At 48.0% G+C, this 72,089-nt stretch overlaps 2 protein-coding genes, 1 long non-coding RNA gene, 1 other non-coding gene and 1 pseudogene across 4 annotated transcripts; 2 read left to right on the forward strand and 3 right to left on the reverse strand.

Annotated features, from left to right (window-relative positions):
- Positions 1-24,359: 24,359 nt before the first annotated feature.
- LOC112270590 lies at positions 24,360-27,666 on the reverse strand. Its single transcript, XR_002962855.1, has 2 exons — positions 27,552-27,666; positions 24,360-27,483 (listed from the first exon to the last, which is right to left on the reverse strand). It is a non-coding gene; the product is annotated as an uncharacterized LOC112270590 (long non-coding RNA).
- On the forward strand, positions 25,671-27,043 carry LOC112270589. The gene is made up of 3 exons (XR_002962854.1): positions 25,671-25,989; positions 26,090-26,791; positions 26,912-27,043. It is a non-coding gene; the product is annotated as an uncharacterized LOC112270589 (transcript).
- Positions 27,667-28,440: 774 nt separating the features above from the next.
- LOC104583190 lies at positions 28,441-29,648 on the forward strand. The gene is made up of 3 exons (XM_024458334.1): positions 28,441-28,817; positions 28,912-29,013; positions 29,098-29,648. Exons 1-3 carry the CDS (start codon positions 28,806-28,808, stop codon positions 29,386-29,388), a joined length of 405 nt encoding a protein of 134 aa, XP_024314102.1. The 5' UTR covers positions 28,441-28,805; the 3' UTR covers positions 29,389-29,648.
- Positions 29,649-36,553: 6,905 nt separating this feature from the next.
- On the reverse strand, positions 36,554-37,138 carry LOC100826647. The gene has a single exon (XM_010234975.1). It carries the CDS (start codon positions 37,136-37,138, stop codon positions 36,554-36,556), a length of 585 nt encoding a protein of 194 aa, XP_010233277.1.
- Positions 37,139-47,523: 10,385 nt separating this feature from the next.
- LOC100826960 lies at positions 47,524-49,380 on the reverse strand (annotated as a pseudogene).
- Positions 49,381-72,089: the final 22,709 nt, after the last annotated feature.

The following is a 72,089-nucleotide window of genomic DNA, read 5'->3' on the forward strand; positions in this document are numbered from 1 at the left end:
CTGATAATTTAGTTGTCGTGCACGAGCTCTAGTAATTGGTCCATGTATCTCCGGTACTTGAGGTGTAGGTGCTGTAGGGGCTGTGGTTGTATCATTAGTTGGGATGTCCTCATCACAGTAGTTGAGATCTTCAAGAAGTTTGCACGAAGAGACCAAAATGAGCTTGAAGTATCCATCAAGGGCGTGCGAAGTGACAATGGAACAGAATTGAAGAACCTACAAATGGAAGAATTCCTTGATGAATACGGTGTGAAGCACGAGTTCTCTTGTAACATCCCAATTTTTTCAAAACTCTTCATATGCATTGCATATCATGAGCATCATGTCACCCTTGCATTTGATCACTTTCAAAACCCTAAAATTTGCCCAGAAAACCCTTTTGCAAAGATGCCTTTATTTGATTTTGGGCTTTGATCTTGCTCTTGAGTATTTGCATTTTAACCCATGAGGATATTGTGGTAAAAAGAGATTTAATGCATATATAGAGCTATCCCATAAATTGGCTTTTGAAATTATTTTGAAAAATAATTTGTTTTGATAGCCTAAGGGGCCCTAAAAGCCATTTCATTGGCAAATGTATTTTTAAATATTTTATTTGAGGAAATTCTTGTTCCAAAATTTAGATCATATGAAAATATGATTTTACAAAAATTTTTGCATTTTATTTGGAGTGATTTGGAGTTTCGAGTCAATTTTGAGGTTCAAAAACAGAAAATAAATAAAGGAAAAGGAAAAACCGGACCGAACCGCTCCGCCTTCGGCCCCGTCGCCCCACGCCTGAGCCACCCCGCGCCGCCCGCACCCTGACCCGCTCGCCGCGCCCACATGCCGCACGCGCCGCTTGCGCCCCGAGCCCGCGCCCATGCGCCGCCGCCCCAACCGCGCGCGCCGCCCCGCGCCGCCGCCCGCGAGCTAGCCGCCGGCCAGAACCCTACAAGTGGGCCAATCATTTTTAGCCACGTGGCGAAGCATTTTCCCTTTTTGTTTTGGTTTTATTTCGGCCGAATTAGATAATGCAATTTTGCAGAAAGACCCCTATAATTTCAAAGCACCATATCTTTCAAACCGTTTGTCCAAAAATTGTGATCCGCACCTTTCTGGAATCGTCTCAACGTTTAGAATATTTTGGCACTGTTTAATTTCAGTTTTGAACAACTTAGACAGAAGCTATTTACAGAATGGTTGAATATGGTTTAAATTTCAAATGAATTGTTTCAAAATAGTTTTGAGCATGTTATCTTACTGTAAAATTATTTAAACTTGTTCTCTGTCCATTAGGACCAGAAAATAAATTATTTTGTGTATAATCATGCCATACAAGTTAAATATTGCTCTATGTTGCAAAAGCCGCACAATCTTTTTTTTAAACCCTATCCATGTATCATGCATATTAATTACCACTTTGATGTGGTATATTCTGTCCAAGGCATTTGAAAAGCTTTTCAAGACAGAAACGAAACTTTTTACTTTAGAAGTAACCTTTGTGTGCATCATCATAGCATATGCATCATGGCATGATTTTGTATTGAATGTGGTGTTTATTGTGTGTGTTTCTTTTATTTTAGATTTTGTGGAGTGTAATCATTATTGTTGCGAAGAGTGCGAGAACTACCACAATCTTGGACAAGGCAAGTTCACTTTGATCATTCTCCTAAATATTCTTACTATGCACTAGATGTTTTATTAGTTGCATCAAGAATATTACTCGTACTTCTATGCTAGCTATAAATCCCAGGTAGTCTAGTTTACCCTCGCCATTACTTTGCTACCCAAATTGCCATTGATTGTAGTTGAATGCTAGGCTATGGTAGTATCATGGGGGAAATAACTACATTATGATATTGTTATGCCTTTGGCGATATGAAATGTTTTTGTTAGATGTAAGACAAAACAATTAATTCAATGAACCGTCCTGGGTGGGCTGCTTTGAAGATTTTGAGGATTAGCGGCGTCAGGTCCATTTCTATGGGTGCCTCTGAGTCGACTTCCTATGGATTCAGGAATGGATCGTCCATGGACATCTCTCCCGTGGATTCGAGGAGCGCCTACGTTGCAAATGTGGAATGCCACCTGGGGTAACCGAGACTGGACTAGTTTCCTATTTAGAAGTTTTTAGTACAACCACAATGCTATATGGGCTCTGGCAAGACAAGAGTAAGTTGTATGAACCTAGACCCGAGGAATTGTACTGAGGTAGCCGTGTAGGGGGAGCGTGATTCTCTCGTGGTTTAGGGAATTACCTCTGAAAATCTTGTAATCGATGTCGTTGCTACTCTACCCTTAGGACAGCAAGGGATTAACACGTCGATTTCTTTTGGGGAATGTGTACAAACTCTCGAGAGCGTCAAAACTAAGTACTTAGCCGTGTCCCCGGCAACGGACAATTTGAGCAACTAGATGTGGAGCTGTAAGGAAAGTCTCACTCATTCCAATTTCTTAAATAAAATGAATCATTGAACAGGGTAGGAGCACTTGATGAATCCACTTCAATGTGCTCTAGGATAATAGGAGCATGGGTGTGTCTACCCGGTGTCCAATAGTGATAAAATTCTATTTGATTAAAAGATAGGATTCAATAACCAAGCTTTTATGCAATAGCCTTGTACCCCACTTTGCCAAATTATGCATATACTTGGTAGGTTCTGATATAACTCCTGGTGAATCTTGCCAATACATTCAATGTATTGACCCTAGTGGCTGCATCGTTTAATGATGCAGGAAACTCCGACGTCGAGTAAGATGTACGTTCTGCTTGTTTGGGTTACGGGCCTACATTCCAACACGTTCTCACCGTGGTGTTGATGTGCCCTTGTATGTTTCGCTTTCCGCTGCTAAACGGTTGTTTTATTTTCAGCTAACCCGTGAGGTTATGCGAGTTGTAAGTACTTTTATATTCTGGATGATACGTTGTAATATTGAGACCTTTGTTCTATGATATTACATCTTGAAACCGTGTGTGCTAGTGAGTCGATCCAGGGACTAGCACTAAAGCACAGAGATCGAACCCGTGTACGGGGGCGGTCGCTTCAGATGGTATCAGAGCATTGTGTTGCCTGTAGGAACGTGACCCTAGCATGGAACAGACCTAAAGAGACCATAGGATTGTTCTATGCATTTCATACCACTCTAAATTTGCATATTGAGATACATGCATATTCATATACACTTGCAATCATACCAATGTCCAATGCATATGTAGTACTTGTGTTTTACTTCATCCACTTGCATCTTCAAATTTTATATGCATTTATATATACACCTCATACTACAATGTCATGCTTTCCACTATTACAATCATACGTCATGTTTGCATAACATACACCGTATATTGTCATCATTACATTTAAGCATCCACCTACTTGATCATGTGACTAATTCTTTCCCCCCACCATAAATCTTGTAGATGAATGGTCCACCAAATTTCGGAGATGAGCCACCTTTCACACACGTCCATTACCCGACAGTTGACGACGACATCCCGTTTGGGAGACAGCTTGCTACTTTGTGCACGACACTGCACCTGGCAGCACCCTGTTTCCGAGGACGTGCTGAGCCGGTGATGAGGACATCCCAACTAATGATACAACCACAGCCCCTACAGCACATACACCTCAAGTACCGGAGATACATGGACCAATTACTAGAGCTCGTGCACGACAACTAAATTATCAGGTACTTTCGTTCCTCGGTACTTCATTTAATATTAATGAGAATATGCTGCTGCCTAAGATGGGTTCTTTTATGTGTTTTAGGAATGAAGGACCTAGTTTGAACCTCAAGGATCAGCGTTGGACAGCAAACCATGGAGGTGGCAGCAAGGTGGCGGGAGCTAGCTCAAGTGATGATTTCAGAACATTGAAACCGCCATAACGAGAGATGAGAAGAAGGCCGCATCCTCTTCATCAATGGGATTTCGGCCAAGTGGAGGATTCTCCCTCCAATGGGTATCTATGGGCCAAAGATGAGGGTTATAACCTTGCTTTATTGGGCCTAAGGCCATGTAATAGGGTCCAACCAATTTTTAGATGTTTTCGTTGTGTTTTAGGAGGATTCCTAGGCCGTTTCGGAGCCCTCAAGGACCTGTCCGAAAACCACCTAGTTCCCCTCCTATTTATACCCCATGAGCCCCCCCATGGAGCCTTGGGTTTTGATTAGATAAAGTTTAACCTTTGCTACTTTCGTGTAATCGCGTGTGTCGGTTAGACCACCTGTTTTACCGTCATCAAGACTCCAACTATATTGAGTATTCAGATTCGTGAACCTTCATATCTCCTATTCGCAATTTCAGATTGTTTTTCATCTTGTTCTTGCTTGTTCTTCGATTGCTTGCAGGAACAAAGACCTTCGTGGTCAGGTTGATCGTTCCCCCGCGGGATCAATAACCTTCTGGAGTTGGTGTATCGATCGCTAAGGCGCTGCCTCCTAGGTTGTAGTCGGATCGTCAACGTCACCTCCTACCAAATCGATAATTAGGTATCTCATCGAAAGATCGGGACACCCTCGAGGCTATCACGTGGTATCAGAGCTTAAGGTTGCTCGGTGAGATTTTTCCAGTTTATCCGTAGTTTAGATCTGTTTTTACCTATCGTCCAGAAAAAGCCAAACAAAAATTAGAATTAGTTACCTTGTCCTAGAACCAATCTGAGCCTTGCAATTTTCACATTAGTATTTGCATTGTTGAATCTTTGCTGCATTAATCGTGTCGAGTTGCTGGATTAGATTGGATCGTTTTTCAGATTTTTTCTACTAGATCGAACTTGCTTTTGGTTTTCTTGTTCTTCGTGTGACACAGGTTTCCTTCATCAATCTTCCGCCGCCAAACTTCCTACCACACCACCGCCATAATCTTCCGCCGCCACCATATCTTCCACCGAGTCCCTCTTCGAGTCCTACACCGAGTCCTTCTTCCAGTCCTACACCGAGTCCCTCTTCGAGTCCTACACCGAGTCCCTCTTCAAGTCCTACAACGAGTCCTACATCGAGTCGGCAAGTTATAGTTTTCAGCCGCGAGTTCGAGTCCGAGTCCAATCAAGAGTGTTTTTGGAAAGTGTTTCATAATAGATCGATTTTTGTTTAGAGATCAAGTTGTTCGGAAAGTTATGAAAAAAAAAGAAGGGAAAGAAAAAAAAAAGGAAGAAAGAAAGAAAAAAAAAACGGAAAAAAAAAGAGAGAAAGAGTTCGAGTCAAATTCGGACCCGAGTCCGAGTAGAATTTTAGTTTCGGGTGGGTTTGACCCGTGTTCAGTAAAACGGACGTATCTTTTGCATACCAACTCGGATTTGGACGTTCTTGAACTTTTTGGAAAGCTCACGACGAGGCGCATCAGGAAATATCCAGGGAAGCACCCCGCACTTTGACCCTCAAATTCGGCCTCTAAGGTGGACTTTTCGAGCTCCAAAGTTTCTGCACCCGTTTTACGGCACCGGGGCAGCGCAGTATATCTCAGTTTTCTCCACCGTCCGACCTCCGTTTCGAGTGATCTTGCACTTGTTGGAAAGCTTGTTTTGATACGCTTCTAACCCATATTTTCTCATATTTTTCTGAGTTTTCCTTACTACAGCCTTTGCTATTCTCCTACAGACCGACGTGCAGCTTTCCGGTCTTAACTTCTTTTGCGTGAGTTTCTGGGGATAAAAAAATAAATAGAAATGAATAAGAAGCCAAACAGAAGGCCACAAAAAGAAAAAAAATATTCCCCAGAGATTTACTTGTTTTACCTTTCATTTGATCTTTCCTTTCTACCTTTTTCAATATCTAGGCTTAGTTAATTTCTGTAATTCGTTCTTGTCGACTCCAGCAACTAGGACTAGCATTTTTGAGCATATTTTCAACTTTGCATTGCTGATTTGATTATTCGCTTTTCCTTGCTACTCACATAAGCCTCCAAGCTCCACAGATTCTACACCTAGGTTGGTTTGCCTCGAGGCATCGATACACTAATCTTCGGAGGGCTTGTTCTCGCCGCTGGCCATCACCTTCCTGTTTGCTGGGTAAGAACGAGTAAGAACTTGATTAAAAGTTGAGTGGAGTGATCTTTGGAACCCCACATCCTAGTAGTGCATAGGGACTTTTCCTTGTGATTTGTTTCTTGTTTTCTCCTAACGATGGCAGGTTCTGACGATGATTTACAAGGCCACTCTCCACGCACAAAGGGCATTATTTCACATTTTGATCGCAAGCTTAGGCTCCGTAACGAGGAGCTGGATGAGGACGTTCGGGTTGCGAATGAGAGACTTGGAACCTTGGAGAGCGCGCACATTGAAACAAATACCAAGCTAACATCTTTACAGAATTTTGTTGCTACCATTAGTACTTCTCTGGCAGGAATCACGACGCAACTGGCGGCAATTGCTGCAACGACCATCGCTACACCGGGAGGAAACAATACACACAACCAGCGGACCGCTAATAAGGGTACCTTCGCAAGCGAGGTTGAGGAGAACGACGACGACTACTCCGCGGATACGGAACACGACGGGGCCGTAAACCATCACAACGACCGTGATCATCGCCGAACTCGTTTCAACCGCCGAGGTATGGGACCGACACGACCTCACAGAGAGGAACATGACTCGCTGCATTCTATTAAACTTAAGGTTCCTCCTTTTGATGGAAAATATGACCCTGATGCTTACCTTACATGGGAATTAGAATTGAGTCAAAAATTTACTTGCCATGATTTTCCTGCTAATAAAAGGGTTAGGGCTGCTACTAGTGAGTTTACTGATTTTGCTTCTGTTTGGTGGCATGAGTATTGTATTGCACATCCTAACGCTATACCACCAACATGGGATGATTTGAAAAGAATTATGCGCGCTAGATATGTTCCTTCATACTATTCGCGTGACTTGTTAAAGAAACTACAACAATTAAGGCAAGGTAGTAATTATGTCCAAGATTATTATCAAGAAATGCAAAAGAACATGTTACGTTGTTGTTTAGTTGAGAATGAGGAAGCTGCTATGGCTAGATTCTTTGGTGGTTTAAATCGTGAAATTGCTGACATTGTTGATTATAAGGAGTATAATTCTATCAATCGATTGTTTCACATTGCTTGCAAAGCTGAAAGGGAAGTGCAGGGACGACACGCGAACGCGCGGACTAACTTTTCTGCAGGTCGTACTTCCTCATGGGCAGCACGCAGCCCCGCTGCCCCTTCCACACGCCCAGCTGCACCCTCTACACGTCCGGCTGTTCCGACTACTTCCACCAACAAGCAAAGTACCTCTGCACCTACATCCGCAAAGGTTGGACCAGCAGCAACAAGAAATACACCCGCTGCCTCTGCACAAAGTTCAGCAGCGTCCGTTGCTTCCACCGGACGGACCGGAGATAACCAATGTCGTAGGTGCAAAGGATACGGGCATTTTCAGCGGGACTGTCCAACCAAACGCGTTATGATCATACGTGAAGACGGAGTATATGATTCAGCCAGTGATTTTGACGAAGCTACCTATGCTCTCATTGTCGAGGAAGAGCAAGAAGACCCCGCTGCCCACCATGACGAGGAGTTAATGGGAGCTGAAGCCGCTGATCAGTACTTGAGTTTGATTGCACAACGCACCTTGAGCGTCCAAATGAGCCACGCCGAACAAAATCAGCGGCATAACTTGTTCCAAACAAAAGGGGTCATCAAGGAACGCGCTGTTCGTATCATCATAGATGGGGGAAGTTGAAATAATTTGGCCAGCACGGAGATGGTGGAAAAACTTGTTCTTACCACCAGGCCGCACCCCCACCCTTACTACATTCAATGGTTTAACAACAGCGGTAAGCTCAAGGTAACTAGAACAGTCCGTGCACACTTTACTATTGGTACATATTCTGATTTTGTGGATTGTGATGTGGTACCTATGCAAGCATGTTCTATGTTACTCGGTCGTCCATGGCAATATGATACAGATTCTGTTCATCATGGTAGAACTAATCATTATTCTTTTATGCATGCTGGTAAGAAAATTGGTTTGAAACCTATGACTCCTGAACAAATTGTGAAAGATGATCTTGCTAGAGCTAGTAGAGCAAAGAGCAAAGAGAAGGATAAGAGTGAGAACCATAATGTCGCTAAAGAATTTAAGCACCAAGCGTCTACTAGCAAATCTGAACCGAAACATGTTAATGAAATTAAATTGAAAGGTGCATGCTTGCTTGCAAGTAAATCCGATATTTCTGAGTTAGATACGAATAATTCTGTTTGCTATGCATTCATTTGCAAAGAGGCTTTGTTTTCATTTGAGGATATGCCTCCCTCTTTGCCCCCTGCTGTTACTCACGTTTTGCAGGAGTATTCCGACATCTTTCCACAAGACGTACCACCAGGATTACCACCTATTCGAGGGATTGAACATCAAATTGATTTAATTCCTGGTGCTTCGCTGCCCAACCGTGCGCCCTACCGTACCAATCCAGAGGAGACGAAGGAGATTCAACGACAAGTTCAAGAATTGCTCGACAAAGGTTATATTCGTGAATCCCTTAGTCCTTGTGCTGTTCCTGTTATTTTGGTACCAAAGAAAGATGGTTCTTGGCGTATGTGTGTAGATTGTAGAGCTATTAATAACATTACTATTCGCTATCATCACCCAATTCCTAGACTTGATGATATGTTAGATGAATTAAGTGGCTCTACCGTGTTCTCTAAAGTTGATTTACGTAGTGGTTACCACCAAATTCGAATGAAATTAGGCGATGAATGGAAAACAGCATTTAAAACTAAGTTTGGACTATATGAGTGGTTAGTCATGCCTTTCGGTCTTACTAACGCACCTAGCACTTTCATGCGGTTAATGAACGAAGTTTTACATGCTTTCATAGGACGATTTGTGGTGGTTTATTTTGATGATATATTGATTTACAGCAGCTCTTTAGAAGACCACTTGAATCATTTACGTGCTGTTTTTGATGCTTTGAGAGATGCACGTTTGTTTGGTAACCTTGAGAAGTGCACCTTTTGCACCGATCGAGTTTCGTTTCTTGGCTATGTTGTCACTCCACAGGGCATAGAAGTTGATAAGGCCAAGATCGACGCAATTCAAAGCTGGCCAACTCCAACAACGGTCACCCAAGTGAGGAGCTTTCTTGGACTCGCTGGGTTTTATCGCCGCTCTGTAAAGGATTTCAGCACCCTTGCTGCACCGCTTAATGAGCTCACAAAGAAGGACGTTCCATATGTATGGGGCGCTGCACAAGAAGAAGCTTTTCTCATATTGAAAGATAAGTTGACACATGCTCCTTTACTCGAACTTCCTGATTTTAATAAGACTTTTGAGTTGGAGTGTGATGCTAGTGGAATCGGTTTAGGAGGTGTGTTGTTACAAGACGGAAAACCTGTTGCATACTTTAGTGAAAAATTGAGTGGGCCTAGTCTGAATTATTCTACTTATGATAAGGAATTATATGCTCTCGTTCGGACTTTAGAAACATGGCAACATTATTTATGGCCCAAAGAATTTGTTATACATTCTGATCATGAATCTTTGAAGCATATTCGTAGTCAAGCAAAGCTGAACCGTCGTCATGCTAAATGGGTTGAATTTATTGAGTCTTTTCCGTATGTTATTAAACATAAGAAGGGTAAAGATAATGTTATTGCTGATGCGTTATCACGTCGTTATACCTTGTTATCTCAGCTTTATTTTCGGATATTTGGATTGGAGACTATAAAAGAACAATACGAACATGATGCAGATTTTAAGGATGTTTTGCAGCATTGTAAAGAGGGCAGAACATGGAACAAGTTCGTCATTAATGATGGATTTGTGTTCCGTGCTAACAAGCTATGCATCCCAGATAGCTCCGTTCGTCTTTTGTTGTTACAGGAGGCACATGGAGGAGGGTTGATGGGTCACTTCGGCGTGAAGAAGACCGAAGATGTGCTCGCTGATCATTTCTTTTGGCCTCGGATGAGACGGGATGTTGAGAGATTTATCGCTCGTTGCACTACATGTCAAAAAGCTAAGTCACGACTCAATCCTCATGGTTTATATATGCCTCTCCCTGTTCCTAATGTTCCTTGGGAAGATATATCAATGGATTTTGTTTTGGGATTGCCTCGAACTAAGAAGGGGAGGGATAGCATATTTGTTGTTGTTGATAGATTTTCTAAGATGGCACATTTTATACCTTGTCATAAGAGCGATGATGCTACAAATGTTGCTGATTTATTCTTTCGTGAAATTGTTCGCTTGCATGGTGTGCCCAATACTATAGTTTCAGATCATGACACAAAATTTCTTAGCCACTTTTGGAGATGTTTATGGGCTAAGTTGGGGACTAAACTGCTTTTTAGTACTACATGTCATCCCCAAACAGATGGACAAACTGAAGTTGTTAATAGAACATTATCTACTATCCTTAGGGAAGAATGTTTACCTCATATTGAATTTGCTTATAATCGTTCACTGCATTCAACCACAAAATTGTGCCCTTTTGAAATTGTTTATGGTTTTATGCCTCGTGCACCAATTGATTTGTTACCTTTGCCAACTTCTGAAAAAGTTAACTATGATGCTAAGGAACGTGCTGAACTTATAATAAAAATGCATGAGACGACTAAAGAGAACATTGAGCGCATGAATTCTAAGTATAAACTTGCGGGAGATAGGGGCAGAAAACAAATTATGTTTGAACCTGGAGATCTTGTTTGGTTGCATTTGCGCAAAGATCGTTTCCCTGATTTGCGCAAGTCTAAGTTAATGCCACGAGCTGATGGTCCCTTTAAGGTGTTAGCAAAAATTAATGATAATGCATATAAACTTGAGCTACCTATAGATTTTGGGGTTAGTCCCACGTTTAATATTGCAGATTTGAAGCCTTATTTGGGAGAAGATGATGAACTACCGTCGAGGACGACTTCGATTCAAGAAGGGGAGGATGATGAGGACATCCTAACTAATGATACAACCACAGCCCCTACAGCACATACACCTCAAGTACCGGAGATACATGGACCAATTACTAGAGGTCGTGCACGACAACTAAATTATCAGGTACTTTCGTTCCTCGGTACTTCATTTAATATTAATGAGAATATGCTGTTGCCTAAGATGGGTTCTTTTATGTGTTTTAGGAATGAAGGACCTAGCTTGCACCTCAAGGATCAGCGTTGGACAGCAAACCATGGAGGTGGCAGCAAGGTGGCGGGAGCTAGCTCAAGTGATGATTTCAGAACATTGAAACCGCCATAACGAGAGATGAGAAGAAGGCCGCATCCTCTTCATCAATGGGATTTCGGCCAAGTGGAGGATTCTCCCTCCAATGGGTATCTGTGGGCCAAAGATGAGGGTTATAACCTTGCTTTATTGGGCCTAAGGCCATGTAATAGGGTCCAGCCAATTTTTAGATGTTTTCGTTGTGTTTTAGGAGGATTCCTAGGCTGTTTCGGAGTCCCTCAAGGACCTGTCCGAAAACCACCTAGTTCCCCTCCTATTTATACCCCATGAGCCCCCCCATGGAGTGCCTTGGGTTTTGATTAGATAAAGTTTAGCCTTTGCTACTTTCGTGTAATCGCGTGTGTCGGTTAGACCACCTGTTTTACCGTCATCAAGACTCCAACTATATTGAGTATTCAGATTCGTGAACCTTCATATCTCCTATTCGCAATTTCAGATTGTTTTTCATCTTGTTCTTGCTTGTTCTTCGATTGCTTGCAGGAACAAAGACCTTCGTGGTCAGGTTGATCGTGCCCCCGCGGGATCAATAACCTTCTGGAGTTGGTGTATCGATCGCTAAGGCGCTGCCTCCTAGGTTGTAGTCGGATCGTCAACGTCACCTCCTACCAAATCGATAATTAGGTATCTCATCGAAAGATCGGGACACCCTCGAGGCTATCAGCCGGTGGGATCCCAGGGAGGTGCACGCCGCTGGGAGATCGACACGGAGGTCAGAGGACGGACTGTTGTTCCACTGACGCCCGACATCACCTACTCCGTGCGCTACCCCGACTTCATGCTGGGACTCCAGTTCGCCATGCAACATGCGATAGCTTGTGTGTGCGAGGCGTACCATGATGAACTGCCTCCGAACTCTGTCTTTCGTAGCTTTGGAAGGCGAGTTGTTGGCAGGAATGCCGTGGGACCGGAGATCCTAGGCGAGGATCCGCACATGGAGGATGTTCAGTTTCAAGCTCTGGAGCAGAACATGGTGGACATAGGGAAGAGTCTCTACAACGAGATGACCTATGCAGACGTAGCTGAAGACCAGGTGGGGATACTCCAAGGTCAACTAGCGCTGAAGACAAACGAGGTGCACCGCAGGGGAGATGTTATCCTGAACATACACGAGATCGTGGAGCAGATTATGTACGAGAAGGATCTCCTGCAACTTCAGTATGATCAGCTCCAAGCCCAAGTCAACAACGCCAACCCTGCACCTGCACCAGCACAAGTTCCACGACCCCCTCAGGACGAGGAGATGGAGCCACAGGAGGAGGAACCTCAGGAGGCGCAAGCGATGGTGTACCTGCCACCCGCACCCGTTCCAGGGCGAAGAACTCCGGGAACACCAACTTCCTTTCACTTCCTTAGTTTCAGCTTAGAACCGCCAGACTATTTATTATACTATATTCGTTATCGTGTGAGTCATTGACCATGCCGTCGTTGTGGTATGGCAATGTAGATTCATGTTTTTACTTGCAGCTTTTTACTTGTGTTTTGGGCTGGTACGCCTTGTGAACTATTTGTTTTGGATGTTAAAATCCTAGTGAATGCTTTTGCTTGTTTTATAGATGACTTGATTCATGATTGAATTGTCATGCTTGTGTTATAATTGTGTTTGAACTGTTGTTTTGCCTGTGTTGTGTGGCTTAGTTTTCCCTTAGACCCTGTCTATCTATTTCTCATCTATGCTGTGCCAAAACAGATGCCGCCGAGATGTGAAACCCGCCGCTCTGCTGACAACAACAATGAGGAGGGCCAGGACAACAACGTCGCCACCATGCAGCAACTACTAGCTGCACAGACTCGGATCTTGCAAGCTTTGACCCAGCAGATGAACAACAACAACAACAACCACAACAACCAGAACCCCAACCGACCACCTCAAGTGGACATGTTAACTAGGTTTCTGAGGCTGCGTCCACCAACATTCACCAGCTCCCTGGAACCGATTGTAGCTGATGATTGGCTCCGTTCTGTGAGCAAATGCCTAGTGACAGTTGGCTGCAATGAATCTGACAAGGTGAGGTTTGCCGCTCACCTGCTTGAAGGACCCGCCGCAGCTTGGTGGGAGACTTATCAGATTACCACACCCATGGAAGAGGTAACATGGGAAATATTACACGATCCTTTCCGCACCGCCCACATCTCTGCGGACGTACTGAGCTTGAAGAAGAGGGAATTCCACAAGCTAAGACAAGGGAACAGGACTGTGTCAGAGTATATCGAGACCTTCAACAAGTTGTCTCGCTATGCCTCGGATGACATTAACACTGATGCAAAACGCCGGGAAAGATTTTTGGATGGCTTGAACGACGAACTCGCCGTTCAACTAGCAGTTGTTTACATCCCTACATACCAGTCCCTCATGGACAAAGCCATCATTCTAGAGAACAAGCAGAATCAGATGGAAAACAGGAGGAAAAGGCCTCACCATGGCAACAACCATGCTGGTCCACACCAGAAGCCGCGCACCTCATACGAGGGTAGTGGCAGCTCTGCGATGGTTAAGCATGGTGGAAATCATCAGAGTCACCATCGAGGGAGTGGACATCATCACCGCCATGGAAATCAAGGACACCATCACCACCACTAGGGAGGAAATGGCAGCCGGAACCACCAGCACCAGCATCCAAGGATCAACAGCAACAAGGGCAGTGGCCATAACAAAGGAGGAAACCCAGGATAGAACCGCACCACTGGCAGGGATATGAGCCAAGTGCAATGCTTTAAGTGCCACAAGATGGGGCACTACTCCAATGATTGTCCGAAGAAGTTCAATGAGGCTGGAGCAAAGCCTAACCCATTTCAGAAGGGCAATGTGAACCACGTCAATGTGGAAGAAATCACGGAGGAGTAAGGTATCGTAATCGGCACCTTCCGTCTAAATTCTTTTGAAGCACTCGTACTATTTGATACCGATGCATCGCATTCTTTTATCTCAAGGAGTTTTGTGCATGAGAATGGATTAACCACTAGTACCTTAGTGAACCCTATGAAGGTGAAGTCACCTGGGGGAGAGATGATAACGGCTCATGAATGCCGAATGCTGACACTAGAAATTGGAAAACACAACTTCCCCACAGACCTGGTAGTGTTAGGATCAAAAGGTTTGGATGTGATCCTAGGAATGGATTGGTTAGCCAAGTATGAAGGACTTATAGATTGTGTCAAGAGGACTATTACACTCACAATTCCAGAGAAGAAGCGAATCCGCTTCAAGTCAACCTATGAGCTTGAGTTACCCAAGGTAAATTCTCTTAAGGGGGTTAGCCTAGAGGATGTACCGATAGTGAAGGAATATCCGGATGTATTTCCAGATGAATTACCAGGCATGCCACCGGACCGAGATGTGGAATTTCTTATTGAGTTATTGCCCGGAAGTGGACCTATAGCCAAGAGACCGTATAAGATGGCTGTAGATGAATTGAAAACGCTGAAGAAGCAACTTGCAGAACAGTTGGCCAAAGGATTTATTCGCCCTAGCTCATCACCATGGGGAGCACCTGTTCTATTTGTTGAAAAGAAAGACAAGAGCCAAAGGATGTGCATAGACTATCGTTCACTAAATGAGGTGACTATAAAGAACAAGTACCCACTACCCATAATCAACGATCTATTTGATCAATTGAAAGGAGCCTGTGTTTTCTCAAAGATCGATCTTCGATCAGGTTATTTCCAGTTAAAGATCCGATAAGTGGATATACCCAAAACAGCATTTACCACTAGGTATGGCCTGTATGAGTACATAGTGATGCCTTTTGGATTAACCAATGCCCCGGCGTACTTCATGAATATGATGAAAAAGGTATTCATGGAATATTTGGATAAATTTGTCATAGTATTCATCGACGACATTTTGATCTACTCGAAGAGCAAGGAAGAACATGAATCACATTTGCGTCTGATCATGGAAAAGCTTAGAGAGCACAAGCTTTATGCAATTCAGCAAGTGTGAATTTTGGTTGTCCGAAGTTGGTTTCTTGGGACACGTTGTGTCAGGAAATGGAATTGCCGTCGACCCCGCTAAAGTAGCAGCGGTGACTGAATGGGAGTCCCTAAGAACGTCGGAGATGTTCGCAGCTTCCTAGGACTTGCAGGATATTACAGGAGGTTCATAGAGAATTTCTCCAAGATAGCCAAACCTATGACTGAGCTTTTGAAGAAAGAAAAGAAGTTTGAATGGACTGATAAGTGTGAAGAAAGTTTTCAGGATTTGAAGAAGAGGCTAGTATCAGCACCCATCCTCGTTTTACCAGACTTACTAGAAGATTTTCAAGTGTACTGTGACGCTTCACGTCTAGGTTTGGGATGTGTTTCGATGCAAGGAGGAAGAGTCGTAGCATACGCCTCAAGAAAACTTAAGAATCATGAAAGAAATTACCCCACTCATGATTTGGAACTAGCATCGGCAGTGCACGCACTCAAGACTTGGAGGCACTATCTCATGGGAAAGCAATGTGAGTTATTCACCGATCATAAGAGCTTGAAGTATATATTCACGCAGAAGGAATTGAACTTGAGACAAAGAAGATGGTTAGAGTTAATCAAGGATTATAATCTGAATCTTCAATACCATCCAGGCAAGGCTAACCTAGTAGCTGACGCTCTGAGCCGCAAGGGCTATGTTAATGGACTTACAGCTGGAGAATTACCTGCTGAATTGTGTGAGCAGTTCAAGGATCTCAGATTGGAGTTAGTCCCGGAAGGTTACTTAGCCAACATGGAAGTACAACCCACTTTGCTGGACAGAATTAGAGAAGCCCAGAAAGAAGACTCAGAAATTAGGACGATAAAGGATAATATGGCTATTGAAAAGGCAAAAGGATTCGTTGAAGACGATCAAGGTACCGTATGGTTTGAGAAGCGTATTTGTGTACCACAAGACCCCGAGATCAGAAAGCTAATACTACAAGAAGCTCATTATTCACCGTACTCAATCCACCCTGGTAATACAAAGATGTACATGGACTTGAAAGAAAAGTTTTGGTGGACAGGATTGAAGCGAGACATTGCTGAGTATATCCCTCTGTGTGATGTTTGTAGCAGAGTCAAGGCTGAACATCAGAAACCAGCTGGATTACTACGACCATTGCCAGTGCCAGACTGGAAATGGGATAAGGTAGGCATGGACTTCATTACTGGCTTGCCAAGGACGAGATCTGGTTATGATTCAATATGGGTAGTAGTCGACCGTCTGACCAAGGTTGCCCATTTCATACCTGTGAAGACTACTTATACAAGTGCACAGTTGGCCAAATGATACATGTCTAGGATTATATGCCTACATGGAGTTCCTAAAGAGATCATTTCAGACAGAGGTACCCAATTTACCTCAAGATTTTGGGGACAATTGCACGAGTCTCTAGGCACGAGACTAGAGTTTAGCATAGCGTTCCATCCACAGACAGATGGACAAACAGAAAGAGTGAACCAAATTCTTGAAGATATGTGAAGAGCTTGCGCTCTGGACTATGGATCTAGCTGGGATCAGAATCTACCATATGCAGAGTTCTCATACAACAACAATTTTCAAACGAGTATTGGAATGGCATCATTCGAAGCTTTGTATGGCAAGAAGTGCAGGACACCTTTGCTATGGGATGGTGTAGGAGACCGCAGTCTATTCGGACCCGACATGATAAAGGACGCTGAAGAGAAGGTCAGACTGATTCGAGACAGACTCAAGATAGCTCAATCCAGACAAAAGAGTTATGCAGATTCCAAACGAATGGATGTCATCAACGAGATTGGTGACAGAGCGTATCTCAGAGTTTCCCCGATACGCGGAGTTAAAAGATTTGGGATTAAAGGAAAATTAGCGCCACGCTATATTGGACCCTACAAGGTTCAAGCACGCCAAGGAGAGGTAGCTTACAAGTTGGAGTTACCTGAAAAGTTGACAAGTGTCCACGATGTTTTCCACGTGTCACAGTTAAAGAAGTGTCACCCGGAAATGGCCGATACGCCACTAAGGGATACAGTTTCACTTGACGAAGTGGAGATTCAAAGCGATCTCACATACGAAGAGAAACCAACCAGGATCTTGGAAACAGCGGAAAGACATACCCGTTCCAAGACAATCAGGTTCTGCAAGGTTCAATGGAATCACCACACCGAAGAAGAAGCTACGTGGGAACGCGAGGATGATCTTCGAGAAGACCACCCACACCTTTTTGCTAACCAACAGGAATCTCGAGGACGAGATTCATCTTAAGGGGGTTAGTTCTGTAACATCCCAATTTTTTCAAAACTCTTCATATGCATTGCATATCATGAGCATCATGTCACCCTTGCATTTGATCACTTTCAAAACCCTAAAATTTGCCCAGAAAACCCTTTTGCAAAGATGCCTTTATTTGATTTTGGGCTTTGATCTTGCTCTTGAGTATTTGCATTTTAACCCATGAGGGTATTGTGGTAAAAAGGGATTTAATGCATATATAGAGCTATCCCATAAATTGGCTTTTGAAATTATGTTGAAAAATAATTTGTTTTGATAGCCTAAGGAGCCCTAAAAGCCATTTTATTGGCAAATGTATTTTTTAAATATTTTATTTTGAGGAAATTCTTGTTCCAAAAGTTAGATCATATGAAAATACGATTTTACAAATTTTGTTGCATTTTATTTGGAGGGATTTGGAGTTTCGAGTCAATTTTGAGGTTCAAAAACAGAAAATAAATAAAGGAAAAGGAAAAACCGGACCGAACCGGTCAAACCGGACCGAACCGCTCCGCCTTCGGACCGGCCCAGCCCAAACCGCACGGTCCCTCTCACTGACCGGTGGGCCCCACGTCTTCTTCAACCTCCGTCCGAGAAATCCGGCCACGCACGCCCCGCGAACTGCCCATGACTCCGCCTCCGATTTCTCCGCGCACGGGCCGTTTCCTCCGAATCCCTGTGATACGGGTGCGGGTGGCCCGATCTTTCGATGAGATTGGTAACTCTCGATTTGGGTAGGAGGTGACGTTGACGATCCGACTACGGTCTAGGAGGCAGCGCCTTAGCAATCGATACACCAACTCCAAAGGGTTATTGATCACGCGGGGGCACGATCAACCTGACCACGAAGGTCTTTATTCCTGCAAGCAATCGAAGAACAAGCAAGAACAAGATAAATAGCGGATGCAATCTAAAATTGCAAATATACTATATCAAACCAATGTCTCAACGAGACGATAAGTTGGGGTTCCGAAAGCGGTAAAACAGGTGGTCTAACCGACACACGGGATTACACGAAGTAGTAGCGATGGCTAACTTTTAACTAAACAAAACCCAAGGCTCCTTAGGGGGGCTCATGGGGTATATAAAGGAGGAGGGAGAGATATTTTCGTCCACCTTGAGTATGGAGTCCGAAATCCAACTCTATCTCTAACTTTCCTAACAAATTACAACTCTTTAGAAAACAGATCCGTCAGCTTGTTTTGTCCGCCACGGTCAGCACGAGTCGAATCTCTTGATGGGGCCAGATCCGTTGGAAAGGTCTTGTAATTACCTTTCCAACAAGTACTTGTTTGCTTGATTTGGACTCAGGATTCGGCATGGGTGATTAAAACAAATTCGGGTCTCCTGGCAGCTCGGACCCGAATCGGATTCAACTTTAATTCGTGATATCTTTCTCTAGCAAGCTCCGAATCATGTGCCGTTTGATTTGTTGGAAAGTACACTTGAAATCCTTCCCTCTCAGCTGCATGAATGCTTGATTCTTGTTGGCCCTCCCGTTCGCCTCCATCGTATCTCATCTTGACCTTGGACTTGAAAAGCTCGACAAGATGCCTACGTAATAAAACGAGACAAGATAATAGTAGCTCCGCCTCTTCATAAATATGACAATGAAAACAATTACTACTTGAATTCACCTGATTATAAATCTTGTCAAATATTATAGAATTGAGGGTACCAAAGGTCGTATCCATGGTTAGCATGTCCATATCATCCTCCCTTTCTTGAAAGGAAAGCCGTGCTCGGCGTCGTTTGTGCTGTAAAGAGACTGACAAAATAGACAAGGTGTGTGCATGGTATCTGTATATGTCATCCATCTTTATATATCTCCTTTCTTGCACAATTAATCTTTTATAACAAAGTCTCATGAGATAATTAGTAAAACAATCATGATGAATAACATTCCAGCAAGAAGATTGACAATATTGTTTGCATTTATAAGCGAAACGATTTCTTGTATTTGGTTTGCACCGCTCACCATTACACCATCCCAACATTGGAGAATAATAATGAATAGTATCCAAATTAGTTACTACAATATGCTGAAATTTAGAGCAAGTCAAAGCACTAATATTCAAACAAGCATGTAAATAACTATTTGGCAAATAATCAACACCTATATTGGAGGTCCTATCAAAATGATTAAGCATGTGCAAAAATTTATTTTCTCCCAAGAGAGGAAAATTATCACAAGTAATGCAAATCTCATGCACCAAAATGTTATTGTTCACATCATGTTGTCCAATTAAATGAATTGTGTATCCATGAACAGCAAAAGATTTCGAAATTGTTAACTCACACAGTTTATCCATTGCATGCGACAAATACATGGGACTATCAAGTGCAATATAACACAAAGAATTAATAGGTGGATCGTTCTCAATCACTCCATGTGTAATTAAGTCGCCACAACCTAAACCAAATTTATCTACATCACTTGTTTCTCCCAAAACATTAGTTATTTCCTCACATGATTCATTCTCATCAATATCAAAATTAATATGTGCACTCAAATCATTAGAAGAATTAATTTCAGCAGTAGGTGCACTCAAATCAGCATGTAAATCAACAATTTCACATGGTGCAGAAAATTCAACGGGTATCTCATTTATTTCATCACATGTCTTATTTTGTTCAGCAACACAATCATCTTTATCATTACCTTGTAGGCTCAACACGTTTCTTGTACACCTTCTCTCCAATTTCCTCTCCGCTTCACGAGCAAGATTAAGCAAACACAATAGAGAGTCGTATTTTCCGTATTCAATTATGTAAGAAATATCAAAGTTAAGCCCACAATAAAACCTATCCATTTTTCTTTGTTCGGTTTCATCTAAATCAGATCGCAAGGTTAAAATTTGAAACTCATGGTAGTAATCATCAACAGTTTTATCATCTTGTGTCAAACGTCGTAATTTGGAACGCAACTCATAAGCATAACTTGGAGGAACATATTTTTCTCTCATGATTTTCTTCATATCAATCCAAGTGTGAGGTATTTTGTTTTCTCTAACTATCTCACACCACCATGATAATGCATCAAAACGAAATTTACTACTAGCAATTTGGACCTTACGACTATCTAGTACATGGAAGCATGTGAATTGTTCAGTTAAAGCTAGCTCCCAATCTATATACGTTTCAGCATCATTTTTCCCCTCAAAGAAAGGTACACACAATTTAATTGTATTAGAAGGAGTGTTTTGTACCGTTGCCGTGGCATTATCAACAAGAGACGTGGAGGATGGCCGGGGTGAAAAGCACTCATCGCGGTCACGGAATAGCATCGGTCTAGTTGCCATGCTTCGTGTAAGTCTTGTCATGGTTAGTAGAAAACAAGAAACAAATCACAGTAATATGTTCCTATCAACTACTAGGATGTGGCTACAAGTCGCTCAACTCTCAAGCTAAAAATCAAGTTCTTACGAGTTCTTACCATGCAAAACAGGAAGGTGATGGCCAGCGGCGTAACCAACACCTCCGGAGATTAAATGTATCGATGCCTCGGTAACAAACCAACCTAGGTGTAGAATCTGTGGAGCTTGGAGGCTTTTGTGAGTAGCAAGGAATAGCAAATAATCAAATCAGCAATGCAAAGTTGAAAATATGCTCAATAATGCTAGTCCTAGCTGCTGGAGTCGACAAGAACGAATTACAGAAATTAACTAAGCCTAGATACTGAAAAAGGTATAAAGGAAAGATCAAATGAAAGGTAAAACAAGTAAATCTCTGGGGAATATTTTTTTTCTCTTTTTTTTTCTTTTTTTTTTGGCCTTCTGTTTGGCTTCTTATTCTTTTCTATTTTTTTTTTCTTTTTATCCCCAGAAACTCACGCAAAAGAAGTTAAGACCGGAAAGCTGCACGTCGGTCTGTAGGAGAATAGCAAAGGCTGTAGTAAGGAAAACTCAGAAAAATATGAGAAAATATGGGTTAGAAGCGTATCAAAACAAGCTTTCCAACAAGTGCAAGATCACTCGAAACGGAGGTCGGACGGTGGAGAAAACTGAGATATACTGCGCTGCCCCAGTGCCGTAAAACGGGTGCTGAAATTTGGAGCTCGAAAAGTCCACCTTAGAGGACGAATTTTAGGGTCAAAGTGCAGGGCTTTGCCCTGGATATTTCCTGATGCGGTTCGTCGTGAGCTTTCCAAAAAGTCCAAGAACGTCCAAATCCGAGTTGGTATGCAAAAGATACGTCCGTTTTACTGAACACGGGTCAAACCCACCCGAAACTAAAATTCTACTCGGACTCGGGTCCGAAACTGACTCGAACTCTTTCTCTTTTTTTTTTCGTTTTTTTTTCTTTCTTTCTTCCTTTTTTTTCTTTCCCTTTTTTTTTCACAACTTTCCGAACAATTTGATCTCTAAACAAAATTCGATCTATTATGACACACTTTCCAAAAGCACTCTTGATTGGACTCAGACTCGAACTCGCGGCTGAAAACTATAACTTTCCGACTCGATGTAGGACTCGAAGAGGGACTCGGTGTAGGACTGGAAGAAGGACTCGGTGTAGGACTTGAAGAGGGACTCGGTGTAGGACTCGAAGAGGGACTCGGTGGAAGATATGGTGGAGGCGGGAGATTATGGCGGTGGTGTGGCAGGAAGTTTGGCGGCGGAAGATTGATGAAGGAAACCTGCGTCACACGAAGAACAAGAAAACCAAAAGAAAGTTCGATCTAGTAGAAAAAATCTGAAAAACGATCCAATCTAATCCAGCAACTCGACACGATTAATGCAGCAAAGATTCAACAATGCAAATACTAAAGTGAAAATTGCAAGGCTCAGATTGGTTCTAGGACAAGGTAACTAATTCTAATTTTTGTTTGGCTTTTTCTGGACGATAGGTAAAAACAGATCTAAACTAGGGATAAACTGGAAAAATCTCACCGAGCAACCTTAAGCTCTGATACCACGTGATACGGGTGCGGGTGGCCCGATCTTTCGATGAGATTGGTAACTCTCGATTTGGGTAGGAGGTGACGTTGACGATCCGACTACGGCCTAGGAGGCAGCGCCTTATCAATCGATACACCAACTCCAAAGGGTTATCGATCACGCGGAGGCACGATCAACCTGACCACGAAGGTCTTTGTTCCTGCAAGCAATCGAAGAACAAGCACGAACAAGATAAATAGCGGATGCAATCTAAAATTGCGAATATACTATATCAAACCAATGTCTCAACGAGACGATAAGTTGGGGTTCCGAAAGCGGTAAAACAGGTGGTCTAACCGACACACGCGATTACACGAAGTAGTAGCGATGGCTAACTTTTAACTAAACAAAACCCAAGGCTCCTTAGGGGGGCTCATGGGGTATATAAAGGAGGAGGGAGAGATATTTTCGTCCACCTTGAATAAGGAGTCCGAAATCCAACTCTATCTCTAACTTTCCTAACAAACTACAACTCTTTAGGAAACAGAAAAACAGATCCGTCAGCTTGTTTTGTCCGTCACGGTCAGCACGAGTCGAATCTCTTTATGGAGCCAGATCCGTTCGAAAGGTCTTGTAATTACCTTTCCAACAAGTACTTGTTTGCTTGATTTGGACTCCGGATGCGGCCTGGGTGATTAAAACAAATTCGGGTCTCCTGGCAGCTCGGACCCGAATCGGATTCAACTTTAATTCATGATATCTTTCTCTAGCAAGCTCCGAATCATGTGCCGTTTGATTTGTTGGAAAGTACACTTGAAATCCTTCCCTCTCAGCTGCATGAATGCTTGATTCTTGTTGGCCCTCCCGTTCGCCTCCACCGTATCTCATCTTGACCTTGGACTTGAAAAGCTCGACAAGATGCCTACGTAATAAAACGAGACAAGATAGTAGTAACTCCGCCTCTTCATAAGTATGACAATAAAAACAATTACTACTTGAATTCACCTGATTATAAATCTTGTCAAATATTATAGAATTGAGGGTACCAAAGGTCGTATCCATGGTTAGCATGTCCATATCAGAAAGCATTGCAGAGCTGATGGATGTCATGAATACGACAGTGGATGAGCTGCTGATGGATGCCGTGAGCACCTATGGCAATATGTTGGATGAGCTGACCATACTGGTAAATGTATCACATGAAGCAAGTATAAAAGCGGAGGAAAAGCTGGCTGTCCTAGAAAAAAGGTTGGACGCCTTGTCCAGCAACAACTCAGACATGGCAAACTAGCTAGCTTGTGGTGCAAGGTTGAACTGTCAATTTGCATGCTTGATCGTGCGATGCAGGTCCTCGTTGAACTGTTATTCTGTATGCGTGATCGTGTGATGGTGTTGTGCACATAATAAACACGGCGGCCCGAATTGGCGCATGGATGAACTGTTGTGAACAACCCCTCGCAGCACCATGGACCCACCTGTCTGAAAAATTCGAAATTTTTGACCACAAATTGGCGCGTGGATCCGTGGATAGGTCACCGGCTCACTACCCGAAGCCCACTACTCCACAGCTCCACAAGCCACTACCCCTACCGCCTCCCTCTCAAACAGCCGAACCGACTACCCGTCTGCGCACTGCAAATCCACCGCCAGCCGGTGAGTGTAGAGCCTTGTCCTCCGTACATCTCGACCACACATCCCCAGCTATCACGTCGTCGCGGCGCTCCAGTGGCCGGCCACCCATCCGCGCCCCCCTTCGTGTCCCTGTCCGCTAGCTTTTCCTCCTTCTTTGCGCAAGCCTTCGCGATGAGGAACGCTTTAAGATCTGGTTTTGTCTTTCTTGCCGCGATTGTTTGACCGATTCCTATGATCAGCTAGCTAGTTAGTGGTTGAACTGCCCCGATCTTTTAATTTTCATGGGTTTGTAGTTGATCACATGGATCTTACTTTCATTGCTTCGTAGTTTATTACTCACTCCGATCCATAATAAGTGTCTAAGACTTGTTAGTACAAAATCCGAGACACTTATTCTGGGTCTGAGGGAGTACATGGATGTCGATTTCGTAGGTTTGTAGTTTATTACATGGATCTTGGTTTTGTGGGTTCTTAGTTTTTTTTTTACCAAAAACTGTGGGGGAAACCCCTACAGCAACTTTATTAATAAAAGGAACAACACTGTACAAGGGACAAAGGAAGATAAAAACCTTATCTAACTGCCTACTGTTACTAGTATACAACAAAGAATCTAGCAAAGCCACAAACCAAGGAACCAGCCCCGGCTTGAATCTATGTCTCAAGAGATGAAAGTCATGAAGAAAATTGGCACGCCAGGAGCTGAATGAAGGCATAATCCTAGAAAAGATCAAACCATTGCGTTGTTTCCAAATGTGCCAGCAAGCAAAAGCTGCAACCTCAATCAAGAATGGATGTCCAAAGGAATTCCCCGGCTGTCGAACAACCACATCCAAGGAAGAACCAGATCGCCAATCAATTTGGAGAAAAGACCAAACTCTTTGGCTGAAAGTGCACGAGAAGAAAAGATGTTGCCTATCTTCTAGGAAACGACCACGGCAAAGAACACAATGGTCATCATCATCCATCCTCCAGTGTCGTCGACGCATCATATCCCTCATATTAAGACGATCCACCAGTAACAAGTTTAACATGGATCTTGATTTCGTGGTCCGTTCGTAGGAGTAGTTTATTACATGGATCTTGATTTCGTGGGTTCTTAGTTATTACATGGATATTGATTTCGTGGGTTCGTACTTTATTACATGGATCGTGATTTCGTTGGTTCATATACTTCCATGGATGTTGATTTTTAGTTGGCTCCTATGGTGTTACATGGATCTTGATTTCGTGGGTTCGTAGTTCATTACATACCTGAATGTTGATTTCGTGGGTTCGTAGTTTGTTAGAGGGATCTTGATTCCGGGTTCGTATTTAGTCACATGGATCTTCATATCGTGCGTTCGTTTATTTCCTTGCAAGAGTTACTTCTGCTTATTCTCTGTCCTGCGACAGAAAGACGTCCTGGTCCGTTTGCCGACGCAACCCGTGGCCTCAGTTTTCCCAATCCTCTTGATCCAGACGAACAAACAAATCATAAAAAAGTTCGATCTAAACGGGCGAGATGCCAGGTGCTAGTTCCTCCATCATGTGTTGTTTCCTGGTTTGATGGCGAAGGCTAACTAATTGTTGTCTTGCTCGTTTGATTGATCGGTATTGTTATGTGCTTTTTACCAGGTCAGTGCTGACTCGAAAGAAAACATTTGCCCTAACAGTGGACTAGGTGTGCTGAAGAAGCAGCAGTCACAGGACGCACCAACTCGGACACACCAAATATCCAGCGCCAGCAAAAGACAGAGTGAGACCGAACAACTACGTTCAAAGGTTGCAGCTAGTACCTTCGTACTCTGTCGCACCTTATTATATATTTTGCTTGATTGCGATTGCTGATAATTGTTGTTATGCTTGCTTCACTGATCCATATTTTGCTGTGTTTGTTGCATGGGATTCAAGACTTCCAAACAGAACAAAACGATGGCTGATAACCATCAGAGTGATGGCAGGTGGGCACTATTTGTCGTCGACAATGCAGAGGAACAAGAGAATTTTGGCATCCTTGAGTACTGAAGGACCTACCACTGAGAGTGTTAGTAAAAAGCATTCACATCTGGGACAACCATTGTGTAATTCGAGCCTTCAAGACGCATCTGTAGTTCTTTCTACCATGGTATCGTGCCATATTTAATACCTTCGTTTGGTTGTGGTTGCAAATTAATTGTTGCAATTCTTGTTTGATTGATCAATTTTTTTCCTGTGCTTCTTAGAAGCCACCGAAGCAGCCGCAAGACAAGAACAACAGTGGTTTCTCAAACAGTCTGGGCATCTTGCCAGGAATGAGAACCCCAGATCATAACGGCACAAATCGAGAATCGAGTAATTCTGAAGAAGTTTCAGGTGCTGATCCAGATTCTGAAATTGACCCCTTAGTGCTAAGCCTACCTGTGCGATATGTGCTAGAAGAGAGGAGCGCTAGACCTACCGAGGCAGTTTCAGAAATTGACCACTTCGTTCAAGAGGAAAGGACTCCGACCTCAGCGGCTAGCTCCGAAGCCGTGGTGCTACTTCCTCCGTACCGTCGTTCCTTATTTCATATATGCTCTTTGATTCTGCACCCGAACAGATTGTTGTCATGCTGCTTGCTTGTCTTGTCCATATTGTGTTCTTATCAGGAGTGGAAGAATAGGCCTAACCCGACGCATCCACTTACCCATCTGGGCACGAGAGGCTGACCTGTGCCAGACGACAGAAGTGGACCTACTCAGTCCATTGTTCAAGAGCAAGTGGTTCAGACCCCTGCGGGTTGTGGTTCTACTTCCTCCATATTGTTGTGCCTTATTATATAGTTCAGCTGTTGTCATCCTCAGCTGGTTGGTCCATTTTGCGTGCTCACCAGGCGTCGATCGAGAAAAGACGATCGGCGCAAGAGGAGAGAACTGCCAGACCTAGCAGCTCCCATCGATCTGACGAAAGTGAGTGCCCTACCAGTGCTTACCGCATTTAGCCATGTGTACCCTGAAGAGCTCACTTGCATGTATGTTAGTTGTTGGTGCAATAATGACCACGCACTGCCTGCCTGCCTTGTTTCCTAGGTAATGATGTTTTAGGGGATGTCTCTACGGACAATGAACACCCTGCGCACTTGATGGACAAGGATTTGGGGCTACGACAAGAGACAACTCCGTCTGGCAATTGGCTCGATGGCATGTTTCTTGAGCTAAACTTTTTCTTCCAGAATCTTTTCGCCTTTGACCATAATCTTCTCAACAGGTTTTTTTATGAGCTCTTGTATGTTACCCCGAAATTAATTAATACCTCTTCTATGTTACCCTGAAATTAATTAAGACCGTTAATTTGTTTTGATCTAAAGGCTCAGTTAAGTTGGTACTCCCCCTTACTCAAATTTAGGATCGTGGAGTACCCCAACGGAGTACTGAAAAAGAACGAACGAAGTATCAGGCATGGATAAAAATGTAAACAAAAAACCGTGGCTTATCTTTCTCGCCGTTTCCTCTTCTCCGTCCGCCTCCGAGGGGCCTCCGCCGCCGTAGGCCGCCTCCCGAGGTCTCTCCGCCGCCACAGGCCGCTTCCCAATCTCCCTCCTCCGTCGCGTCAGGTGTTGTGGCTTTCCTTCGGACGCGCGCGCGAGGCCGTGGGTGCGGCACTGACGTCGACGTTAATTAGCGGCTGCCCGACGAACGCGAGGGAAAGGACGAGAAGACCGTGCCGAACCTGCCGCAACTGCTGGACCCGAGCCCCAGGAACACGGCCAAGAAGTGCGCCATCTCCTGCCTCCTGTTGCTGTCGGCGAGCAAGCTATGAAGAAGCTCCGTGAGATGGACGTCACCGGCGTGCGGCACGAATCCTTGAATGGCGGCGGCAGCGCTGCGAGGAGGTCGCCGGCGCAGGATGGGTGGGTAGCAGCGGCGGCGCGCTGCGAGAAGGGCGCCAAGGCAGGCGGCACGGGCTTGGCGGCGAGCGGCAGCAGCACGTTGCGAGGAGGGCGCTGAGGTAACGCGGCATGGGCTGAGCGGCGAGCTGCGGCGGCGCTGTAGGAGGGCGAGGACAGCAGCGGCGAATTGCTGCGCGGAGGGCGCCGCCGGTGCTTCAGAGGAGTGCGGGCGATCGGGATTCAGGAGAAATCTGATGCTGAGTAGTATATTTTTTCTTTTTTCTTTTAGTGTGAAAAGTCTGTTATACCCCTTCTTAATAATCCACCTAAACTCTGTGGAGTATCAGGTACCGGAGAAAACGTTATATGTAGATTTCAAATTTGAAGATGCTCCCGTGCGAAGGGGAAAAAACCGTGGAGTACAACTCCACAAGTTGTACAAATCTACTGGCACTAAGCTGCCAATCATAGTCCCCCCCGGGAGTTCTGGGATTTCTTCAGTTAACACAGCTTCGAAGTTTGCAACCGAATGCAACATTGCGGTTAGGAACTTGATACCAATTTATGTGAATTGGAGCAAATACAGGAAGAAGGAATAGGTCATCAAACTGTTTCTACACAGACTCAATGTACATAAACTGCTAGTCTTTGCCCCCTGTAGTCTTTAGATAGCTGGTAATTTTCGTGCATTGCCATTCTAATGCTTGTTCTTTCATGTCAGCAGGCAAAGTTTGCAATTGATACCAAGGATGAACGGGTGAAAGCAGTCTGCATCGATTCTCTTAGGAAAGCTGTTAAGCGAGAGCGACACCTGCTAAAAAACTGCAGTTCGACATCAAGTGCCCTTGTGATGTGCCCTTGCTTAGTCCTACCTACAGCAGGAGTGACGATAACTGGAAGAACTGGTCAAGCACTGGAATAAACCTAACACATTCGTCAGTTCCTTCCTGAAATCAAAGCTGTTGTTATCGACATGGATACATATACCTGTAGTAACTGTACCGTTCTAGCAGAGGACGTGCCAAATCAACAAGGAGAACCGCTCAAAGGTTCAGTTTCCTCAAACAACCGGTTCGCGCGGCTATGCAGCTGTTATGGTTAGCTTGGTAAGTTAATAGATTTGTATTAGTTGAACAGAATGTTCTGATCGTTTTTTATAGAGGACAATTAAGCGTCTTGCTTGTACGTATATCTTTTCAGGCAGACCAATTCGAGGGTAAAATACCAAATGCTCTTGATCTGTTCATGCTCTGCCACAACAGCAAGCAGAAGGGCTTTTCCACATGTGCAAAAGATGCCATTGTAAGACATCTTTCAATATGCCCTAGGTAAAGCAAATCGTACGCTTTCCGTGGTTAATTACCATGTCTATCCATTGAATGCAAGGGCGACAAGGAACAAAAGCTTGTCGGACCTAGAGCAAATGGTGAAAGCAGGAATGCTTCCTGGGTTGTATCGGAGGTTTTACTGAAGCGTATAGTGAAACCTCGTTTCCTTCAGAATGTGGGGGTTGAGCCAAAGCCCGTTCGAACCACAGCAAAGATCCTTGCGGCAGAAGTGCACCGGATACAGGAGGAGAATGTTCAGCTGAGGGATGTTTCCAACAGGCAGCACAAACAAATAGCAGAGCTGACGAGGCTTCTCGCTGAAAACAATAAAGCTGCACCCAGGCATTGAAGCGATGCACGCTGCACGGGAGGCCCAGTTTTTTGCTCGGTACAATGAGCTCCAAAGGTACTGTGCTGCCCTGGTCGTCCGATAGCTGAACTGTTATTTTTGCTTGCCTGATCGTTGGATGGATCAAGTGCATGATCGAACTGTTATTTTGGCTGCGTATCGTGCGATGGGAAGCTGTGTTCGTATGCCATTCGCAAAAATGGCACCTCTGTTGTCGATGTATTGTATTTCTCATGTGCTGGGGCCTGGGTGTGGTGAAGCTCAGCCTTACGTCCCTGGTGGACTGTTTTATCTTTAGTACGAACGTATAGGCCGTAGCTTTGTTTGGCCTCGTTATTATTGGGCCTTACGTGGTACCAGAATAGAACGAATGGCCAGATGAACAAACCGTAAACGGCCCTGTCGACATGGGCTGCCCCGATACTACTGGGCTTGACAAAAATTCATTAAAGAGCCGGCACTTTACTCTTGGGCCTCTTAAGAAAAATGGTAAATGGGCCGGCCCATTAATCCGAGGCCTGTTGACAAACCGTAAATAGGCCGGTCTTTACTGTTTCTCTGGATGAATAATCCGTAAATGGGCCGGCCCGTTACTACTAGGCCTCGATTTATGTGGGCCGGCCTAACTAGCCTTAACGGGCCTACCAAATTCTTGGGCCTCGAGGGACACGTGTCTGTACTCGAGGAAGACACGTGGCCCAATAGGAAACCGAAGTGCGGACCGTCAGGATGCCGACGCGCGTCCTGTCAAGATGCCAACACGTGTTCACTCGGCAAGAAGACACGTGTCCAATTAGGATGGCGACACATGTCAAGGCAGCAAGCCCACACGTGTAGCTCGGCAACGTCGACACGTGAAACTATGAAAAGCCGACTCGTGAACCAATCCGAACTCGACATGTGTCGTCCTCTGACAGGTCCGTACATCGGACACGTGTCGTCCCTGTGGCCTACCTCGTGGCTTTGACGGTCAACACATGTGTTAAACGTTAGATTCACTCCTAACAATGCTGACGTCATCGTATCAGTGACAGCTTGACCGGACTTAATGGGCTGGGCGGAGCCAAGGCTTGGTAAGGATCGAGACGGCCTAGGACCGTCATTGAGGGCGAACTTGGTGACGGCTGGGACGTTCTGTCATGAAGTACAATCTATGAGCATGGGTCAAAGATGTTTAGCAGGACTGTCATAAAATATTTTTAGGTGACGGATTTTTGGCCCATTATTACGGCTTCAGAACGTCATAGTTTAGGTAAATTCTTGTAGTGTTAATGCCCTGTCTTCACTATTCTGCTGCCCCCACCTGTAAGCCCGAGTGGAGGTTCTCGGGAGGCGCTCCACGACTCGGGCTGGGAACGTTGCGGGGACTGCATGCCTTGACCTTGCCGGGACGGCGCTTCTCGGGTTGCTGCTGCAGGAACGTACCCTTCCAATTCTGGATCTTGGCTTTGACATTGTCAAAGGTGTCAGAACTCTCATCCTCCAATGTGTGATGGTCTTGCTAGTGAGTGTCTTCTCGTGGGGTCAGTTGGTTGGCCTTGCGGGAGGGGGGGGGGGGGGAGGGGGCTCACCCTACTCGGAAACTTGTCCTTGCGGGACCGTGGGCGTTGCGACCCACTCGTCCAGCATCAGTGGGACCCCGTGGGCCACTGGTGCGACAGTTGTGTCCTCTAAATGTAAATTCTCGAAGTTTAAAGATCGATGTTGCTTTGGGAAATCTATAGTAAAGTTTATGTCTGTGTTTGAGTGGAACCCAAATGTAGATTTGAGTCTTGTTTTTTTTTAGCCCGGAGACTCCCGGTGGGAGTGGCTCCTGAGCGTTGTCTTGGCTGGAATTGACATGTGAAGTGGCAGAATGATTTCTACCAGATGCGCTACCAGCGCTCCCGGTGGGAGTAGCCCCCGGGTCTAGGCGTGACTGCTCGCAGTCGGGGGTAGACCCAAGTACTTTGGTCTTGCATGTCCGGCCTTGGACTTTTGTGTGTTGAGTGCGTCTAAGACCGCACTTTAGGCTGATTGGACGTAGTCTCTCGAGGGTTAGTTTTAAGGGTCGATTGGACGCAGCTCCCGAGTGTCGAGGCTTATTGGACGTAGTCTCTCGAGGGTCCCAAGTCAAGGTCGAAGGTCGACTGGACGCAGCTCCTAAGTGTCAAGTTTTAAGGGTCGATTGGACGCAGCCCCCGAGTGTCGAGTGCGTCCAAGACCGGGTTTGGCTGTCGATTTGGTGCAGCCCCCGAGCGTCGGGTGCGACCAAAACTGTATTCAGAGGTCGAGTGGCCGGAGCCCCCGAGCAGCAGGTCGAGGACCTAATGTGGGGGGATTGGACAAAGCCCCCGAGTGTCGGGTGTATGCAATACCCTCATGAGTCGATTGAACGAGACCCAGATTGCTGGGTAAGTTCAAGATGGAAAAAGTAGTGACTTGGGAATAGCCCCTGGGTGTCTCAGCTGGCGCCCAAGATGGTATTATGGTCAATTTGGACGAAGCCCCCAAGTATCAGGCGTGTCCAAGACAAAGTAGTTGAGCTCTGAGTAGAGAAAAGTAACAGTTTTATTATGTACCGGAGTACACGGTAGTAATAAGAACAATTAGACTGTAAGACAAATCTAGGCTAGGAGAGATGGAGAAAACAACTAAATAGAGAAAAAACTGTAGAGGTTTAAGCGTAGAAGCATCGCAATTGTGCGACGTTCCACGGCCTGTTGTAGGTGACACCGCTCTTCATATCTTTATGATAGTATAAGCGCCGCATGACACCACTTTGGTGACAACGTATGGTCCTTCCCATGGTGATTGGAGCTTGTGGTGCCCCTTCTGTTTGAGTCGAAGGACTAAGTCACCCTCGACGAAGGAGCGGCGACGCAACCGATGGCCGTGGTAGTTGCGTAGGCTTTGCTGGTAAACGGCTGCTCGTGCGACGGCGACGTCGCGAGCTTTGTCGATTGCGTCGAGGGTGTCTTCCATTGTGTGAAATCATAGGTGATGTGTAACATTGGCAAGTGTTTTAGATGAAACATTGATGTGGATACTTTGAATAATATGGATACTTATGTGATGACATGTATGTTATGTTGGAACTTACCCTGAGTCAAGTCGTGGACTTGTGCTCGTACTTGTTATTTGTGTGTTCGCTTTCAGGTGTTGCCGGAGCTAGAGAAACGTGGTCGATGACGGGATCGAGGGACGAAGCTTGGGCGAAGTTGAGGTCGAGGATCAAGGTCATGCGGAACGTTCGTGCGAAGGAACAATGAAAGTGAAGGCTACGATGATCCGGGAGGACACTGGTTTGTCGTACGTTGTTTATACCGGAGATGTACGGTATTGGAAATATTCGACACGTGATGGTCGAGTTTTGAAGACAACACAAGAAGAGTTGATGGCATGGAGTGGTATCAACGTGAAGACATGTAGGTCCAGCCGTGGTTGGATGAGAGCTGTTTAAAGATTAAACAGTAGCGTCATCAAAATGGCTTTTGATGGAAAAGTGGTCCACATGAAAGTTGTGAGCGTCGTCGAGACGAACAAGTTTGCTTTTGGAGTCATCTCAATCCGAGGTCGTATGCGGGTCCCATGGGCAGAATACTGACCGGGACAGAGGAGTTGATGTTGGATTCGGACTCGGTTTAGGATCGCGAATTTTTCCTTATAAATAGAGGACGTCTAGGCTAGGGTTTTAGCAAGGACGTGAGGGAACTCAGAGCTTTGGATGTAGATCAATTCTTGGAGAGTTCTTGGATGCATGGTCGCATCTTTTATAATCGATCGACATCGTTGCAATAAAGAGATTCATTGGCGGTGTCATCTCTGTTCTTCTCGGATCTTCGTGGATTCTTCGTGATAGATCTTTCTAACACTTTGCTGCAGGTTTATCACGAGTGCATAATACTTTGCTTCAGGTTTATCACGAGATCAAGGAAACACCGCGATTACTTCATCTTTCTTATTATTTCTCAAAATTGGTTTTAGATTAATCCTCGTAACTTTCTGTCAGCTGTTACTGTTTTGATCATATCTTTTGATTCATATGTCCGATTGAGATGATTCTTGTTGTGTTGGTTAGATAATTTCAATACCTGCTTTTTGCATACTCATACATAATTTTTGGTCCAGCCAATCTAAAGTTACATTGGATTTACTATCACAAACAGATTAGGATTTAAGGGATTGAACTTTCAGGAAAAGTTTTAATTTTCTTCCGCGCAATCATTCACCCCCCCTCTGATTGCCTATCTCGATCTCACACATTGGCATGTCGACCTCCGGACCAGAGTATGCCGTAACCTGAGGGGCGTTGAGCCTGACGTCAGATGGTAGAACGGCTTCGGTGCCATACACCATGAAGAACAGTGTGAATTTGGTGCAGCCGTTAGGAGTCGTACGCAGGCTCCAGAGGATAGAGGGTAGCTGCTCAACCCACACTCCAGCTGCTCGGTGCAGGGGAGTCATGAGTCGCTTCTTGATGCCGACTGTGAGCAGACCATTGGTCTTTTCGACCCGTCCGTTGGTCTGTGGATGCGCCACAGCGGCATAGTTGAGGCGGATCCCCATCTTCTCGCAGAAGTCCTGGAGCTCGTTTGAGATGAAGTTGGAACTTTTTCTGTGATAATATTGTGTGGCACCCCGAAGCGGAATATGATGGAACGGAAGAAAAGCACAGCAGATGTGCCCGTGGCGTTTGTCATGGGGATTGCCTCGATCCACTTTGTGAACTTGTCGATGGCGACAAGCAGGAAGGTATGGCCTCCTTCTTTGGACCGGTGGAGTGGGCCAACCATGTCGAGTCTCCACTGGGCGAAGGGCCAGGCGAGGGGAATCATTTTTAGCTCTGAGGCAGGCACTTGTGGCCTGGTGGCAAACATCTGACAAGCCACGCATCGGGTCACGATGTCGGCGGCGTCTTGTAGTGCTGTCGGCCAGTAGAATCTGGCTCGAAATGCCTTTGCCGCGATAGCATGGCTGCTCGCGTAGTGGCCACACGTGCCTTGATGGATGTCGATCAAGACCTCCCGTCCTTCCACAGGTGTGATACACCACTGGAGAACGCCGGAGACGCTCTGCTTGTAGAGCTCGCCTTCAATGATGGTAAATGCCTTAGAGCGGCGAGCAATGCGTCGAGCTTCGGCTACGTCCTCAGGGAGTTCTCGGCGTAGCATAAATGCGAGGAAAGGCTGCATCCATGTTGGCTCGACCATGAGCACCCCGTCCGACTCCTCCTCACCACTTGCGATCTCTGGATCGTTAGGTGAGTTGAGATTAGAGGGTTCGTCATTGCTGATGGCTCCGTCAGTTGATGTTGATTGCTTTGGGGCGATGGCGCTCTTTTCTTTTATGGACCGTTGATGAATGACCTCCAAGTATACCCCGGATGGGACAGGAGAACGGGTCGAGCCGAGGTTGGCCAGATTATCAGCCTCGTCATTGCTATTGCGGCTGATGTGGCACAACTTACATCCTTCGAATTGGCCCTCCAACATATTGTACATGTCGCGGTAAGCAATCATGGTGTCACAGATGGTGTCACAGGTCTTCATCGTCTGCTGTACGAGTCACCGTATATCATGAGTCGAGTGGCCCTGCAGGCTTTGGCCATGCGCATGGCATGTAGGAGGGCTTCATACTCGGCTTCATTGTTAGAGGGGTTGCGAAAGTGCATTTGCAGCACATAGCAGAGCCTGTCGCCTTTCGGTGAGATTAGCACGACGCCGGTGCCGGCTCCTTCGTGCCGCTTTGACCCGTCAAAGTACATCGTCCATGAGCTGGACGTGTCCAGCGGACCCGGAGTCTTGGCCTCAGTCCACTTAGCGATGAAATAGAGAAGCACTTGCGACTTGATCGATTCTCTTCGCTCGTAAGTTATGTTACGAGGAGAGAGCTCGATTCCCCACTCGGTGACTCGGCCTGTTGCCTCTGGGTTGTTTAGGATGTTAGCAAGTGGGGCCTCGCTAACAACCACGACTGAGTGCTGTTGGAAGTAATGCCTGAGTTTGCGTGCTGTCAGGAAGACCCCGTATGCAAGCTCATGGAAATGAGGGTAGTGTTGATTCGTTGGTGAGAGAACCTCATTGTTGTAGTAGACCGGGCGCTTGACACCGTGGGTCTTACCTTCTTCGGCTCGCTCAACCACTATAGCTGTGCTGACCACCTGAGTGGTGGCTGCGATGTATAGTAGGATTTGTTCATCTTCATGTGGGGCGACAAGGATCGGCGAAGTCGACAGCAGGCGTTTCAGGTATGCGAAGGAGGCCCTGGTTTCGGGTGTCCATGCGAAATCATCGTTCTTCTTTTTTTAGGAGATGGTAGAAGGGCAAAACTTTTTCTCCTAGCCTGCCGATGAACCAACTCAGAGCAGCAAGTCGAGCGGTGAGCTGTTGGAGCTCATGGATTTTGGTCGGCACCTTCATTGTTAGGATGGCTCTAATCTTTGTCGTATTCGCCTCCATGCCTCGAGCCGAGAGGAAGTACCCCGAAAGTGCACTTGGTGGGATTGAGCTTGATTTTGTACTTTTCCAGGTTGAATGTTTCTCGTATGTCATTGAGGAGGGTTGCTTCTTTCTTGGTTTTGATGATGATGTCATCGATACACACCTGGACGTTGTTGCCGAGCTGAGATTGCATGCAGGTCTGCATGCAACGCTGATAGGTGGCGCCTGCATTTTTGAGGCCGAAAGGCATCGTCATGTAGCAAAGGACGTCGTAAGGAGTGACAAATGCGGTCTTTTCCTCGTCCTCGACCTTGAGTCGAATCTGGTTGTAGCCTGAATAGGCATCGAGGAAAGACAGGCGCTCGCAGCCGACAGTCGAGTCGACAATCTGGTCGATCCGAGGCAAGGGGAAGTTTTCCTTGGGGCAGTTCTTATTAAGTGACATCAAGTCGACGCACATGCGAAGGTCGTGGTGTTTTTTTTTCGAGACAAGGACGGGGTTTTCTACACAGGTCGTCTGCTTTATCTCCCGGATGAATTTGGCCTCAAGGAGTCCGTTGACCTCTTCTCTGATGGCTTTGCGTTCTGGCTGTGAGAAATTCCGCATGGTTGTCGCACCGGCTTGGCGTTCTCGTCGAATTGAGTGCGTGCTCGGCGAGTTCCTTGGGAATTCCTGGCATGTCGGCTGGCACCCAAGAAAAGAATTCCCAATGCTCACAGAGGAACTCGACAAGCGTGCTTTCCTATGCAGGAGGAAGGCTCGTTGAGATAACGGCAGCCTTGCTAGGATCGGTCGGGTGGATCTGAACTTCCTTAGTATCTGCCTTCTTGTTGTACTCGGGTTGATGAGTCGCTTTCTTGATGACGGGAGGTTGATCATGATCGGTTGAAGTTTTGAGCTGTTCAAACTCTTCATGCATGCCGAATGACTCGGAGATTTTATGAAACTCCTTGTCACGGCTATCTGAACGTGTGAAGTTGCTGGAAACGCTGATCACATCATTGCGCCCAAGCATTTTTAGCTTAAGGTAAGCATAATGCGGGACCGCCATGAAGCGAGCCAACGCGACTCGACTCAAGACCACGTGGTACTGGGAAGGCCAGTCGACCACTTTGAAGTCGAGTCTTTCGCGTCTAAATATGTCAGGCGTGCCGAACACCACATCCAGGCTCACTTTGCCTAGTGGCGTAGGTGCTTTGCCTGGGATGATGCCATGGAAAGTTGTGTCCGTGGCAGCAAGCTTCGTTGTTGAGCGATTCATCCCTCGCAAAGTATCGGAGTAGATGATATTGAGACTGTTGCCGCCGTCAATAAACACTTTGCCCATCATGTATCCTCCGATCTGAGCATCAAGCACCAAGGCTGCATGCCCAGGTCACGGGACTCGGGGAGAGTGATCTTCTCGGGAAAAGATGATTTTTGTTTCAGACCAATTGAGGTAGTTAGGTACGGCGGGCAGTGTAGCCACGGCCATATGCACCTATCGGGTTGTCAACTTCTAGACCCGATTGGTTGGCTTGCCCTTCTGGATCATGCATATGTGACCTGCTGGAGCTAGATAGCTATCGACAGTGGCGGGTGACGATTCCGATGTGGGCTGTGCTCGACTCACTGCTTCAGCGAAGTTAGCTTGAAGTGGAGGAGGTGGCGGAGCACCAACGGCTACGGTCCTAGGCATGGGAAGGCGGTGGCACCATGTCGACTCTGTTGTTCGTATACTGGTGTGGGCCAGGTAGTTGAGGATAGCCAACATACGCAGTCGATTGTTGGGTTCGTGCGAACTCGTGCTGCAACTCCTTGAAGCGTTTGCAGTCCATCAGCGGGTGGCTGGGCTTGATGTTGCCTTGCTCGTCCCTGTAGACGTGAAAAGGGCAAGGAGCCGCCAGCTGTTGGGAGAGTGAAGGCTGGCCTCCCTTGCGCTGCCACTGTGGTTTGTGTCCGCGAAAGTCACCGCTGCGGCTTCTCTCTCCTTGTGAGGTGGCTGCGATGAACTCAGGTAACGTGGGTTCCTCAAACGTGCGACCCTTGCACTTTTTTCTGCGCTCGAAGCCGCGGTCTCTATCGTTGTCTGGAGTTTGATGACACTCGTTGCGGACCGAGTCTTCACCGTCGACCCACCGATTGGCAATCTCCATCAGATAGTTGATGGTTGCGTGTCGGACGCGACCCAGTTCTTCCTTAAGATCGACTCGACAAAGCCCTCGCTTGAGCATCGATGGCACTCTCATCAGAGACTTCCTTGGAGGCGTGTTTGGTGTTGGTCCAACGCTGAATATACGAGCGAATGGATTCCCCCTCGCGTTTAGTGCAGGCTCGGAGCTGCTCAAGGGATATCGGGCGTTTATACGTAGCTTTGAAGTTACGAGTGAAGGCCTGGACCAGTTCGTCCCACAAGGTGATTTCTCCGTCGTGTAGGCTATTCAACCAGGTGCGTGCTAGGCCCTTGAGTTGGAGTTGAAGGCACTGCATGGCAATAGTCCGTGACCCGCCCTGGCAGCGAATCCCAGTGAGATAATCTTCGAGCCAGGTCCTGGGCTCCTGAGTGCCATCGTATTTGGCCAGATCAGCAGGTGGCTTGAGATTTCTCAGCATCCTGGTTCGGCGAATACGACGGCTGAAGCATGGTGCTCCGCAAGTTTTGGTCTTGATCCGATTCGGGAGAGTACTCACGGTGGTTTCTCTGCTGAGTATGATCGTGATTGTCGACTCGACGGGAGACCCACTTCTCCCTTGAGGGTTGGCATCACGCTCGTTACGCCCCAAGGTAGGTGAACGGCGATCGCACTGGGTTTTTCAGTCAGCATGGGGTGGAGTCTGGTCCCAAGATGGTCTTTGATTGGCTAGCTCCTGGCCGACGTAGGAGGCTCCTGCCTTGTTCAATTCTTCTAGAATCTGCTTGTGGATGCGTGAATGGAGGATGGGCGGTGAAGTGGAAGGAGCCGAAGGTCATCAACTCCGCCTGAGTCGACAACTTGTCGTCTGGAGATGGAACCGCTGAGGTCGTGTCTCCAACACACGTCCTTCCCACAGACGGCGCCAATGACGTAGGGGTGACTTCGACAATGTCCATATTGCTGGACTTGTATCTAGGAAAGTTTCAAGTGTATGTGTTGGCGATCTCGTCGGCTAACAAGGACACAGGGGACACGATTTACCCAGGTTCGGGGCCCTCGGAAGGTAATATCCCTACGCCCTGCTTGTCTAGATTGTACTGATGAGTCGATTACAAGGGAGCTGCGGGGGCTAGATGCACAGATTCGATTTGTCGAGTGCGTCTAGGCGGCTTCTATGCTAGATTGGTTGATCTTGGCTCCCCCTTTTGGTCCCTTCATATATGCAGGAGACCAGGTCACAGGTAGAGGCCAAGTCAAATACATTGTTGAAATATACTATGTTTAGACTTCTTTGTCTTGAGCCCCAAGTTGAGCATATGGACTGCTAGAGTTGTAGTAGGCTTCCTTGTGGGCCCCAACTGGGCCGTGATGGGTATACTCGAGTCGAGTACGTGGTTAGTCATAACCACGTCGGCAAGTGGGTCCACCAGGTTGGACGGACTGACAATACGGGCCCACGCGTGAACGGGGTGGACACGTGGGAGTAGTTCGTAAGAACACATGCGGTCGGGTCTGATAGGCGGGCTAAGTCGTCTGGAGCAAATAACGCACGTGCTCGTAAAACAAGGTAAAAGCCTGACATGCGGGGTCGCCTGGAGATGTAGCGGCGGCTCTGCACACACGGTAGCATGTGGTGAGGACGCGCGTCCTTCCGTACCTTGCATGCGGGCCCCACGTCTGACACGAGGTGCCTGATCGTCACTTGTATGAACTGGATCGTAAGAACTCAGCCCAATAAGGGGTGCTGTAGCTCGATGCGTCCCGCGAATCTCGATTGGAGACGGAAAGAGCGGCTCTGACAGCATATTCCCGAGGCCTTTCCGACCATCCGAGACCAAATCGAGAGGATTTCTTATTTTAGGTGACAGTCTACTAGAACGCCACCGTGAGAACATCATAATTCAACCAAATTCTTGTAGTGAACTCATGTTGCCTGTTTCTCGCGAAGGAGACAATATGATGTTTAGGCATTTTCACGCTCATATTAAGGACGAAACACACCCTGTCTACTCTTCCAGGGACAGTTATGTGCTTGCTTCAACTATGCTTCATGATGTTTGCTTCTCGGGATGGAGGCATTGTGTTTGCTTAGATTATTGTCCAGCATCATGCTGCATGCATATGATTTTCTCTAGCCTGGTTGCTTTGTTTGTATTCTTTAGATGAATACATCCTATACAGATAGCCTCTCTTTGGTAAATTTGCTGAATACATGGTCATTCTTATGTACCATAGTATATCTTGAGGCCATTATCATTTGCATACCATCATGCTATTGTCTTTGTTTCAAATTTGGCAAACCATTGAAGCTGAAGGATGTCATTCTACTAAAACAAATCTCAGTTCACCAGATCTTGGTCTATCGTGTGCAATTTGCAAAGCTGTTGCATTTCAGTTTTACCCTCATCCATATTGAGCAATGTTTATCATTTTGCTTGAGAACAAGCAATGGTTTAAGTGTGGGGGTATGGTCAAGGTAATATTTGCATGATATTTGCCCCACTTAATTGACCTTTTGGTATCATTTTAATCTCATTTTGCCTCAAATCTGAATGATATAAGTATAATATTTGATCAGATGAGCAAAATCACACCATATGTAATATTTTTTGCAGATCAGTGCATTAAGGCACACTTTCTCCTAATTTTGGACAAGCTGCAAATGAAGCTTTATTCTTGAGGACCTGTATGTAAAGGAAACAAGGAGGCAAGGGCTCATGTGAAGATGAAAAGGACCAACTTGTGGGAGAGAAAGAAAAGGAGAAGGGCCGGAATGCAAATATGCCACAGGGGGTTAAATCCCTGGCTCCTCGCTTCGTGCAAATCTGAATGCTATAAGTATAATATTTCTTCCCCTGCCCCCTGCTGCTGCTCCACCACCGGCCGCCGCCGCGGCAAGGCCGGCGTGGCGGCGAGCAACCGAACCTGCTGCTGCCCTTCCTCCACTCCACAGGACAGCAGGCTATGCACTTCATCATCTATAACTTCTGCAGCTCCTCCAAGCCCGACCTGCAGCAGCGAACGACGCCATCGGCAAGCACGAAAAGACAACCTGCAGCTTCTTCCCCTTCTCCAACTTGTGCTGCCCCTTCTCCTTGGGTGAATCCCCATCAAAATCTCTCTCCCTTTCCCCCCTGTTTGCTTGCTGTTTGTATGAACTGAAAGTGAGAACTTGTGTTGATTTTGTGCGCCTACAAGCCGTTTGTTTAAATGTCAGTGAGAAACCTTATCAATTGTTGAGTTGTTCTACTGTGATATTTGTGAGCTATGTAATTATATTTTGTCCTGAGATTTGTCTGTGATATCTACTAGTCTGTGATTTAATTTTCTGTAATAATATACATGTTGCTGCCCTGTTATGAACTCTCTCCCATACCTAAATAATTTGCTTCTATCCCTGTCCTATATGTTTGCTCGTGAGATTACTTGTTGTCCCGGTTAATTGTCTATAAATCTGCCCCTGTATTTGTTGTTTGCTTGTGCTAGTGTTTTAATTATCTAAAGTAAAACGAAAATCACAAAAACATTGTTTAAGTGCTGCCTATATTTCGGTTTGCTTCATCCCCCTTTGATTGATTCACCTAGATTTAGTCCTAACTCGATTGTTGATAGCCTACTCCCTCCGGAGAAAATGACAACCTGCAGTTTCGGAGGAATTCTCACTACTGTTTTACACTAGATCATCTGTATTGATGAGTCGATTACCAGGATGCCGTCGAGGCATATGCTCAGATTGGATCCGGCGAGTGCGTCTAGGCGGCTTCTATGCAAGATTAGGTGACCTTGGCTCCGCCTCCTGGTCCCCTTGTATATGCAGGAGACCAGATCTCGGGTCGAGTCCAAGTCGATTACATCATAGAGATATACTATGTTTAAACTTCTTTGTCTTGAGCCGCAAGGTTGGGCATATGGACTCCTGGAGTCGTAGTACGCTTCCTCATGGGCCCCAGCTGGGTCATGATGGGTATACTCGAGTCGAGTACGTGGTTAGTCATAACCACGTCACCGACCGCGTGCTTCACTCTCTGGAACGAGGAGTGTCCGCCTCCATCTCCATGGCTGCTGGCTGAGCGAGGTTTATATTAGTCTCAGGAGAAAGCGATATGTAGGAGGGATCGAGGGTGGTCTGGTTTGTGCCTGTGCCCTCGGAAAAGGGGTGTTGTTCGCGATTATGAGGTGTGCTTTTGTGTGTCCCTTGGACTGTCCCGGTTAACGCGCGGGGTGGGAATCTGCTCGTGTCCCTTCCGGTTACCATGTGAGGCGCGACTTGTGAGGCCGTTTGTTTCTCGAGAACGGGGATCCAAGGGCGTGTCAGACGTCGTTCTGTTTCTTTTCGATGCATGTGTGCCCGATGTTGTTTCTTTGAACTGGCCAGTGCCGGTGCGTGTGCCATTTGTTGCAGATGATAGTTCTCGCAGGAATGACTGCTTCCTCCATCCATGGATGGATGGTCCTTTGGGTTTAGGCTTGCCCATGAAAGAATGTGCATTTTTCTTTCCAGAGCACTTTATCCTGGGGTCAAACACGGTTACATCCCTCTGTGCACCTCGCTTGTTGGTGGTGGGAAAATTGAGGAGGAAGCCGTCTGGTTGACACCTTCTTGATGCACTTACTGTCTTGCTTTTTGATTTTCATGGAATTTTCTTGTCTGCGCTTGTTTGTAGACCGAGGGAGTGTGGCTGACTGTTGATGGGGGGTCATACGCGCAAGGGTGCCTTTCATGGGGCAGGTGGGCGCGAGCGGTCTTGTCTCCCGGGGGCTCATGACGAGACACGGAGAGAGCACGCCTCCACGCCACCCTGAAATTGAACCCCGGAGCAACAACCGTGCTTGCACATGAGGTAAAATACAACGGACCACCCAACCCGTGCCGGGAGCAACACGTTCTATGTAGGCGCGTAGAATAGCTAAGTGCTCGGAGCGTCGCCTATTAAAACTCTTTCGTTCAGACGCTAATCGAATTGCACCTAGAGGCAGTTGTAACACATTTTGATATGAGTTTTGTCGATGGCCTTGGAACTTTTCAAAATTCCCTGACAAAAAGCATACAAAAATATATATCAAGCGAGCATGACAATGATTTGTTTGCTTCGGCAATCAAACAATGCAGACATAATAAAGCATGTTGAGATGGGATGAACTATCACCTTGATCTTAGGTTTGGAGATAGGAGGTCGGTTCTGACAAAACTTAGAGCCCCTTCTACGATACACAATCAAACTTGGATTGCTACCCAGCACATTATCCACCCTCTGAACATGACAACAATTAGATTTCTTTCAGTCAGACAACACATGCAGTAAATAATAAGGAATGAAACGATGGGAAGAACAATCACCTCCCTTACCAAGTGATCAGAGCCCCTTTTGGCATCCTTTTCTTCAGAAATTACCCGTGCGCCTGCAGGCAACATTGATACGGGTGCGGGTGGCCCGATCTTTCGATGAGATTGATAACTCTCGATTTGGGTAGGAGGTGACGTTGACGATCCGACTACGGCCTAGCAGGCAGCGCCTTAGCAATAGATACACCAACTCCAAAGGGTTATTGATCACGCGGGGGCACGATCAACCTGACCACGAAGGTCTTTGTTCCTGCAAGCAATCAAAGAACAAGCAAGAACAAGATAAATAGCGGATGCAATCTAAAATTGCGAATATACTATATCAAACCAATGTCTCAACGAGACGATAAGTTGGGGTTCCGAAAGCGGTAAAACAGGTGGTCTAACCGACACACGCGATTACACGAAGTAGTAGCGATGGCTAACTTTTAACTAAACAAAACCCAAGGCTCCATAGGGGGGCTCATGGGGTATAAATAGGAGGAGGGAGAGATATTTTCGTCCACCTTGAGTAAGGAGGCCGAAATCCAACTCTATCTCTAACTTCCCTAACAAACTACAACTCTTTAGGAAACAGAAAAACAGATCCGTCAGCTTGTTTTGTCCGCCACGGTCAGCACGAGTGGAATCTCTTGATGGGGCCAGATCCGTTGGAAAGGTCTTGTAATTACCTTTCCAACAAGTACTTGTTTGCTTGATTTGGACTCCGGATGCGGCCTGGGTGATTAAAACAAATTCGGGTCTCCTGACAGCTCGGACCCGAATCGGATTCAACTTTAATTCGTGATATCTTTCTCTAGCAAGCTCCGAATCATGTGCCGTTTGATTTGTTGGAAAGTACACTTGATAGACTTCACTTTGAATCTCCCTTTGCAGGCTATAACACTTCATCTTCACTTTGGACTTGTAAAGTTCAATAAGATGCCTAAATAATAAGATTACACAAGATAGTAGCTCCGCCTCTTTGCAAGTAACATATTGAAAACATTTTGTAATTGAATTCACCTGATTATAATTATTAGAGACACCAACAATTAGGGTTCTAATGGTCGTATCCATGGTTAGCATGTCCATATCAAACATCATATGTCAGAACGCGGCCACGATGTGGCCGACTGGCGGTGGTGTAGGGCAGATAACGTTGTGTCGAGTTGGTGACAGATGAGGATGTGTGGTCGAGATGCACCAGTGGCGGAGCCAGGATTTCAGAGATGGGTATGCAAAGGTTTTTCTCCGACAAAGAACAAGTCGATGAGAGAGTGTATACATAATGTACTAAAAATATTGGTCTTAATTGAGTTCTGGCTCAATTTATCGGTTACATTCATATCTAGGTTGAGGTGTGCCACTATGTATAGGTACATGATTGATGGTTAGACACATAAATTTAAAAAATCATGATTAAAATCGCCTTAGGTATAGTGAGAATGTCAAGAGCTTGGAGATAGTTAGTTACATCACATTGGTGAGCCATGCATATAAATATAGTTGGAATTGAAGCAGAGGCTGACACGTACATGTTACTCATACACATGTATGCTAAGTAGCAAGTACTAGTAGTAACAAACTTTTTGCCAAAAAATCTGGGTATGCCATACCCAGGCATTAGCCTGGCTCCGCCCATGGATGCATGGATGGCGAAGCGCTAACAGGGAGGGACACGGGTGGGGGTGGATGTGGCCGGCGGAGCAGAGGGGGAAGTGGATGGCGGGCGGTGGCTCTCTCAGAGGGCGGACGGCAAAGGACACAGAACTAGATTCCTTGGAGACTCGGAGAAGGAGTACTTTATGGTATAATGGACATTTCGCAGTTCAAAATTTTTCACTATCCCGCCACTTCGCGCGTCAGATTTTGGAAAAATTTCGGCAGAAGAACCGAGATTGTTAGGAGATGGACATAAACGAGCTACATTTACAATAAAAAAAATCATTGACGGGTGGGGCCGGGTCAACAAGTCAGTGACTTAAGTCAAGGGATCCCTGTCCCACAAGATTTGTTGAGCAGAGAGAAGGATTAATAGGAGATCAGTTAAGTACTGTACCAGCTACTCCATTATTGCGAGAGGCGACGAGCGCTTCCGGCTGGGCTCTGGTGGTGGCGGCCCAAGAAACTGAACCGCTGAACAAAACACAGGCCTGCAAGACTTCTTCCTCTCACACCGCACGATATGATTAGGTAGTACTCCATGCTACAATTACATGTTTAGATGGGTATACACAATAATTCCAAATACAGTGGAAGATGTGGATACACTAATCATATGACCGGGATTGGAGGGAATGAGGGGAAGGCAGATTCGAAACAAAAGAGCAAGCTTGCTGCTGATGCTATCCTGGTTGAATGCCACCTTGTTGGGAGTAATCTCAGGCTCGGGTTCAGGCTCTGAGAGAAAGTGGTTCTTCCCCTTTGACAAAGGAGGAGTTGTAGCCCAAAACATCTTCATAACACACCAAGCTCCATTGCTCCAGGTCTTCCCTTATTGTGCAGTGTTACGGAAATTATCTAATATAAATAAAGGAAATAGTTAGAATATATGCTCAATAATAATCTGAGTTCAGAAAGATGATGGCACAATTTTCAATCAACATGATCAAACTTTACGATGTTTGAAGCACAAAATTAGAACACGTCATATATTTAGCAATGGCGGCAACTCTAACACAAGGATTTTCATACCTTGGAGGCAGCGGGGGATCCGGGTCGTCGTCCTCCGTCCCGGCCAAAACCGAAACGGATCCGCCGCTGGTGAATCTATGTCCCATGAGAGATGGGACAGAGGATCCCTGCGCGTAGGCACCGCCGAGAACTCCTCCTACCGTACCGCACGCGTATCGGCTTGTCCTCTCTTAATTGCCGACGAGCCCTACACGGCTGGATGCTCAAACTTTCAGCGAGAGTCAGGCAAAAATCGTCCAGATGGGAAGAAATAGAGCTAGGTTTCTGATTTTCTCAGCGGGCTTTACGGCAGTACCGAGGTAAAGACCAGCGTCAAGTGATGACCGAACAGGTCACTGGCAAAATGGGATCGCCCAGTGTAGGGTAAACATGTCAATTTTTTATTACGCACGGTTCCCAAATATATACTCCATGGTTGGTGAACCGATGCGCATCGTTTTATTGCACCTTGCTCGGCACGATTCAAGTCCACTCAGAAACGGAGCCGTGGTCAGTACTACTCATCAGTAGTCACACCTAAAGAGGGGACATAGCTGCCAGTAGATGTTCACCGAGCCGTCGTATCAACGTGTGCTTACACGCAACAACACTTTACAGAGACAGATAGGAGCCGGGGGATCGAGGTAGACCTAGCCACTGTTAATGGGTGGAGCAAGGGCCGACCAATGTGGGCTGTGCTAGGAAACTTCCAAGCGAAGGAACCCTTCCAGGAAGGGGTTCCTTTGCTTGGAAATTCCTTCGCTTGGAATTTATGGGACCCACAAACCGAATAAAAAATAAAATCCTGGGATCATTCCAACCTTCCCCATTTCACTGGTTCCTGGGCCCCACCAAAGTCAACAAAAGTTAGAACTGGATCAAGTGAATCAATTCCTCAAAAAATTTCTTTTAGCTGGCACCCATGCAATGGCTAGAAGCGGTGCTCACGAGTGTGCGACTCCAATGCTGGCACTCTACGTACTTCAATGGTTTGCGCTTTCGGCAAACCAGGGGTTTCAGGGGAGAACAATTTGTAATAATGAGATGGTTAGGGGAATATTCCGTTGAGGAAGCAAATGGTACCGTTACAATTTGTCAGTTTCATGCAACTAGGAACTAAACATCAGAAATTGGGGAGGACGAGGACACCTTGGGTCGTTTGGAGGCTCACATGAGCTCAACCAGCGACGGCAATGCCCGAGGAACCGGCACGTTCATGGACCTATACAGATTCCTCACCTTGGCATGGAGAACATTTGAAAGCGAAGTACCTGGTCTGTCAGTGCCAAGGCCTTCAGATTTGTTGCCGTTTCCAATTAGAACAGTACAGTCCTCTGAAAGAGCTTCTTCTATGGCTTCTATTTTATCTCCTTTGCCAACTTCCCTGACTTTGAATCTAGCTCCCCATGATGGTCCCACGCCCTCAGGCCATTTTGTATTCTTCCCAGGTTTAGCACCGTATTCAACTTCACGTTCAGCTATGCTTTTTGCTTGCGCGCCATCAGTGGATTCACCGTTCACCAACAAAACAAATTATTTTGCCAGATCATGCACCTCTTTTGGTGCAACCTGATCGAAACCAATGACATCGATGGCGCCCTAGCTAGAGTTCGCATCCTTCCATAGCTCCAAAGATTCTGTGCCGGAATTCTTTTCTTCGGCTTCAAAATTAAGTTCTGCCACACAAACACTCTCATACTCAACTTTCGAGAATTCACAATATTCAGGTAATCCAAGCCTTGCTCTCCCAAACAGTGTTAATGCTGGCGCCACTTCAATTTCAGAATCCTCTATTGCTCGTTCTCCAGCCTGTAATACCTGAGTGTAGTCAGCTAAACTAGTGCCTTCTTCCTCACTCCCCTTGATCGCTTCTACTACGGGTTGGACCGCCTGCGGTGAGCCGGTGACAGTAGAATTTCCGTCGGTTATTCTGAGCAACTTCCATATGGGATCATTGTGGCCTAGTCGGGATAGGAGGCAATGTTTCTTGACATAGGCTAGATCCATGGCAAGGCAAGGAGGCGTCGTCGAGATAAACCATTTAGGCTGCAGGAACTGCAGGGCCTTGTCCAGCTCGTCGCGAGACGAGTGCATTGAAAAGCACACGTGCACACCCCGAATTCATCCCTCATGGGCTCCGTTAGCGACAGCTTCTTATTTGGCGATGCCTCCTGTTGCACGTGTCGTACATACCATTGCGAAGAAGACTGATGATGAGAGGCTCCGGCTGCTGCTTTGCCCGTGCCAGTGCGAGCATCTCCACAGCCTGCTCTGACAACCTGGGGAATGCAATCACCTGAAAGCGAGAGGATGCATGATCTGTGATGATCTCTGGTGCTACGAGAGAGAGGGTGTGGTAGCACTATGAACTCTTGTCCTTGTCAACGTAAATCTTTGACCCAAACGCCCTCGACACCTCGATCAGTATCTCCTCCTGCCCCAGCATGTCGGACACGAGATACACCGTCGGTGCGTTAGGGTGCTTCTAGATGCAATTTATCACCTGGAAAAAATATATATAATACATCAGAGCTGACAACGTTGGTCACAAGAGCTCAATTGTTTTTGCATACATTGGAGACGCCCTTAGAACTAGATTAAGCGGCACACAGACCTGGCGTATGGAAGCCTCTTTGGCAGGGAACTGCAGCGGGCACCTAGAGAACGTGCAATCTAGGAACAAGTAGTCGATGCGGCAAGAATGTAGCGCCTGCCTTTCCCAGATCGCGCGGCATTGATGTACCGTAGGGGCAAGCCCTCAATGCAGTCAGGCGTGAGGCGGCAGTCGCCGGTGTGAAGAACGTTGCCAAAGCCGCCCTCGAACAAGAAAATCACAGTGCCTGCAGGTGCGCACCAGCGGTATTAGACAATTTTAGAATCCGTACGTGGTGATGTCATTGATGGAGGAATTGACGGGACGGGGAATAAGAATGATTAACCAGGGCAGTGGTTCGCCGTCGAAGGCCGTGACGGTGATGTCGCCGTCGGGGTCCTCGACAAGCACCGGTGCTCCCAGCTCCAGCTCCAGGAACGCGTCCGGTCCAAGCTTGGAGGGGAAATTTTATAACACAAACATGGAGATGAGATGAAAACAAATAAATTAGAAATTGACACATAGGTTGGTGATTACTTGCGAAAAGATGTAGCGGTCGATGAGGACCGTTAGGTGCGAGGCGTAGACGGCGGTGACCCCGGCGAGGTGGTCGCAGTTGGCGTGGGTGAGGAAGTGGTGGCGCTTGAGGGCGGAGGCGGGCGTCCACGTGTCCACAGCGATAGGCAACCCTCTAGGCAGCTCGATCGGCCTCGTCTCTTTCTCCTCTGCTCCCTTGACCCAACGACGCCGGCCACGGGGGCTAGCCCCCTACTTTCCTCGCTGTTTTTATTTGCGGTCGGAACAGGGAAGCACTTTACCGCGCCATCCAAATCTTTTGAATTTTTAGCACGAAATGTGGGCATACTTCATGACTAGGGCTCAGTTTGGCATTGCTGAACTGTGCTGCGCTGAACTTATTTTTTATCTGCTGGCGAAAAATACACACGAAATTAGTGAAAAGATGGTTAGCCAAACAAGAAATTAGTGAAAAGCGGTCGAAAAAATCAGGATTATGACAAGGGTCCACCGCAATGCCAAACGAAGCCTAAGCCTTTCACCAAGAACTACTCCCTTATTGTTGGACTAAGCCTTTGACCAAGAATTACATCCCACGATGGCGACTAGGATGCGTTGCCCTGCTGACGGATCTCCAGGCCTTGCCGTCCTAGTCGTCCTCACGCCCCTGGATCTGGTAGCACCGTATCATCTTCTGGCCAGCGGTTTGTTGGTCCTGTGACTCCCCGCCGGAGAGAAACTTTATAGGGATGTAGCGAAGTTTGATCGACATCTTGACCTTCGGCTCGTTGGCAACACTGGCGACATGACACAGCCATGAAATCGCCCAGTAATCTTGAACCATATGCTCGTCCTCGCCGGCCTCAACGGAGACGGGCGACGGGATGGCACTTCCTACGGGCGCCGAGAGGGGAGCGAGGCCGCAGGACATCGAAAGAGGGCCACCGCCTCGGCTCCCTTGCAGGGTAGTGTTGGTGATGACGGGGTTGTAGGACGCAAGGGGCGCCGAGAAGGGCGCGAGGTCGCAGGACATCGAAAGCGCACCGCCGCCTATGTTGCCTTGCAGGGTCGTGTCTAAGATGACGGGGTCGTAGGACGCGGGGGGTGCTGGGAGGGGAGCCAAGCCATAGGACAGCAAAAGCGCGGCGCCTCCTACGCTGCCTTCCAGGGTAGTGTCGGTGATGATGGGGTCGTAGGACATGGGGGGCACCCGGAGGGGAGCGGGGTCGATGGACCATGAAAGCGCGCCAACGCCTCCGCTGCCTTGCAGGGAAGTGTCGGTGATGACAGGGTTGGTGGACGCGGGGGGCGCCGGGAGAAGCTGCGCCGAGCCGGACTTGGCGCGTGTTACCAGGACCTTGCCCCGCCACTTGGGGCGGAGGAGCATGAGTTGGTACGAAGGCGGGGCACGCCGTCGACGGTTGCCGCACTCGCCTGTTCACGGCCATGATGGCGGTTCCGCCTGCTGCAGCAGCCCGCGGATGGTCTCCCCGTGGGTCTTGTGTCCCAGGTTGCTAGTGAGATGGGCAACCCTCTCCGAGTAGGGCGATTTCATGCGGACGCGCAGCCGGCGGCCCTCCACCCTGGTGTGACGGTCGCGCTTCCCCGCAGCCATCACCTCGTCTAAGAACTGGGTCTCCTCATTCAGATCCGTCGATACCATGCTATGTCGGTGTGAGAGAATCACAACGCAGATCGAAGAGTAGATCAATCGGCCACGGCGGCTCTTGTGCGAGGAAGACGAGCAAGGGGTGGGTGCATTGACTGCGAGATGGGCTAGAAGAAAGGAGGAGTACGCGCCTATATAAGGACATGCCAATGAATGGCATGCATCTCCTCTGACATACGGCTGCTGCCATGGGCTGGCTGACGGGAGGCCCTGGCCCCACGTGTCATCCATAGCACCGTATATCAGGGGATCCTCCTCCCAATGAATGGCACACGGCCACACACTGGGTGCGGATGGAGCTCAACCATGTCCGCACGGACCGCACCCACCGGACCCAAATTCGTGCCTGGATTCATACCATACGTACCGCCAGGCCGTGACCAAGGGGAAACCCATCTTTTTATCCGGGCCGTTGCATCCTCAAAAACCTTTTTCAGGATCATGAAACAACAAAAAATCTTCGTTTCAACAACCATGCATGTACATGTAACATTTGCAATCATGCATCTGCCCCAAACTGACAACGAGTATCTGCAAGTGTTCCCAAAATAGACTGGATAAAACCAGTCACGCACTAGTAGTTTGCAAGATGATATGATCTGCAAGATCAGAAGTGAATGTGTGACACGCAAACAACCAAAGCTGATCAGGTGAAAGAGGAACTCTGCGAAGGGCTGGCTCCTCCAGTCCTCTAGGGGTACGTGGCCAGCGTCGGCTAACTCTCCACCAACTGTTTCGCCTAATCTCGAATTCGGAGCCCTCTACCTTTGATACAATAGTTTCTTGGGATGCCCGATCTTCACGGTAGAACAAAGATAACTTGACAAGCCTGATGAACCAATTAAATACCAACAACACACACAAAAATGGGAGATCCCTCCACACCAGGTTTGGCAATTCCTTGTGTAAGAATCGAAGAGTGTTTCTTCGATTGGAAGACAAAATTCGGAATGCTCCACTTTCTGTTTCTCCTTGCCCATATTTCCGTGTCCAAGAGTTTCACAAGTGATGACAAAGGGATTGTGTTCTGTAAGGATGCATTGTTGTTCCTAATCATCAAGGTATAAGAGATTTGTTTCTCAAAGATGCTCATGGGACTCCTCTCGCTTTTCACCAAGTTGCACTAAAATCAGGACATTAGTCTTGGTATATGCACCATGTGGTCAATCTTTTCTTCGTGTTACTTTGTTGCGAGGTGCACATCGTTCAGGTATCAAGGACAAGTTCGCTCCGCGATACATTCACCTTTTCAAGTTTCTTGTTTGCTTCAACCTTCCTCCAACCTCTCTAAGATACACGTTGTTTTTCACGTGTCCTATGCTCTGCTTCGCTTCTGTATCTATTCCTTGAGCTTCCTATCAGGAGCGTTTGGTTCACATCCTTCGTGAAGTTGAATGTCGCTCTTCGACAAGACCGTCAAGTTCTTCAAGGACGAAGCATCGCAATGTGAAGACCATCGTTGGACCGAGTATTCCACTTCCTTCCTTTCCTTCTTTTGGAATCTCGGGACGCGATTCCTTTGAGTGGGGGAGAGTTGTAACAGACCCTTTTCCTTTTAAGCCCTTTTGGACTGTTTTGTAATTTATTTGTTATCATCATGTTGTCATGTTCATGTCATCATCAACATTTGGCCATGTCATTAGCATCATGTCCCATTGAAATCAAATTCTTTTGCATAAAGCTGCCGTTCCATGTGCTTGTCTTTTGTTGTGTTTGTAAAAGCCTGAAATTATTTTATAGAAATCTTAATTTGAGTTTGAGAAATTATTTTCGGGTTTAGTTAGACCTAGCCACTCGTCTCTTAACTTATTGCGAAAAGCTAAATTTGCAAAACCTGTATTTTGTTTGAGGTTTTTGTTGGCCCAAAAGCCCACTAAACCAAACCCTAACTCCTAGCCTACAAAGCTAGCTCCCTTCCTCTTCTTTTCTTCTCTCCCTCTTTTCCTCCTGGCCGCCGCCGCCAGCACTTCTTCTCCCCTTCTTTTCTTCTTCCTCCCGTGCGCTCCCTCTCCCTGATATGGACATGCTAACCATGGATACGACCTTTGGTACCCTCAATTCTATAATATTTGACAAGATTTATGATCAGGTGAATTCAAGTAGTAATTGTTTTCATTGTCATACTTATGAAGAGGCGGAGCTACTACTATCTTGTCTCGTTTTATTACGTAGGCATCTTGTCGAGCTTTTCAAGTCCAAGGTCAAGATGAGATACGGTGGAGGCGAACGGGAGGGCCAACAAGAATCAAGCATTCATACAGATGAGAGGGAAGGATTTCAAGTGTACTTTCCAACAAATCAAACGGCACATGATTCGGAGCTTGCTAGAGAAAAATATCACGAATTAAAGTTGAATCCGATTCGGGTCCGAGCTGCCAGGAGACCCGAATTTGTTTTAATCACCAGGCCGCATCCGGAGTCCAAATCAAGCAAACAAGTACTTGTTGGAAAGGTAATTACAAGACCTTTCCAACGGATCTGGCCCCATCAAGAGATTCGACTCGTGCTGACCGTGACGGACAAAACAAGCTGACGGATCTGTTTTTCTGTTTTCCTAAAGAGTTGTAGTTTGTTAGGAAAGTTAGAGATAGAGTTGGATTTCGGACTCCTTATTCAAGGTGGACGAAAATATCTCCCCTCCTCCTTTATATACCCCATGAGCCCTCCTAAGGAGCCTTGGGTTTTGTTTAGTTAAAAGTTAGCCATCGCTACTACTTCGTGTAATCGCGTGTGTCGGTTAGACCACCTGTTTTACCGCTTTCGGAACCCCAAGTTATCGTCTCGTTGAGACATTGGTTTGATATAGTATACTCGCAATTTTAGATTGCATCTGCTATTTATCTTGTTCTTGCTTGTTCTTCGATTGCTTGCAGGAACAAAGACCTTCGTGGTCAGGTTGATCGTGCCCCCGCGTGATCAATAACCCTCTGGAGTTGGTGTATCGATTGCTAAGGCGCTGCCTCCTAGGCCGTAGTCGGATCGTCAACGTCACCTCCTACCCAAATCGAGAGTTATCAATCTCATCGAAAGATCGGGCCACCCGCACCGGCCCGATCTTTAATTCGTGATATCTTTCTCAAGCAAGCTCCGAATCATGTGCCGTTTGATTTGTTGGAAAGTAGACTTGATAGGCTTCACTTTGAATCTACCTTTGCAGGTTATAACACTTCAGCTTCACTTTGGACTTGTAAAGTTCAATAAGATGCCTACATAATAAGATTACACAAGATAGTAGCTCCGCCTCTTTGCAAGTAACATATTGAAAACATTTTGTAATTGAATTCACCTGATTATAATTATTTGAGACACCAACAATTAGGGTTCTAATGGTCGTATCCATGGTTAGCATGTCCATATCAGAGGGGGTGATATGAGGATTGTGTTGTTTGGTGTTTAGTTGTCGCACCAGTGGCACCCGGGGTACCACCGCTGAGCGACGCGTGGCCCCTTCCCCCGGGTTCCCGGGAAGGTCTCATCCCGGGGAGCGCCAACGAGCTTCCTGGCAAGCTACCAGCCCGAAATGGGCTAGCGGGGCTTCCAGGAATATTCCCAATTAGGAGCTTCCCGGGAGGAGGTTCCCGGGCGCGCTGGGCCCGGGTGCTTCCCGGGCTGACTTGCGGGGACTGGAGGCTCCCGGACGCGTGCCCCCGCCTCGGATCGTGGGGCCCACTGGACAGCGCCACACGGGCGCGTGGCGGGCGCGGAACGCGCGGTCCCACCAAGGCAAGGAGCAAGGTGCGCGGCTGAGTAAACGAGCCGACCGACGGGTAATTACCCGTCGGGTCGAAGGAACAGTGGTTGTCCAATCCTATCCTAGGGTCTTAGGCCCCTAGCAGCCAGGGAGAGTCGCATGCCTCCCCGTTGGACACTTGTAGCCCATGCACCGTGGCACATGTGGCATCCCCTTGTGTATAAAATGAGGACCCATGCCAACGGTCTAGGGTAGAAGAGGGGTTTTGACAGGGAGAGGGTGGACGGGTTAGTCGGTTGGTCAGTTAGTTGGTTCGGACGAAGCTCGCTCGATAGATGCTTAGTAGCTCTAGTAGGCAGCCGGCAGAGAGTGGTGAGGAGTGCCTAGCCACTGAGAAAAAGCCCGGGAGCTTGCCTGGCAACCGGTAAACATTTGATCCGTAATCAATATCAGCTCAGACAGGCAGGATGTAGGGTTTTACACCTCCGGGTGGCCCGAACCTGGGTAAAAATCGTGCGTACGTCTGTTCATGGACTAGCGCGTACCCCTAGCACTTTGCCTCGCCGGCCCAGTAGGGCCTCGTCGGCCGTGCCGGCGATCATCTGGTCTCCACCCCAGACGCCCCTACCGAACCTGAAAGGGGGACGTGGCTGCACGCCCCCGGTGTCGGAGCACCGAGCGACGACATCGGGCGCGCCAGGTAGGGGGCGCGGGAGTGGACGGCGCCGGAGATCGCCGGCAGCGGAAGTTCCCGTCGGCATCGGCTTCACTCTTCTTCGTCGACGAGCCTTGTCACCATGCCCACCAAGCGGGCTGGTGATTCACGCATAGACCCGCGTGAGGCCCCAGCGGCGCACACGCAGTCGCACGACGTGCGACCCGAATCGGGAGCTCAAGAGAATCCCGAGCCCTCGAGGGTGCAGCAAACGCAGCTACCTCCACCGCCTCCCCGACCGTCGACCGACAATCGGCCGAGGGGACCGGCTGCCCCCAGCGCTGGGGGCAGTCGGGCGAGCACGCATGGCGTCGCCCGGGCCAGACAACGGGTGGAGACGCGACCCGAGGATGCCCCGCGGCAGCGGCACCCGGGGCACGCTGCGTCCCGCCCCCTGGAGGTTCGCACCCTGCACGCCCGGAGGCGTCTGGGGCCAGGGCGGGAAGCAGCCGTTCAGGAAATCGGTTGCCCCCCGTGCGAACCCCGGCTGAAGCCATCGTCGCCGCGCGCGTCATGGTGCGGTACGAGCCGCAGCAGGGCACGCCGGCGCACGAGACGTGGGGCGAGGAGTTGGAAGCGCGTCTCGCCCTGGCCACCCAACAGCCGCAAGGCGAGGGTGCCCCGGTAGGGTCCGGCCACGGGCCGAACTCAGAGCGCGAAGGCGCGCCGCCCGCCTCACGACAGGGGTAGAACCCTCCCCCTTCTCAGCGGGGCCTGGTAGACGGGAGCCCGGAGGGATCCTCGAATTCATCGCCCACCGTCCTAGGGGGCGATGCGCGTGGCATCTTGAATGCCTGACAATAGGGGGATCTACGCCGGCGCTTGGAGCGCCGGCGCAGGCACGAGGTGGAGCGCCGGCACCCACTAGAGCAAGAAGATGCTCCCCTGGGCCCAGAAGACGGCTGCACTGAGTTCGCGCGCGAGTTGCGGCGGGTGGTGTGGCCCCGTAAGTTCCGAGCGCCTGCGCTCGGTACGTACGACGGGACCGCTAACCCCAAAGATTTTCTCCTGACCTATACGCTGGGCATGCATGCCATCGGCGCCGACGACAAGGTCAGGGCGAACTGGTTCCCGATGGTCCTGAAGGGATCAGCGCGAACCTGGTTGCTCAACCTGCCCGCCGGATCCGTCGCCACCTGGGCAGACCTGCGCGAGCAGTTCGTGAGCGCGTTCTAGGGCGGCTATAAGCGCCCAGGAACCATGGCGGAGCTGCACACCATCGTGCAAAAACCGGGAGAGACGTTGCGGGCCTTCGTCAACCGCTTCTCCAATCTCTCCTATTCTATCCCGGAGGCGGAGGCGGCCGCCATCATAAACACCTTCGCCATCAACGTCCGCGATCCCAAGATGCGTGAGAAGCCGAGCACGCATCGGATCCGGACGACGCAGGACTTGTCCGCCTTGGCGCACTTGTGCGCCATGGCCGAGGAGGGGCGCCTAGCGCCCGAGCTGGCAGGCCAGGCTGCCGCGACCCCGGAGCGGATCCGAGGCCGGCCGGTGGGGGTGCCGGCTGGGTCGAATCCCAAGGAGGGCGCAGCCAGCCCCTCGCTGTGCGGGAACGCCCTCCTCACGGGCGCGACAGGGTGCGCGCCGAGGAGCAACGCGAGTCCGACCGTTCCGGCGGCGACGAGCCAGGCTTCCGGGAGCCTCCTGGCGTCGCCTGTATCCATGGGGGATCTTACGCTCTCCCATCCCACACCGCGGTGAAGCGCCTCACCCGCGACGTGTGCGCGCTGTTGCCGGATGCGGAGCCGCAACAGCCGCTGAGGTGGTCGCACGTGCCGATCACCTTCAACGCCGACGACCACCCGGTGCGACAATTGGGTTCCGGAGTAATACCCTTCGTCGTCTCGCCGATCATTAGCAACATGACGGTGACCAAGGTCCTGGTGGACAACGGAGCGGGGCTTAACCTCCTGTCCGCCAGGCTGGTGGAAAAGCTCCAGCTGCCGATCGAGCAGCTGAAGCCCACCGAACCATTTCGAGGGGTGAACCCCGGGATCGTGCGCCCGCTGGGACGCATCACGCTGCCGGTCACCTTCGGGTCCCGGGAAGCATTCAGGACCGAGCACATAGTATTCGATGTGGCGCATACCCCGTTGCCCTACAACGGGATCCTTGGCTGTCCGGCGCTGATCAAGTTTATGGCGGCTACGCATTGCGCCTACGGCGTGATGAAGATCCCGTCCGTTTACGGAGTCCTCTCCATCGGGTGCGATCTCAAAGACGCTGCTTGGTGCGTTGGTGAGGTCGTCCGGGCCGCTGCTGCAGCTGACGCCGGCGACGAAGTTGTTGTCAAGGACGACGCCCTGCCGGGTGACGCCCCGGCAACGAAGAAAGCCCGCGCCACCCCGCAAGGGCTAGCCGGAGGAGGTGCGGGCTTGAGCGCGCGTCCCGACAAGGGGCGGGGGCTCCGGGAGGAGGCCGCATAAGTGAAGAAGCTGCCCCTCCAAGCCGGCGACAAGGAGCGCACCGTTACCGTTCGTGCGAACCTGACCGCCGAATAGGAAAGCGCCCTCGTCACCTTCCTCCGAGAAAATGCCGACGTGTTTGCCTGGGAACCGTCGAACCTTCCCGGAGTCCCCAGGGAGGTGATTGAGCATCGGCTCGCGGTGCGCCCGGACGCACACCCCGTCAAGCAGAAGATCCGGCGGCAGGCACAAGAGCGGAAAGATTTCATCAAGCAAGAGGTGGACAAGCTCAGGGCTGCTGGGGCGATCAGGGAAGTTTTGTACCCCACTTGGCTGGCTAACCCTGTAGTGGTGCCCAAAGCGGGGAATAAGCTTCGCATGTGCGTGGATTTTACCGATCTTAATCGGGCATGCCCCAAGGATCCCTTCCCTGTACCCCGTATCGACCAGATAGTTGATTCTACCGCTGGTTGTGACCTGTTGAGTTTTTTGGATGCTTTCTCCGGCTACCATCAAATCAAGATGGCGGTCGAGGATGAGGAAAAGACAGCGTTTATCACCCCGGTTGGCTGCTACTGCTATACATGCATGCCTTTCGGGTTGAAGAACGCGGGCTCCACATTCCAGTGCGCCCTGCGAGAATGTTTGGGGCCCCAGCTAGGCCGCAACACGGAGGCCTACATGGATGACATCGTCATCAAATCGAAGCGTAGGGACTCCCTGATTGATGACCTGCGGGAGACATTTGACAACCTCCGCAAGATCAAGCTCAGGCTGAACCCGGATAAGTGCACCTTCGGTGTCAACTCCGGGCAGCTTCTGGGTTTCTTGGTTTCACACCGGGGGATACAGGCAACCCCACCAAAATAGAAGCCATCGAGAAGATGGAGTCCCCCCACAAGGTGAAAGATGTCCAGCGCCTCAACGGCTGCGTTGCCGCGCTTGGACGCTTCATCTCCAAGCTGGGCGAGCGTGCCCTGCCTTTCTTCCGGGTAATGAAGAAGAAGGGTCCAGTCGGCTGGACTGTCAAGGCCGAGGCGGCGCTCCAGGAACTCAAGCGATACCTGAGGTCACCGCCCATCCTCGTCGCCCCCAAGTTGGGCGAGCTGCTGCTACTCTACCTAGCGGCGACTGACCAGGTGGTCAGCTCGGTGCTGGTTGCCGAGAGGGAGGAAGACGTCCCGGGGATTGGGGCTGCAGGGCAGGTGGCTGAGCAGCCTCCGGCAACCACCTCAAGCCCAGGGACCACCCCAGAGCCGGCATCCTCGGCGCCGCGGAAGCGGTTGGTGCAGCGACCGGTGTACTTCGTCAGTACGGTGTTGCGCGACGCGCGGACAAGATACCCGCAAGTACAGAAGCTCCTTCTGGGGATTCTCCTTGCGTCCCGCAAGTTGCGCCACTACTTCCAGGCGCACCGCGTCACGGTGGTGTCCGGGTTCTGCCTCGGGAAGACCCTCACCAACCGTGAAGCCACCGGGAGAGTGGCCGAATGGAGAATGGAGCTGTCGGAGTTCGACCTCCACTTCACCAACTCCAAAGCATCAAGAGCACGGCCCTGGTGGACTTCGTCGCGGAGTGGACGTCCACGGGCGTAGAAGAAAGTGAGTCGGAGACCAGCCTTCCCGGCAAGCTGGACGAGGGCCCCTGGGTCCTCTACTTCGACGGTGTGTTCAGTCTCCAGGGAGCGGGAGCCGGGGTCGTCATCGAGTCACCCACAGGGGACCAGCCGCGGTTCGCCGTCCAACTCGACTTCGCTAACTCCACCAACAACACGGCGGATTACGAAGGCCTGCTTGCCGGGCTGCGGGCTGCGGTCGCCCTCGACATTAAGCGCCTGGTTGTTCGCGGCGATTCCCAGCTTGTGATCAACCAGGTGAATAAGGACTACGATTGCCCTCAAATGGCGCTGTACGTGGAAGAGGTCCGCAAGCTGGAACGGAAGTTCATGGGTTTGCGCTTCGAACACGTCAAGCAGAAGGACAACTTCGCTGCGGATGAGCTGGCCAAGATGGCAGCAGAGCGCCGGAAGCCTCCGGCGGGGGTGTTCTGTCAGAAGCAACTGGCTCCTTCAGTCACCCCCCAGACGGCTGCCGGGGACGCCCCTCCGGCAACCAAGGGAACCCCTGCAGCAGCAGGGGTCCATGCCGCTGATATGGCGGCATGCACGGGCAGATAAATTCCTCCCTGGGCGGAAGAGATCGCCCGCTATTTGAAATGGGAGGCTCTCCCGGAGGATGACGTCGTCGCGGAGCGCGTAGCGCGGCGAGCCAAGATGTACACCGTGATAGACGGCAGCGTCTACCGCAGGCGTGCGAATGGTGTAAAACTCCTCTGCGTGCCGCAGGAGGAAGGGTGTGCACTGTTGGAGGACATACATCGAGGCACATGTTCACACCATGTGGCCTCCCGGGCTTTAGCCGGCAAGGCTTTCCGGCATGGTTTTTACTAGCCCACGGCCCTGGCCAACGCAGAGCGGATGGTGAGGACGTGCGAAGCGTGCCAGTTCCACTCGAATAAGAGCAACCAACCAGCCCAGGCCCTGCATGACATCCCGTCCTCATGGCCGTTCGCGGTCTGGGGACTAGACATCGTCGGCAAGCTACCAAGGGCGGTTGGCGGTTACGAATACTTGTTTGTGGCCGTCGACAAGTTCTCCAAATGGGTGGAGGTGGAACCAGTGCGCAAGGTGACCGCCCAGGCGGCCATCAAGTTCCTTAAGGGCATTGTGTGCTGGTTCGGGGTTCCCAACAGCATCATCACCGATAACGGCACGCAATTCACGAGCGCAGCGTTTCGCGCCTACTGTGAAGACATGGGCACTAAGTTGCGCTTCGCGTCCGTCGCTCACCCGAGGAGCAACGGACAGGCGGAGCGAGCCAACGCAGAGGTTCTGCGGGGGCTCAAGACGAGAACCTTTGACAAGCTCAAAGGCCACGGGAAGCACTGGATCGAAGAACTCCAGCCCGTGCTGTGGTCCGTCCGGACCACACCTAGTCGGGCAACGGGCGAAACTCCTTTCGCCCTTGTCTACGGGGCAGAAGCGGTGCTGCCCCTCGAGCTCAAGTACGGATCTCCCCGAGTACGCGCGTACGGCGACGCCAGCCAACACGAGCAAAGGGTCGACGATCTAAACTTCATCGAAGAGCTTCGGTGCCGGGCTGCTGTGCGAGCCGCGCGCTACCAGCAGGGACTCCGTCGTTATCACGACAGACGAGTCCGTCCCCGGGGGCTCGAGAGCGGAGACCTTGTCCTGCGTCAGATACAAGGAACGAAGGCCGGGAACAAGTTGACTCCGAAATGGGAGGGCCCCTTCCGGGTAGTGCAGGTGACCAGGCTGGGGGCTGTCCGCCTGGAAACCGAAGACGGCTTGCCGGTGCCCGATAGCTGGAATATTGAACACTTGCGCAAGTTCTACCCGTGAAGCGGCGGAGCCCGACCCTCAGGTGATGCCTCCGATGCATACCTCTCGAACTAGTGTAACCGGACAGCCCCCGTGTGTAAACCACTAGTTAACTGTGAATAAAGAGAGGTGTTTCACCCCTGAGCTTTGTTCTTGCCTTGTTCATTCGCTTGTTTTCCCCCTCTTGCCTCCTGCTTTAAATGCAGAAGCAGAAGAGATGAGATTTATCTGATTTACCTGTGTTACTTGTTTTCATAAGTTTCAAAAAAATTTCAGCACCTCGGATCTGGTAAGAGTCTAACCTACAGGAAAGGGAGGAATCTTGTACACTGTGGTGCCCGTGAGCTGCCTACGGGACGCACCATACACCGGTGCCTTGTGGTGCGGGAGGACCGCAACACAAGGGGTTCACCGCACTCCGAGGCTTCTGGGTTGTCGGCTGGCCACCACGTGTGCCGTGGTTACCCGGTAAGCATGGCGGCGGAAACTGCGCCGCGTTCGGGGAAAAGGCGCCACGGTGCCGCGCGGATCCGTCGCGCGCGGTGGCAAGCCCCCCCCCCCCCCTGTGTCTATAAAAGGCGCGCCCCAACCACGGAATTGCTCAGAGCGAAGCCGGGTTCAGGGCCGTGAAAGCAGGTGGTGCGACGGAGGCGCGGAGGTGGTGCTTCCCGCCGGCGCCTAGCGCCGGCGGATGCGCCGCCCTCGCGCCCCTGCCGCACCACCCCATCGAGCCCACCCCGAGGGGCGCCGCAGAGGCACGGGGGTAGTGCGTGCCATCGGCGTCCCATGCCGACAGGTGCACTGCCGTTGTGCCCCTGTTGCGCTTCGTCAGAGGGGCGGTTCCGGGGCGAGGGTCGCCGCAGAGGCACTGTGGCGGTGCGTCCCGTCCGCGTCCGGCGCCGACGGGGTGCATTGCCACAGTGCCCTTGTCGTCCCCCTCCGTAGGACACCTCCGCAAGGAGCAGGGTCGACCGCGGAGACTCTACGGTAGTGTGTGCCATCCGTGCCTTGTGCCGGCGGGTGCACTACCACAGAGACCCGGCCGCATTCCCTTTGAGTTGAGCTCGGCCTCGTGCTGAGTCGCCGCTCTCGCCGCGCCCTCGGCGGTCTTGACCTGCACCTCCAGCAGGACGCGGAGGCCTTCGATCTCGCCACGGTAGTTGGCGATCAGCTCGCTCTTCTCGTCGAGCCGCGCCTGGGCCGTCGCGAGCACCTCGGCATGTTCCTTTCGGGAAGCTTCTAGGGTTGCCGCCATTGCGTCGAGCCTACCTTGGAGCTCCGTGCGCTCGACCTCCAGTTGCCGACGGAGCTCGGTCTCCGGGACTACCGGCTCCCGAGCAGCCTCCAGGGCTTGCCGGGCCAGCCGCGCCTCCTCTTCGGCGAGGCGCGTCTCCTCGCGCAGCCGGGAGAGTTCGCGCCGCTCTCTCTCGACGGCCTCCCGCACCTTGCCGAGTTGATTCTTGGCGGCGGTGTGGCGCTCCCTCACCTCGTTGTAGGAGGTGACGAAGGCGAACTGCTGGTCCCGGACGGCGTCCAGGAACCGGTGCCCCTGCTCGAAGATGCTCGGATCTCAGGTAAGAAGATTCCAAGCGACCCCGGCGAGGGTGCCGAGGTCGGTGCCGGGGGGAGCCCCCGAGGATGACGAAGCCCCAGCCGCGGAAGTGGAGCTGGGCGCGGGGTCGCCAACTTGCTCCCGGGGGTCTTGCCGTCCTTCCCCTACAACTTCCCCCGCGCCCAGGGAGAGTCGCATGCCTCCCCGTTGGACACTTGTAGCCCATGCACCGTGGCACATGTGGCATCCCCTTGTGTATAAAAGGAGGACCCATGCCAACGGTCTAGGGAAGAAGAGGGGTTTTGACAGGGAGAGGGTGGACGGGTTAGTCGGTTGGTCAGTTAGTTGGTTCGAACGAAGCTCGCTCGATAGATGCTTAGTAGCTCTAGTAGGCAGCCGGCAGAGAGTGGTGAGGAGTGGCTAGCCACTGAGAAAAAGCCCGGGAGCTTGCCTGGCAACCGGTAAACATTTGATCCGTAATCAATATCAGCTCAGACAGGCAGGACGTAGGGTTTTACACCTCCGGGTGGCCCGAACCTGGGTAAAAATCGTGCGTACGTCTGTTCATGGACTAGCGCGTACCCCTAGCACTTTGCCTCGCCGGCCCAGTAGGGCCTCGTCGGCCGTGCCGGCGATCATCTGGTCTCCACCCCAGACGCCCCTACCGAACCTGAAAGGGGGACGTGGCTGCACGCCCCCGGTGTCGGAGCACCGAGCGACGACATTAGTAAATAGGTTAATCACCTCACTTAGTAGACGCTTCTTATCCACTACTTAGACGATGTCATTAGTGTGTCTCTCCAGATATATTGTTGCCGCTGCAAACCCCACCGTATCCCTCCATTGAGACTTGTTGCATAATTAGATTAGTTCTCCCCGTAAGTCTTGCGAGTACTTTGTACTCAGTTGCTTTGCAACGTTGTTTTCTTCAGAGGTTCCAGCATAGCAGGTGAGCCGCTAGCTTCTTCATGGAGCACGACGTTGGATTCGATGTTTAGCCAAGAGATCCAGATCAGGGTTCTGAGACTCGTTGCGGGTTTCCTTCCAGCTTCCAGCCTCTTCAGGCCATGCTGTATTCTTGTCTGTACTCGGGCATAGTTCGACTTCCGCTGATGTAATGATGTAATGTTGGGACATGTGTCCTCTCTTTATAATAATTGTTATTCTGCTCCTTGTATGAGCTTTGTAATTACTCTCTTCTATAGAGTTTTGGTGATGATATTTATGTTGCAAAATCCTACGATGAGCACATTAATGTGTGTATGTATTGAGGTGTTTATCGTAGGTTAAGAACCTGAGGCTTGAATTATGCAAAGGTTAGCAATTTGGGGCTAAATTGTATAATTCCGGTCCCGAGGTCTTACACTCTGCGGCTCGGGAAGGGCGGCGGCGGCTCGGACTCCGGCGAGGCGAGGCGGCGACTGTAACATCCCAAAATTTTAAAACCTTTTCATATGCATTGCACTCATGAGCATCATGCCACAATTGCATTTTGAATCTTGTTTTGAATTCCAAAAAGGCTTTGAATAGATTTATTTCATTTTAAACCTTGGCCTTTTACCCAATTGAGTTTTGGATTTTAAACCAATAGGGTGTTGTTCATAAAAGGGGTTTATTGCATAAATGAGCTACCCCATATTTTTGTTATTTAATTTGGAGTTGAAAAACTATTTTATTTAATTAGTTTTGAAGCCCTAAAGGCATTATACACGTTGTGCCGATTCCAGAAAGGTGCGGAACACAATTTTTGGACAAACGGTTTGAAAGATATGAGGCTTTGAAGTAATAGGGTCTTTTCTGCAAAAGTGCATTTTCTAATTTGGCCGAATTAAAATAAAACGAAACCTTTGCCACGTGGCAGAACGCGAGTGGCGGGACCCTAGGGTTTCTGGTCGGCGGCCGGCGGCGCGCGGGGTGGCCGGAGGCGGCGGCGGGCTCACGGGGCGGCGCGGCGCGGGTTGCGCGAGGCAGCACGACGGGGCGCCGGCGCGGGGCAGTACGGACGCGGCGGCGGCGGTCAAACTTGAAGGCGAGCGCGTCACGGCATTCACGTAGGAGAGAGTAAGAAGGTGAGAGGGTCGGCGCGGGCGGAAGCTCACCGGAACAACGACAAAACGCGAAGAACGGCGACGTCCGTGAAGAACTTCGGCGAGAAATTAAATCTTAACCGATGCGAAATTGGACGTGGGGTTTGGGGGAAGTGGTAGAGGAGTTCGGGGGCTTCGATATGACGCATGGGGTTTCGGATTTGGTGGTTCGTGCGCGGAGAAATCGGAACGGAATCGTGGGTGACTTGGAGTCGTTCGTGGCCGGGCTTCTCGGGCAGACGGTTGGAGAAGAAGATGATCGCGGGTCCCACTGGTCAGTGAGAGCGGGCCGGCCGGTTCGGTCCGGTTTGACCGGTTTGGTTCGGTTTTTCTTTTCTTTTATCTATTTTCTGTTTTTGAACCTCAAAATTGATTCAAAGCTCCAAATCACTCCAAATAAAATGCAACAAAATTTGTAAAATCATATTTTCATACGATCTAACTTTTGGAACAATAATTTGCTCAAAATAAAATATTTAAAAAAAATACATTTGCCTATAAAATGGCTTTTAGGGCCCTTAGGCTATCGAAACAAATTATTTTTCAAAATACTTTCAAAAGCCAATTTATGGGATACCTCTATATATGCATAAAATCCCTTTTTACCACAATACCCTCATGGGTTAAAACGCAAATACCCAAGAGCAAGATCAAAGCCCAAAATCAAACAAAAGCATTTTTGCAAAAGGGTTTTCTGGGCAAACTTTAGGGTTTTGAAAGTGATCAGATGCAAGGGTGACATGATGCTTATGATATGCAATGCATATGAAGAGTTTTGAAAATTAGAATGTTACAGAACTTTACCTTTCTGGAAACCTTAGAACGTGTAGAATCTTTTGGCACTGTTTAAATTTAAACTTGATTATCGGAATCTGGACATATTTACAGAATGTTGTTTAATGCCATTTAATTCGTATCTTTTGTTTTAAAAATCTTTTTGACTTGAAACCAGTGCCCAAAAATTTGGTTTAATGTTCTATGTTCATTGGGACAGAGAAATAAAATATGATTTAATTAGTTGGCTGTTGCCAATAAAACCTTGTTTTAGGGTTTTAATCTTTTGTTTTTGTATCTTGCAATTAATCTAGTGTAATAAATCTTTATTGCTAATGCTTTTGGACCACAAGCATAACCTTGTTATTTATCCAAATAAAACCATCCAAATCATGCCACATGTTTTGCATTGCATCATGGCATGTTTTATTTTGCTTGTATTGTATGTTTATGTATGCATTGTTGCGTGTTTATTTTAGTTTACTTGGAGAGCGAACCGTGCAATTGTGACGAGTGTCTAAACTCCAACTGCTATCAAGGCAAGTTCACTTTGACCATGATCCTATTATTTTATTATGCACTAGATTTATTAGTTGCATTGTTAGGATTATTATTGTACCTATGCTAGCTATGATTCTCCTAGTAGTATAGGATACCCTTGCCATGCCCTTACCACCAATTGCCATCGTAGGTAGTCAAATGCTATGCTATGTTAGTATTCGAGGGTGGTATTATTACAATGTGATATTATTGTCATTATGGAGTAAAGTTATGATTTTCTAGTGTATGGCAAACAAACTAATGTAATGAACCATCTTGGGTGGTCTGCTTTGAGTATTTGAGATGTATGCGACGTCAGGTCCATTTCTATAAGTCGTCTCGCCATGTCTATGGGAGCGCCGGCGTCGCAAATGTGGGATGCCACCCGGGGTAACCAGAGACTAGACTAGTTTCCTATTTAGTAGCTTCCAGTACAACCACGTGCTAATATGGGCTCTGTCTTGATGGAGTAAGACATATGATCCTGGATCCGAGGTGACATCGGTATGTAGTAGTGTAGGTCGGAACGCATCCCTCAGGTGGTCTGGGTGATTATGGTGTGAAGATTCTCGTAATCGATGCTGTTGCTACTCTACTCTGAGGACAGCAAGGGATTAACACGTCGATTTCTTGTGGGGAATGTGTACAATCTCTCGAGAGTGTCAAACTAAGTACTTAGCCGTGCCCCCGGTTACGGACAATTATGAGCGACTAGATTTGGGAGCTGTAAGGAAAGTCTCACTCACTCTAATGTCTTAATAAAATGAATGGTTTGAACCTGGGTAGGATCATTGATGTGTCTACTCAATGTCCTTTAGATTAATAGGAGCATGGGTGTGTCTACCCCGTGTCCAATAGTGATAAAACTATTTGTTTAAAAATGATAGGATGAAACATTGATTCTTTTATGCAATTAGCCAAACCCCACCTAACCAAAATATGCATGTACTTGGTAGGTTCTTTTATAACCTCTGGTGAACTTGCCAATACATTCAATGTATTGACCACGTCGTGGCTGCAATTAACAATGCAGGTGGATCAGACGACGAGTGAGGTTCGTTGTTGTTTAATTGGGTCATGTGCTTACATTCCAACATGCTCTCACCTTGGAGTAGTTGTGGCTCATTTGCTTCTACCTTTCCGCTGCTTGGTTTTGAAAACTCTATTTTGATATGCTGACCCAAGAGGTCATGCAAGGTTGTAAGTACTCTTAAATTCTGGATGAATGCGATGTAATAAAGTACTTTGACCTTTGTATCTCGATATTTCATCTTGAAACTGTGTGTGCTAGTGAGTCGATCCAGGGACTAGCACTATATGAACAAAGATCGAACCCTGTAAGGGGGCGGTCGCTTCAGATGGTACCAGAGCAATGTATTGCATGTAGGAACGTGACCCTAGCTTGGATTAGGATATGACCAAACCTTAGGGTTAAGCATACTTACTTCTTATCCTTACTTGACCTATATATACTTTTACTCCTTATCCCTACCCGTCTAGATCATTGCTTTTACGTCTTACTCATGCATGTCATATTTGTTAATTTATTCTACCTTTACACTAAATATCATGTCATTGAACCACTAATGCATATTTTCTTCTTGTTATATTTTGCCATCCACCACTATAATCATGTTGTCATATTACACTCATATTATCATGCCTTTCTTTTTCCATTTTTTCAATTCCACCCTTAATCATAATTTTCGGCATTTTTCTCCACCCTACTATCTTTATCTTTTACTTTACATGCATTCAACCTCTTGATCATGTCATTGATACTCCTCTACCTTTCCTTCTTTGTTTTCTATAGATGGAAAGCCCACCACCACCCTTTGGCAACGTTCCACCGTTCACTCGCGTCTACTACCCCTCCACCGACGACGAGCAGCCGTTCAGTGCCCCCTTAGCGGCACTGTGTGTGTCCCTCGACCTGCCACCTCCCAGGTTCAGGGGCCGCGTCGAGCCCGCCGTGCCCCAAGGATGGCAGCCACGGTGGGAGATTGAAGCAAAGGTCCGCGGGCGCGAGATCACCCCAGCGACGCCCGACATCACCTTCATCTCCCGCTACCCCACCTATGAGAAGGGCCTCCAGTTTGCCATGCAGTGCGCCTTTGTGCAGGTGTGCCGGGATTACCGGAACAAGCTTCCCGAGGGCTCCCCCTTCCTCCTTTTTGGAAAGCGGAACCATGCATGCTCGGCCGTGGCAATAGCTGACAGCGAGGAGTTGTCCGAGGTGGCCACCCAATTTGAAAACATGGAGGCGAACATCGTGGATTCGGAGTCTTGCCTCGATAATGAGATGACCAGGGCTGACATAGCCGAGGAGTAGGTCAGCCAACTACTGGGGGAGAAGGCCCAACTGCAGGAGGACAAGACAGTGCTGCAGAATACTGTCCTCAACATGGGTGACGCCATAGAGCAGCTGCAGTATGAGAGGGATCAGGCCCGCTACTACTGCGAACAGTTCAAGGCGTTCCTGACAGCCGCCGCCGCAGCCACACCCGCTCCCCCACCAGCCCCTACACCAGCGCCTCTTCAGACCCCACCTCCGCCTCAGGATCAGGAGATGGAGCCTCGGGAGGGAGTACAGACTTAGGAGGAGCCTCAGGAGGCTCATGAGATGGACACCCCTGCCTCCAACACCCGCTCCAAGAAGAGGGCGGACGGGGCCACACCTTTAGCCACACTTCCCTAGCCTTAGTTGGTGTCCACCAGACCTTATAGTCTATCCTATTAATCGTTCTGCGAGTTAGTCACTGACCATACAGTCTATGTGTATGGCAATGTAGTTCGGTTGCTTTATTTCCGCACTTTAATTATGGGCAGTGTCCCGTCCTGAACAAGTTTGTGGTTTGTTGGTTTTCCAAAAAAATAATGAATGCTTGATTGTGTGATTGAAATATGTCTGAGTTAATGTTTCCTTGAGGGGCTTAAATATCTTTAGCTCTATTGTATCTATTTTTCCTCATCTATGCTACCCTAAACATATACCTCCAAGACGCCCGAACCCCAACAACAATGCTGAGCCCAACAATGCCGAGGCAGATGGGAATGCAGCCACCATGCAGCAATTGTTGGTGGCTTAGACTCAGTTTTTCCAGGTGATCACACAACAAATGGTGGTGTGGGTCGGGGTGGCCCGATCTTTCGATGAGATTGATAACTCTCGATTTGGGTAGGAGGTGACGTTGACGATCCGACTACGGCCTAGGAGGCAGCGCCTTAACAATCGATACACCAACTCCAGAGGGTTATTGATCACGCGGGGGCACGATCAACCTGACCACGAAGGTCTTTGTTCCTGCAAGCAACCGAAGAACAAGCAAGAACAAGATAAATAGCGGATGCAATCTGAAATTGCGAATATACTATATCAAACCAATGTCTCAACGAGACGATAAGTGGAGTCCTGACGACGGTAAAACAGGTGGTCTAACCGACACACGCGATTACACGAAAGTAGCAAAGATGGCTAAACTTTATCTAATCAAAACCCAAGGCTCCTTAGGGGGGCTCATGGGGTATATAAAGGAGGAGGGAGAGATATTTTCGTCCACCTTGAGTAAGGAGGCCGAAATTCAACTCTATCTCTAACTTTCCTAACAAACTACAACTCTTTAGGAAACAGAAAAACAGATCCGTCAGCTTTTTTTGTCCGCCACGGTCAGCACGAGTCGAATCTCTTGATGGGGCTAGATCCGTTGGAAAGGTCTTGTAATTACCTTTCCAACAAGTACTTGTTTGCTTGATTTGGACTCCGGATGCGGCCTGGGTGATTAAAACAAATTCGGGTCTCCTGATAGCTCGGACCCGAATCGGATTCAACTTTAATTCGTGATATCTTTCTCTAGCAAGCTCCGAATCACGTGCCGTTTGATTTGTTGGAAAGTAGACTTGATAGGCTTCCCTTTGAATCTCCCTTTGCAGGCTATCACACTTCATCTTCACTTTGGACTTGTAAAGTTCAATAAGATGTCTACATAATAAGATTACACAAGATAGTAGCTCCGCCTCTTTGCAAGTAACATATTGGAAACATTTTGTAATTGAATTCTCCTGATTATAATTGTTATTAGATACACCAATAATTAGGGTTCTAATGGTCGTATCCATGGTTAGCATGTCCATATCATCCTCCCTTTCTTGAAAGGAAAGCCGTCTTCGGCGTCGTTTATGCTGAAAATATGCTAACAAAAGAGACAAGGTATGCGCATGGTATATGTATATATCGTTATTTTTAACTCCACTCCCATGTTGCACAATTAATGTTTTATAACACAATCTCATGAGATAATTAGTCACACAATCATCATGAATATCATTCCAGCAAGAAGATTGACAATATGTTTTGCATATATAAGTGAAACAATATCTTGTATTTGGTTTGCACCGCTCACCATTATACCATCCCAAGACTGGAAAATAATAATTAATAATGTTACCCAAATTAGTTACTACAAGATGCTGAAATTTAGAGCATGTCAAAACACTAATATTCGAACAATCGTGTAAAGAACTAATTGGCAAATAATCAACACCAATATTGGAGGTTATATCAAAATGGTTAAGCATATGCAACATATTATTTTCTCTCAAATCAAGAAAGTTATCACAAGCAATGCAACTCTGATGCACCCAAAATTTATTGTTCACGTCATGTTCTCCAATTAATTGAATAGTGTATTCATGGGCATTAGCAAAAGATTTTGAAATTGTTAACTCAGAACTTTTATCCATTGCATGTGACAAATATATAGGTGCATCAAGTTTAATAGAACACAAAGAATTATTAGGCGGAATCATAGGAAACACTTCTTCATGTTTAATTAATTCAATGCAACATAAATCAAATTTAATTATCGCGTCACAAGTCTGTTCCAAAACAGCAGGTAACTCATCACATAAATCATTATCATTTGAATCAATGGGCGTGCTCAAATCGGCAAGTAAATCAACAGTTTTACAAGGGGTAGCATGTTCATCAGATATCTCATTTATTTCAACACACGTCATATTTAGTTCAGCAACACAAACCTCTGTAACATTACCTTGTGGGCTCGCCTCATTTGTATTATACCTTCTTTCTAACTTCCTCTCAGCTTCACAAGCAAGATTAAGCAAACACAATAGAGAGTCGTAATCCCCATATTCAATCACGTAAGAAATTTCAAAATTAAGCCCATAATAAAACCTATCCATTTTTCTTTGTTCGGTTTCATCTAAACCAGATCGCAAGGTTAAAATTTGGAACTCATTGTAGTAATCATCAACAGTTTTATCATCTTGTGTCAAACGTCGTAATTTTGAACGCAAGTTAAAAGCATAACTAAAAAGGACATATTTTTCTCTCATGATTTTCTTCATATCAACCCAAGTGTGGGGAATTTTCTTTTCTCTAACTATCTCATTCCACCAAGATAAAGCATCAAAACGAAATTTACTACTAGCAATTTGGACCTTACGACTATCTAGTACATGGAAGCATGTGAATTGCTCAATTAGAGCTATTTCCCAATCAATATAAGCTTCAGCATCGTTATTTCCATCAAAGAAAGGTCCAAAACAATTATTGACATTACAAGGATTGCGATATACCTTTGCCTTGCCAATGTCAACAAGAGACGAGGAGGATGGATGTGGTGAAAAACGCTCATGTCGTTCACTTGATAGCATAGGCCTATTTTCCATTCTTCGTGTAAGTCCTGTCATGGTTCTAGGACAAGGTAACTAATTCTAATTTTTGTTTGGCTTTTTCTGGACGATAGGTAAAAACAGATCTAAACTAAGGATAAACTGGAAAAATCTCACCGAGCAACCTTAAGCTCTGATACCACGTGATACGGGTCGGGGTGGCCCGATCAAACCAATGTCTCAACGAGACGATAAGTTGGAGTCTTGACGACGGTAAAACAGGTGGTCTAACCGACACACATGATTACACGAAAGTAGCAAAGATGGCTAAACTTTATCTAATCAAAACCCAAGGCTCCTTAGGGGGGCTCATGGGCTATATAAAGGAGGAGGGAGAGATATTTTCGTCCACCTTGAGTAAGGAGGCCGAAATCCAACTCTATCTCTAACTTTCCTAACAAACTACAACTCTTTAGGAAACAGAAAAACAGATCCGTCAGCTTGTTTTGTCCGCCACAATCAGCACGAGTCGAATCTCTTGATGGGGCCAGATCCGTTGGAAAGGTCTTGTAATTACCTTTCC

The sequence above is a fragment of the Brachypodium distachyon genome, chromosome 2 (assembly GCF_000005505.3).
Source record: "Brachypodium distachyon strain Bd21 chromosome 2, Brachypodium_distachyon_v3.0, whole genome shotgun sequence".
Classification (NCBI taxonomy): Eukaryota; Viridiplantae; Streptophyta; class Magnoliopsida; order Poales; family Poaceae; genus Brachypodium; species Brachypodium distachyon.

What these genes read in the sequence shown, in the direction of transcription:
- LOC104583190 (XM_024458334.1), top strand. An exon ending in CATGTGCAAAAGATGCCATT is followed by an intron (nt 29,014 to 29,097) that starts GTAAGACATCTT and finishes ATTGAATGCAAG; the next exon opens with GGCGACAAGGAACAAAAGCT.
- LOC100826647 (XM_010234975.1), bottom strand. Translation starts at nt 37,138, where the DNA reads ATGGGCAAAGTGTTTATTGACGGCGGCAACAGTCTCAATATCATCTAC.